At 50.9% G+C, this 71,845-nt stretch overlaps 2 protein-coding genes across 2 annotated transcripts; one reads left to right on the top strand and one right to left on the bottom strand.

Moving 5' to 3' along the window:
• The first annotated feature begins 25,310 nt into the window (after nt 1-25,310).
• Nucleotides 25,311-35,327, top strand: LOC147116082 (LIM and senescent cell antigen-like-containing domain protein 2). The gene is made up of 3 exons (XM_085989496.1): nt 25,311-25,921; nt 28,388-28,454; nt 34,147-35,327. Exons 1-3 carry the CDS (start codon nt 25,766-25,768, stop codon nt 34,293-34,295), a joined length of 372 nt encoding a protein of 123 aa, XP_085845622.1. The 5' UTR covers nt 25,311-25,765; the 3' UTR covers nt 34,296-35,327.
• A 34,230-nt stretch (nt 35,328-69,557) lies between these two features.
• On the bottom strand, nt 69,558-70,983 carry LOC147116081 (uracil nucleotide/cysteinyl leukotriene receptor-like). The gene has a single exon (XM_085989495.1). The coding sequence runs from the start codon at nt 70,857-70,859 to the stop codon at nt 69,861-69,863; it is 999 nt and encodes a 332-aa protein (XP_085845621.1). The 5' UTR covers nt 70,860-70,983; the 3' UTR covers nt 69,558-69,860.
• Between the last annotated feature and the right edge of the window lie 862 nt (nt 70,984-71,845).

The following is a 71,845-nucleotide window of genomic DNA, read 5'->3' as shown; positions in this document are numbered from 1 at the left end:
CTAACAAACAGAGGCTCTCTAGCGCCTTTTATACAGGGGTGGTCACTGCCGGTACTGCAGTCTGAGACCAGTTATTCTCTTAAAGGTACATACACAACAATTCCTCCCCTTTTAGATAAACAGTACATAACATTCATTTAACAACTAAATGATAACTAATTACAATCACAATCACGGTTGCTAGATACATTGGTTAAGTTTAAGCAATTATAAGTTCAGTCTTTGAGGAGGCTTCTTGATTCTGTCTGGATAACGCCTCTTTGGGGTATCAGGTTCTTCTGGCAATGTTGAGTCGAGATCAATGTCGTTGTTTGGTTCATCTGCTTCCAATATTACCGGTTCTGCAGTAGCTGCTATTGGTACGTCGATTTCATTGCCAGGTGTATCAGATCGTGGTGTGGAGTTGACGTTTTCCAGTGACTCTAGAATCTGGTCAGCATGGCGTCTTACAATGCTCTCCCCAACGTCCACGGTATACATGAGAGGTCCTTGTCGTGTACAAATCGTTCCTGGCTGCCATTTCTCAGTGCGGTAGTCCCGGGCCAAAACTGGTTGACCTATCTTAAAACTCCTGGTCGGCCTTTCATTCATATTCTGAAACTGCCTGTTCTCCACATCTCTTCGGACGTTTGGCTTAACCAAATCCAAGCGGCATCGTAGTCTTCGATTGAAGAACATCATGGCTGGGGTTTGGTTGGTAACCGCATGTGTCGCATTCCGGTAGGCAAACAAGAAGTTGTCCACCTTGTGTTGTAGGGGTATATCTTCATTACCCATTGCCTTGATAGCCTTCTTGAATGTTTGGACAAACCTCTCGGCCAATCCATTAGTGGCTGGATGATATGGGGCAGATGTGTAATGCTTAACGCCATTGTTCTTTAAGAACCTCCGGAACTCTTCAGACACAAACTGTGGTCCATTGTCAGAGCAAATCTGTTCAGGCAGCCCATTCCTGGCGAAGATGGTTCGCAAAACTGTTATAGTTTTTTCCGTGGTGGTTGAGGACATTTTTATTACCTCTGGCCACTTTGTGCATCCACCGCAATTAAAAACATCGAGTCCATGAAGGGACCAGCAAAATCAATGTGCACCCGTTGCCATGGAGATGAGGGCCACTCCCATGGATGCAGAGGAGCTTGTGGTGGGGCGTTTTGGACCTTCTGGCATCCTGCACAGCTCTTGGTCATCTCTTCGATTTCTCTATCGATTCCCGGCCACCACACAAATGCTCTGGCTAAGCTCTTCATTTTTACCCCACCCAGATGACCCTCATGAAGCTCATTGAGCACTCTATCCGTCACCTTAGGTGGAATTACTACTCTGGATCCACACATCAAGGTTCCTCTGCACACTGACAGCTGTTCTCTTCTCGGCGAGAATGCTGGCAGCAGTGGTTCGCCATGTGCTGGCCATCCCTTCACCGTTAAATCATAGACCCGTGATAGTGTCGGGTCATTCCGTGTTTCCTTTTCTATGTTTGCATTCGTCACAGGGAGACATTCGACTATGGTCGAGTGGAATAACTCCATTGGATCCACTGCAAGGTCTTCTTTTTCCACCGTCGGCAACGGTAGGCGTGACAATCCATCAGCATTTCCATGCTGTTTAGTTCCTTTGTACTCGATGTCATATTGGTGTGCCCCTAGGAAAAGGGACCATCTCTGCAGCCGTTGTGCCGTCATTATCGGTACGCCCTTCTGAGGGTTGAAAATGGAGACAAGAGGTTGATGATCGGTTAGTAGAGTAAATTTTTGACCGTGCAGGTAGTGATTGAACTTCTTCACCCCCCACACTAGGCTGAGGGCCTCTCTGTCAATCTGGGCGTAGTTACGCTCGGCAGAAGTTAACGAGCGTGACGCAAAAGCTATCGGCCCCTCAAAACCATCAAGGAATTTATGTGACAGTACCGCCCCAATGCCGTAGGGAGACGCATCACACGCCAGCCTGATTGGCAGTGCTGGGTTGTAGTGAGCCAATACTTCCCTTGAAGTGATTAAGTCCTTACTCTTCTGAAAAGCACGCTTACAATCATCGCTCCATTTCCATGCTACCCCCGTTCGTAGCAGGGCATTCAGTGGGTGCAAAATTGTCGACAAATTCGGCAAAAACTTATGATAGTAATTCACCAACTCGAGGAATGACCTCAGTTGCGACACATTTTCAGGCGCTGGGGCCTTAACAACCGCTTCAATTTTGTCAGGGGACTTATGTAACCCCTCTTCATCAATCACGTGGCCACAATACGATATCTGTTTCTTTAAAAATTCGCACTTGGGGCGGTTGGCTCGCAGCCCATGTTCCCGTACTCTAGTGAGCACCTGTTCTAGGTTGTTAAGGTGTTCACTGTCATCTTCACCTGTTACAAGGATGTCGTCCAAGTAACACCGAGTCCCCGGAATCCCTTGCAGGACTTGTTCCATCGCTCTTTGCCATATCGCCGGAGCCGATGCTACTCCGAATACCAATCGATGATACTGGTAAAGACCTTTGTGAGTGTTTATCGTGAGATTCTTCCTAGAGGACTCTTCAACCTCCATCTGCAAATATGCTTGTGCTAGGTCAATTTTTGTAAAACGCTTCCCTCCAGACAGTGAGGCGAAGATGTCTTCTATCCTTGGAAGAGGATATTGTACTGTGTGAAGGACAGGGTTCACCATCACCTTGAAATCCCCACAGATGCGAACCTTCCTTGGCTCTCTGGACTTATTGCTTAACGTTTTCTTCATGACAGGAACAATGGGTGTCGCCCACTCGCTCCAGTCGACCTTAGACAACACGCCTGCCTTCTCCAGATTCTCCAGCTCTGCCTCGACGGCTGGGCGAATTGCATATGGTACCGGTCTTGCTTTGAAAAACTTGGGAACTGCATTCTCTTCTATTTTTATCGAGGCAGTTACGCCTTTAAGCGTGCCCAGTTCTTGTTGAAATACCTCTTTGGCGTTAGCTAAGATTGTTGACAATCGTCCAGGAGTGACGTCTTCATCTTTTTTACCGTCCACCGTCATTGCACGAATGGAATGCCAATCTAAGTTTATCTTCCTGATCCATTCCCGTCCCAATAACGGTGGTCCACCATTTGGCAGTATGTAGAGATACAATTTCCGTATTTTCTTGCCATTGTATTCGACAGGCACCCTTATTTTTCCTCTGGGGTATACTTTTTGCCCCGTATACGCCGTCAAGACGATGGATGTCTCTCTCAAGGGTATGTGTGAAAATAGCCGCTCGTAGTCTCGTCGATTCATGATGGTTAGCACTGATCCTGTATCCAATTCCATTTTAACTTGGGACCCTGCTATCATGAGGGTGACCCAAATGGTTCGGTGATCCTCTTTTGCGATTACATTGTGAAGTTTGAGACAGCTTAGTCTCCTGTTTCCGGATTCACTATCGCTCATCTGGTCTTTGGAACTACTGTCCGTCATCTTTTGTACTTTCTTGTACGGTTCCTTAGTAGCCTTTTTGTTGTCGCTGGTCTTCTTCCCAGACCTGCAAACTCGTGCAATGTGTCCAATCTTCCCGCATTGTCTGCATATTTTGTCTTTGGACCAGCAGTCCTTCTGGTCATGGTTAGTTCTGCCGCAGCGATAACATTTTGCAAATCCCCGTGTCATTTCGTGGGTGCCGTATTCCTGTGGTTTTTGTTGAATTTCTGCAGCTCCCCTGGCTGCTGCTTCATACGATACTGCCACGCTGAAAGCCTTATCTAGCGTCAGCTCTTTTTCTGAGAGTAACTTCTTCTGTGTTCCTTCACTCAGGAGTCCACAGACAAATTTGTCCCGTAGGGTATCTGCCAGTCCTGCTCCGAACTGGCAGTGCTTTGATAGCTTGCGTAGTTCCGTAAGATACTCAGCATTGCTCTCATCTTTGTGCTGAGTTCTCCTGTGGAATTTAAATCTTTCTGCTATCAACAGCGGTGCAGGGTTTAAGTGTTCCTGTAGGACAGCAACAATTTCGTTAAAACTCTTTGCCTTCGGTTTGGCTGGAGTAATCAGGTCCCGCAATAGGCCGTACATTCTAGCGCCCATTAAGTTTAGCAATATCGATGCCTTTTTCCCCTCCGCTATTTCGTTTGCCTCGAAATATACCTCGACTCTTTCCACATACGTGGTCCAGTCCTCTAATGTATTATCAAAAGCAGTGATACAGCCAGTTTTCGGCACCTTGCAAATCTAAAATGGCGCCTCCCGCGCTTTGCCTTCTTCCCCGATTTAACAAAATGGCGCCTCCCGCGCTTTGCCTTCTTCCCCGCTGTTGTTAGCGCTGCTTTCCACGGTTTCTTGCGCATTAAATATTGATTCTTTTTCTTTTATTATTTTCCCGTCGTGGAGCGGACCCTCTGGGACACTTCCCTCCCTCTTCTTAGGTCCGAACGCTGCCCGGCTTCGAAGCACCGGCCGCGCCCTGTGTGCTCCACCCTCTCTCTCTCTCTTTGCTTCCCGACTCGCTGCCCGGCCCCGTTGAAAAGCCACCCGATCGAGCTTCAGCCCGCCGCAGCCCAGGAAGGATCAGAGCACTACCTGCCACCAGCCCGATTAGCTGGGAAACCACAGACCGAGGAACCCAGCCTGGCTCTGAACAGTCTCTCCTGCAAGTTTTCAAACCGATGATTGGCGGTCGACGCCCGATTCCCGAGTTTCTTTGGACTCTTTTTTTTCTTTCTTCTGGCTCCGACCTTCAACAACGTCGTCTGAGGTGCTGCCGAGTTGCAGGTAAGTTCGTTTCTTACTCGTCGCCAGTGTTAAGTCCGTGAATGATTGAGACACGGACCAGCAGGAGTGAAAACAAACAAATCTTTACTGGTGGAAGTCAATAGTGAAACTAACAAACAGAGGCTCTCTAGCGCCTTTTATACAGGGGTGGTCACTGCCGGTACTGCAGTCCGAGACCAGTTATTCTCTTAAAGGTACATAAAGAACACAGTCAGTAACCAGGGCGCTGGGGGAGGAGTTACTGTGTGACAGTGTGAGGGAGCTGGATTAACATCAGTAGAGATACAGTCAGTTACCAGGGCGCTGGGGGAGGGGGTACTGAGTGACAGTGTGAGGGAGCTGGATTAACATCAGTAGAGATACAGTCAGTAACACAGGCCGCTGGGGGAGGGGGTACTGAGTGACAGTGTGAGGGAGCTGGATTAACATCAGTAGAGATACAGTCAGTAACACAGGGTGCTGGGGGAGGGGTTACTGAGTGACAGTGTGAGGGAGCTGGATTAATATCAGTAGAGATACAGTCAGTAACACAGGGTGCTGGGGGAGGGGTTACTGTGTGACAGTGTGAGGGAGCTGGATTAATATCAGTAGAGATACAGTCAGTAACACAGGGTGCTGGGGGGAGGGTTACTGTGTGACAGTGTGAGGGAGCTGGATTAACATCAGTCGAGATACAGTCAGTAACACGGTGCTGGGGGAGGGTTACCGAGTAACAGTGTGAGGGAGCTGGATTAATATCAGTAGAGATACAGTCAGTAACACAGGGTGCTGGGGGAGGGTTACTGAGTGACAGTGTGAGGGAGCTGGATTAACATCAGTCGAGATACAGTCAGTAACACAGGGCGCTGGGGGAGGGGTTACTGAGTGACAGTGTGAGGGAGCTGGATTAACATCAGTAGAGATACAGTCAGTAACACAGGGCGCTGGGGGAGGGGTTACTGAGTGACAGTGTGAGGGAGCTGGATTAACATCAGTCGAGATACAGTCAGTATCACAGGGTGCTGGGGGAGGGGTTACTGAGTGACAGTGTGAGGGAACTGGATTAACATCAGTAGAGATACAGTCAGTAACACAGGGCGCTGGGGGAGGGGTTACTGAGTGACAGTGTGAGGGAGCTGGATTAACATCAGTAGAGATACAGTCAGTAACACAGGGTGCTGGGGGAGGGTTACTGAGTGACAGTGTGAGGGAGCTGGATTAACATCAGTAGAGATACAGTCAGTAACACAGGGCGCTGGGGGAGGGGTTACTGAGTGACAGTGTGAGGGAGCTGGATTAACATCAGTAGAGATACAGTCAGTAACACAGGGCACTGTGGGAGGGGTTACTGAGTGACAGTGTGAGGGAGCTGGATTAACATCAGTAGAGATACAGTCAGTAACACAGGGCACTGTGGGAGGGGTTACTGAGTGACAGTGTGAGGGAGCTGGAGTAACATCAGTAGAGTTTGAGGAAGAGAGTGGAATTTTTTAGTCTTTAGCTGACTGCATTTTTCTGTTTTCTAATTAACGTTCCACACTTAATACTCACAGGTACAGAACTAAAATTTGCGACTCTAAGAGAGAAAAAGAAAGACTGACTTGCAGGACGTCCCAAAGAGCTTTACCGCCTGAAGTTTGGTGGCATTTAATGTAGGAAACATGGCAGACAATTGGCGCACAGCAGCCTCCCACAAACAAGCAATATGATAATGGCCAGATCATCTGTTTTTTTTAGTGCTGTTGTTTGAACGATAAATATTGGCCAGGACACTGGGGAGAACTCCCCTGCTGTTCCTTGAAATAGTGGCATAGGATGCTTTACATCCAATTCAATTCAAATCGCTTTATTGGCATGACAAGTTCCATCTTATGTTGCCAAAGCATCGGAAAACATTCATGTTCGTTCACAAAAATACAGATCTATCCATACAGTGTATAAACAGATATATCCCTGAGTGTATAAATATACTTTCATATAATTTATATATACTCTTATCTTTAGTGGTTGTCCCTCTGTTTATGGCAAGCTGTAACATAGTGTGCCGCTAGTGTTACGCAACTTCTCTCTTCCCCTAGTAGGTATCGGAGTTTTTGGTCGTCATTCAATTTTCTGAATTCCGGGCATATTTTTGTAAATTTTGGGTAGAAATTCTCCCTTATGCCCTGATATTTTCTACAAGCTGTGAGGAAGTGCATCTCTGTCTCCACCATTCCCTGACTGCAGTGAGAGCATATCCTGTCCTCTCTTGGTAGCCGGGTCTGCCTGTGTCTACCTTTTTCGATCGCCAGGCTATGTTCACTAAGTCTGCACATTGTCAAGATTTTTCTCAGTTTGCTGTCCTTTACCATGGTCAGGTAATCAGACATGTTGTATTGTCTGTTTAGGGCCAAGTAGCAATTGAGTTTGCTTTGGGTTTTTGTTGTTTCTGCCCAATATGTCAGATATTTTTCCTTTTGCTTAGCGACGATTGTGTTGGGTCGAATTCTTTGTGTTACCCTGTCACTGTCCTGGGGCTGGTTATTGTTAGTAGTGTTAGTAGTTACTTCACTGAGTCCCAGGACTAGTTGACTGAGGGTATTCTTCTTTATGGTCAGCTCTTGGCATTTCAGGGCGTCGTAGTGATAGCATTGGGGGTTGCTCATCTGTAGGTGATTCCAAAATTTGGTGGCTCTTTTTTGGATAGTGATTATTAATGGATATTGGCCTAGTTCCGCCCTGCATGCATTGTTTACTGTTTTCCTTTGAGTCCGGAGGATACTTTTACAGAATTCTGCATGTAGGATCTCAATTGGGTGTTTGTCCCATTTTGCAAATTCTTGTTGTGTTAGCGGTCCCCATACCTCACTGCCATAGAGTGCAATTGGTTCAATTACTGATTTGAAAATTTTGAGCCAAATGCTAATTGGGATTTCTATTTGGATTGATTTTTTAATGGCATAGAAAGCCCTTCTTGCTTTCTCTTTCAGTTCATTCACAGCCAGTTTGAAGTTTCCCGTAGAACTGATTTTTAAGCCCAAGTATGTGTAGTTAGTGGTTTGTTCAATTTTGGTTGTTCCTAGTGTGAAATTTATTTTGGGTCCCTGATGTCTGGATCTTTGCTGGAACACAAGGACTTTGGTTTTTTGGGGATTTATTGTCAGGGCCCAAGTCTGGCAGTATGACTCCAGCAGATCCAGGTTCTGCTGTAGACCCTCCTTAGTTGGTGACAGCAGAACCAGGTCGTCTGCATAGAGGAGGAATTTAACCTTGGATTCATATAGGGTGAGGCCGGGTGCTGTAGATTGTTCAAGTAGTTTTGCCAATTCATTTATGTAAATATTAAAGAGTGTCGGTGAGATTGGCGAGCCCTGCGTCACCGCCCCTGTGGGAAGTATTTTGTTTGTTTGTCTCCAATTTTAACTGCACATTTGTTGTTTGTATACATTGATTTAATTACATCATATGTTTTTCCCCCTACCCCGCTTTCGATAAGTTTCAGGAATAAACCGTCATGCCAGATGGAGTCGAAAGCCTTCTGGAAATCTATAAAGCATGCGTAGATTTTGCTTTTGTTATGGTGAACGTGTTTGTCAATTAGGGTCTGTAGGGTGAAGATATGATCTGATGTTCTATAGTTTGGCAGGAATCCAATTTGGCTTTTACTCAAGACATTGTGCTCCTCAAGGAAGTTTATAAGTCTTTTGTTTATGATGCTACAGAATACCTTCCCCAGGTTACTGTTTACACAGATGCCTCGATAGTTATTTGGGTCGACTTTGTCCCCATTTTTGTATATGGGCGTTATGAGTCCTTTGTTCCAGATATCAGGGAAGTAACCGACACTCAGAACCAAGTTGAAGAGTTTTAGGATAGCCAGTTTCATTTTGTCGTCTGTGTGTTTAATCATCTCGTTTAGTATGCCGTCTGTCCCGCAAGCTTTTCCTGGTCGCAGGTCCTTCAGTTTTTCAAAAAGTTATTTTTCTGTTATTATGGAGTCCAGCGGGTTTTGGTTATCTTTTATGGCCATTTTGAGCTTTTCCAGTTTTTTGCATATTTGGTGTTGCTCTGGCCTTAGTGTGTTTTTCTGGTATAATTTTTCAAAGTGGTTTTCCCATGTGTCCCCATTTTGAATGGCCAATTCGTCGTGTTGTTTTTTGTGTAGTGTATTCCAGTTGTCCCAGAAACAATTGGAATTAATGGATTCCTCAATGGAGCTGAGTGTATTCTTAATATATTGCTCTTTTTTGGTTCTGAGTGTGTTTCTGTATTGTGTTAGTGTCTGACAATAAGTAAGGTGTAATTCCTCGTTTTCTGGATGTCTGTGTTTTTGGTTTGATATTTTTCTAAGTTTTTTCCTCATGTTATGGCAATCTGGGTCAAACCATTTTTCATAGTTTTTTGTTTTGGGTTTGTTCTTGCGAGCTTTCAAGTTTGTCCTTGTTGCCAAATTATCAAAGATATTGTTTAGGTTATTTACTGCCCGGTTTACGCCTTCTTTATTGTGAGTGTATATGTTATCCAGAAAGGTGTCCAAGAGAGCTTGAGTTGATGCATTGCTAATTGTTTTCTGGTATTTTTCCGTGTCGTTTTTGGCCCATCTGTACGATTTTTTGGTGTTGTACAGTTTACTGGGTTGTGTTTCTATGTTGTTTGTTTCTGTCTTTTTGAGATACATAGTAATTTGACTGTGATCTGACAGTGTTGTTTGTGGTTTGACTGTGAATGCTCTGAAAGAGGATGGGTCCAAATCTGTAATCATATAGTCTACTGTGCTGCAGCCAAGAGGTGAGCAATAGGTCGATCTTCCTAGGAGGTCTCCTATGAACCTACCATTGACAATGTACAGACCCAGGCTTCGACAGAGCTGTAGGAGCTGTTTTCCGTTGGTATTTGTCTGCTTGTCGCAGTTATGCCTGTATGGAAGGGAAGGGATATCGAAGTGGTTATTCCCGAATACGTAATTGTTTCCCTGATTATTGGTGAAGTCTGGTTCTTCGCCAGTTCTTGAATTGAGGTCCCCACAGATCAACACGTTCCCCTGGGCCTGGTATTGGATAATTTCCCCCTCCATGTTGGAGAAGGTGTCCTCTTTAAAGTACGGGGAACCCATTGGGGGGATATAAAGTGCGCAAATGTAAACATCTTGGGTGTTCGAGATAATCTCCCTCTCAATTTTGAGCCACATGTGGTTTTCGCCCTTTTTTATAAATTTGATGTAATTCTTAAGTTCTGTTTTAAACCAGATCAGTATGCCTCCGGAGTCTCTGCCTTGGGTTACTCTTGGTAATTTATTGGAGGGGACCACCAGCTCAGTGTACCCTTGGGGACAGCCAGTGTGTCCTTTTCCTTTATACCAAGTTTCCTGTAAAATGATAATATCTAGATCTTTAGTTTCATCTATGAACTCTGGGGTCCTACTCTTCACGTCGAGCACCGAAGAGCGTAGACCTTGGATATTCCAGGTCGAAATATATGAGGATTTCATGTTAAGTTTGATCTTTTACTATGATAGGTTAAAGAGTGGTACGTGTTTGTCGTGTCTAAGTGTGGGAAAAAAAGATCACTTCAGTTGTCTATAAAAGTTAATACTATTTGGTTACAGTTCTTTCTATTAATTAGTCCTTGATCCATAAGGCGGAAGTAGATGCTGCTGCACATCTGCTTATTGTCTCTTAATGGATTGTCTCTGTCTGAGGTATTGCGTACATCCTGTGCATCTCTCCCTCTGTCTGGCTGGGAGCGGTCCTGTTCCCCAGTGGGACAGGAGTGGTGCAGGTCTGATATTGTTGTTGTGCATGGGGATCCTCTCTGGTCTCGGTTGGTGTGGTGGTGCTCTTTGTAGTGGTCCTGATATGTACCCCGCTGATCTCTGGTGGTCGGGGGGGGGGTCCTCTTGGAGTCTGGGTATGGACCCGGTTAAAAGCGACGTCCTTCAGGGCTGAGGTGCCATCCACCTGAGAGGGCAGATGGGGTCTCGGTTTAAATTCTCATCCGAAAGATGGCACCTCAGACAGTGCAGCACTCCCTCAGTACTGCACTGGAGTGTCGGCCTGGATTGTGTGCTCCAGTCTCTGGAGTGGGACATGAACCCATGACCTTGTGACTCAGAGGTGAGAGCGCTACCCACTGAGACACAGCTGACACTGAAACTCGCTAAACTTTAGATTAAAATATAAAAAGACAGGAAGAGCTGGTTGCATTTCCAGGGAGCGTCACTCACTTTGATCCACTCCACTTGGGAGTAGGTCTGTAGCCTCCTCAATGTGGGACCCCCACCCACCCACCCGACTGTGGGACACCCCTCCCCCTCCCATCCAACTGTGGGGACCCCCCTCCCCCTCCCACCCGACTGTGGTGACCCCCCCCACCCGACTGTGGGGGTCCCCCTCTCCCCCCACCCGACTGTGGACCCCCTCCCTCACCCACCCGACTGTGGGACCCTCTCACCCCGCCGACTGTGGGACCCCCCTCCCCCACCCACCCGACTGTGGGACCCCCCCCACCCGACTGTGGGGACTCCCCTCCCCCTCCCACCCGACTGTGGGGACCCCCCTCCCCCTCCCCCACCCACCCGACTGTGGGACCCCCCTCCCCCACCCACCCGACTGTGGACCCCCCACCCACCCGACTGTGGACCCCCCACCCACCCGACTGTGGGACCCCCCCTCCCCCTCCCACCCGACTGTGGTGACCCCCCCACCCGACTGTGGGGATCCCCCTCTCCCCCCACCCGACTGTGGACCCCCTCCCCCACCCACCCGACTATGGGGCCCCGCTCACCCCGCCGACTGTGGGACCCCCTCCCCCACCCACACAACTGTGGGACTCCCCTCCCCCACCCACACAACTGTGGGACTCCACTCCCCCACCCACCCGACTGTGGGACCCCCCACCCCCCACCCACCCGACTGTGGGACCCCCCATCCCCCACCCACCCGACTGTGGGACCCCCCATCCCCCACCCACCCGACTGTGGGACCCCCCATCCCCCACCCACCCGACTGTGGGACCCCCCTCCCCCACCCACCCGACTATGGGGCCCCGCTCACCCCGCCGACTGTGGGACCCCCTCCCCCACCCACCCGACTGTGGGGACTCCCCTCCCCCTCCCACCCGACTGTGGGGACCCCCCCCACCCGACTGTGGGGACCCCCTACCCACCCGACTGTGGGACCCCCCTCCCCTACCCACCCGACTGTGGGACCCCCTCCCCCACCCACCCGACTCTGGGACCCCCCTCCCCCTCCCACCCGACTGTGGGACCCCCCCTCCCCCACCCAACCGACTGTGGGACCCCCCCCACCCAACTGTGGGGACCCCCCTCCCCCTCCCACCCAACTGTGGGGACCCCCCACCCACCCGACTGTGGGACCCCCCTCCCCTACCCACCCGACTGTGGAACCCCCCTCCCCTACCCACCCGACTGTGGGACCCCCTCCCCCACCCACCCGACTGTGGGACCCCCCTCCCCCACCCACCCGACTGTGGGACCCCCACCCACCCACCTGACTATGGGACCCCCCTCCCCCACCCACCCGACTGTGGGGATTCCCCTCTCCCTCCTGTGGTGTATGTAACCTGTTCCACCTTAAGAGAACTACCTTAAGAGATGTACTACTTTCTCTTGGCTGCTGTATACTGTAATACCGGTGGTGACCACACCGGTATATAAGTGTTGTGTAGGGATTTGCTGGGCAGTTCAGCCCTGACCTCCGAATAGTAAAGACCTGTTAAAAGTTATTCTTGTTGTCTGTGTCCAGTGATTGATCATAAGCATAACTGGGACACACAGACTCAACAGTGGCGACGAGTCCGATCTTACCCTGCGGCAGTTTTACATCCAAGGCAGCTTCGTCCTCAGAATGGGCGTCGAGAAGAGGCATCTGCCCTCATCATCCTGCTGAGCACCATCGCACGGGAGGCATCGAGAACCCGGGTTAAAAAGAAAAATTCTGACCACGAAGCCCTCCATCAGCGACAGGCAGTGATCATCCCTTCTACCACGGTGGTGGGTAAGCCGATCAGCGACATGAACAGAAAGTCGGTCGCGTTGGCTGTGGAGTAGGGGAGGGAAAACGGAGGAATAAGGGCGGAGAACTCGACCACGGCCGGTAAAAAGGGCCGGGCTGCAATCGAGGCCGAGAGGCGCAGCGACTGGGGCAGCTTAAGGCACGAGAGCCGCGGAGAACTCAAACGCAGCCGGTGTAAAGGACCGGGCTGCAAGCGGGGCTGCGAGGCAAAGCAGCGTCGGGGAATTGAGAACCGCTGGGGAGGCGAGAACGGCAGCAGCACGGCAATCGCCATTGCAGCCAGCAGGGGAAGAAGGCAAACGCGGGAATCCGCCATTGTAGTCGGCGGGGGAAGAAGATGAGCGCGGGAAAGACTGCCAAGCGCGGGAAGCCGCCATTTTAGTAGGCGGGGGAAGAAGACAAGCGCGGGAAGCCGCCATTTTGAGAAAAAGAAAAATTTAAAAACTTGCAAGGATGCCTAAACATGGGAACATTAATACCTTTGATAGCGATATCGAAGATTGGACCACGTATGTAGAACGCATGGAAGTTTATTGTAAAGCAAATAAGGTACCAGATGATGAGAAAGCACTAACCTTATTAAGCTCAATGGGTGCGAAAACATATGGGCTATTGAAGCACCTTCTATCACCAAATAAACCGGCGGATCAGACTTTCGCGAATATTGTTACTGTCCTGAAAAATCATTTAAACCCCACGCCGCTGATGATAGCGGAACGATTTAAATTTTACAGAAGAACGCAGCTGAAAGACGAAAGCAACACTGAATTTTTAATTGAACTGCGTAAGCTATCAAAGTACTGTCAGTTTGGAACAGGACTAGCAGATGCGCTGAGAGATAAATTTGTGTGTGGATTGTTAAAAGAAGGAACACAAAAGCGACTGCTTGAGGAGAATGATCTTACGCTTGATAAAGCTGTCACTATTGCAGCATCGCAAGAAGCCGCAGCGAGAGGCACAGCGGAAATGCAGCTACGGTCACCGGAACTCAGCACCAATCAAATGGTCTTGGGTACAGTAAAATGTTATCGTTGTGCAAAGACAACGCATGATCAGAACCAGTGCTGGTTCAAAAATCAGGAATGCAGAAAATGTGGCAGGCTTGGTCACATAGCTAAAGTATGCCGGTCAGGAAAGAAGACCAGCAACAAAAAGTCACCGCAGGAAAAGTACAGAAAGGTACACAAGGTGACAGAGAACAGTTCGAACGAACAGAAGTCAGATTCAGACTCCAGCAGTAATGAACTGGGTAGTCTAAGAGTACACAATGTTGGTAAGGAAGCAGACCTCCAAACAATTTGGGTCACACTTCAGATAGCAGGAGTCCAAGTGAAGATGGAATTGGACACTGGATCGGCATTGACGGTCATGAATAAGCAAGATTACAAAAGGTTATTCCCACATATTCCCCTACGGGATACGGAGATTGTATTGAAAACATACACTGGGCAAAGAGTATACCCCATCGGGAAGATAGAGGTAAAGGTGGTCCACAAGGGCAAAGAAAGCCGAAGAATGGACTTGTATGTGCTACCTGAGGGAGGTCCACCACTACTGGGACGGGAGTGGATTAGGAAAATAAATATGGACTGGCATTCCTTAAAAGCACTAACGGTAGATTCCGGTAAAAAAGATGTCAAACCTAAACGATTGTGCAGAATATTGGACGATGCTGAAGAGGTGTTCCAACAGGGACTGGGAACACTGAGAGGAATTACGGCAAACATCAAGGTTGAAGAACATGCAAACCCGAAATTTTTCAAAGCCAGACCGGTACCTTATGCGATACGACCTGCTGTGGAAGCTGAGCTGGAAGGGCTAGAACGTTCAGGAGTACTGTCTAAGGTAGACTGGAGTGAGTGGGCCACGCCCATTGTTCCCGTCATGAAGCGTTCATCGAGCAACAAGCCGGGGGAACCGGGGAAGGTTCGCATCTGTGGAGATTTCAAGATCACTGTTAATCCGGTGCTTCACACGGTGCAGTATCCGCTTCCGCGGATTGAGGATATCTTCGCTTCATTGTCTGGCGGGAAACACTTCACCAAGATAGACCTGGCGCAGGCGTACTTAAAGATGGAAGTTGAGGAAGAGTCACGCCAGTATCTCACGATCAACACGCATAGAGGCTTGTACCGGTATAATAGACTAGTTTTTGGAGTGGCATCGGCTCCAGCAATTTGGCAGAGGGCCATGGAGCAGGTATTACAGGGAATTCCAGGCACACAATGTTACCTGGACGATATTCTGATTACAGGAGATGATGACGAGGAACACCTTGCAAATTTGGAACTGGTGCTCACCAGATTGAAAGAATATGGACTTCGAGTTAATCGCCAGAAATGTGAGTTCTTTCAGAGGCGGATCTCGTACTGTGGTCATGTCATTGACCAGGAGGGGCTTCATAAGTCTCCTGACAAGATCGAAGCTGTTGTGAAGGCTCCCGCTCCGGATAATGTATCCCAGTTGAGGTCGTTCCTAGGGTTGATTAACTATTACCATAAGTTTCTGCCAAATTTATCCACGGTGCTGCACCCGCTGAACGCTCTTTTGCAGAAGGGAATACCATGGAAGTGGAGCGAGGACTGTAAAAGGGCCTTTCGCAAAAGCAAGGCATTGATCACCTCAGAGGAAGTGTTGGCTCACTTCAACCCAACGCTGCCTATTCGTTTGGCTTGTGATGCTTCTCCATATGGTATTGGGGCAGTACTCTCACACAAGTTGCCAAATGGCCTGGAGAGGCCAGTCGCGTTCGCATCCAGATCATTGACCTCCGCGGAGCGCAACTATGCTCAGATAGATAGTGAGGCTCTCAGCCTTGTGTGGGGAGTAAAGAAGTTTAATCATTACCTGCAGGGCCAAAAGTTTACGCTTCTGACAGACCACCAGCCGTTGGTATCCATTTTTAACCCTAAGAAGGGTGTTTCGGTGATGACAGCACAGAGACTCCAGAGATGGTCCCTTTTCCTAGGGGCACATCAATATCAGATTGAATTCAAAGGTACAAAGCAGCATGGTAATGCTGATGGGCTGTCGCGCCTGCAACTACCTACAGAGGAGGAGGCACCGACGGTTGACCCTGTTGAGTTATTTCACTCGACCATCATCGAATGTTTACCAGTCACCAATGCAAGTATTGAAAGAGAAACCAGGAACGACCCGACACTGTCCCGGGTCTACGAAGTGACAGTGAAGGGATGGCCAGCACATGGTGATCCACTGTTACCGGCATTCTCAGCAAGACGAGAACAGCTGTCCGTCTGTCAAGGAACATTGATGTATGGAACAAGGGTGATTATTCCTCCTAAGTTAAGAGAGAGAGTTCTAAAGGAACTGCATGAAGGTCATCTGGGGGGAGTCAAGATGAAAAGCCTTGCTAGGGCTTATGTGTGGTGGCCGGGTATCGACCAACAGATAGAGGATCTGACGAAAAGCTGCTCAGGGTGCCAAAAAGTGCAAAATGCACCTCCGATTGCACCGCTGCATCCATGGGAATGGCCTTCAACCCCATGGCAACATGTACATATTGACTTTGCTGGTCCATTCATGGACTCCATGTTTTTAATTGCGGTGGACGCACATTCTAAATGGCCAGAAGTGATTAAGATGACTACCACTACCTCGGAAAAGACGATCGCAGTGCTAAGAACGATATTTGCAAGAAATGGATTGCCAGAACAAATATGTTCAGACAACGGACCGCAGTTCGTGTCAGAAGAATTCCAGAAATTCATGAAGAAGAATGGGGTGAAACATTATAACTCTGCCCCATATCATCCAGCTACAAACGGGTTGGCCGAGAGATTTGTACAAACGTTCAAAAAAGCAATAAAGGCCATGAGCGAAGATCAGATTCCACTACAACACAAGGTGAACAAATTCCTACTGGCATATCGAAACGCCACTCATGCAGTGACAAACCAAAGTCCTGCCATGATGTTCTATAACAGGAGGTTGCGGTCCAGGTTGGACTTGTTAAAACCAAATGTGCGGAGGGAAGTTGAAAACAAACAGTTCCAGCATATAAATAACAAGACCACTCGGAGTTTCGAAATAGGACAACCAGTGTTAGCCCGGGACTATAAAAACGAGAAATGGCAATCTGGAACAATTCGGGCCAGACAAGGACCCCTGATGTACACGGTAGATATTGGTGAAAATGTAATACGGCGTCATGCTGACCAACTGGTAGAATCGAGAACAAGGGTCGAACCCATGGTTACGGCAGAGACAACCGTGGAAGAAGTTAGTGAACCTGAAGCATCTACCTCAGAAGTGAATGTACCTGATGATGATGTCCAATCCATAAGAGACCAACTAGATGAGTCACCCCAGCAACGAGAATCAGAGACCCCTGAAAGGCGTTATCCAACTCGAATCAGGAGGCCTCCTCAGAGACTGAATCTTTGAACTGTTTTGCATGAAGTTGTATATATATATATGTTATTATGTTATGTTAAATGGGGATATAACTGTTAAGCTAAAAAGGGAGGATTGTGGTGTATGTAACCTGTTCCACCTTAAGAGAACTACCTTAAGAGATGTACTACTTTCTCTTGGCTGCTGTATACTGTAATACCGGTGGTGACCACACCGGTATATAAGTGTTGTGTAGGGATTTGCTGGGCAGTTCAGCCCTGACCTCCGAATAGTAAAGACCTGTTAAAAGTTATTCTTGTTGTCTGTGTCCAGTGATTGATCATAAGCATAACTGGGACACACAGACTCAACACCTCCCACCCGACTGTGGACCCCCTCCCTCACCCACCCGACTGTGGGACCCCCTCACCCCGCCGACTGTGGGACCCCCCCTCCCCCACCCACCCGACTGTGGGACCCCCCTCCCACCCGACTGTGGGGACTCCCCTCCCCCTCCCACCCGACTGTGGGGACTCCCCTCCCCCTCCCACCCGACTGTGGGGACCACCCTCCCCCTCCCACCCGACTGTGGGGACCCCCCACCCACCCGACTGTGGGGATCTCCCTCTCAATTCAATTCAATTCAAATCGCTTTATTGGCATGATAAGTTACATCTTATGTTGCCAAAGCATCAAAATACATTTATGGTTTAGCACATAAACGCAGTTCTATTCATACAGTGTATAAACAGGTATATCCCTGAGTGTATAAATATACATTCGCATTGTTTATATATATTCTTTTCTTAGTTTACTGGTTGTCTCTCTGTTCATGGCAAGCTGTAACATAGTGTGCCGCCAGTGTTATACAGCTTCTCTCCTCTCCCAGTAGGAATGGGAGTTTTTGGTTGTCATTCAGATTTCTGAAATCAGGGCATATTTGTGAGAATTTTTGGTAGAAATTCTCCCTGATGCCCTGATATTTTCCACAAGCTGTGAGGAAGTGCATCTCTGTCTCCACCACTCCCTGACTGCTGTGAGAGCATATCCTGTCTTCTCTTGGCAGCCTGGTCTGCCTGTGTCTGCCTTTTTCGATCGCTAGGCTATGTTCGCTAAGTCTGTACCTTGTCAAGGTTCTTCTCAGTTTGTTATCCTTTACCATGGTCAGGTAATCAGCTATGTTGTATTGTCTGTTTAGGGCCAAGTAGCAATTGAGTTTGCTTTGGGTTTTTGTTGTTTCTGCCCAATATGTCAGATATTTTTCCTTTTGCTTAGCGACGATTGTGTTGGGTCGAATTCTTTGTGTTACCCTGTCACTGTCCTGGGGCTGGTTATTGTTAGTATTGTTAGTAGTTACTTCACTGAGTCCCAGGACTAGTTGACTGAGGGTATTCTTCTTTCCCTCCCACCCAACTGTGGGGACTCCCCTCCCCCTCCCACCCGACTGTGGGGATCCCCCTCCCCCTCCCACCCGACTGTGGGGACTCCCCTCCCCCTCTCACCCGACTGTGGGGACTCCCCTCCCCCTCCCACCCGACTGTGGGGATCCCCCTCCCCCTCCCACCCGACTGTGGGGACTCCCCTCCCCCTCTCACCCGACTGTGGGGACTCCCCTCCCCCTCCCACCCGACTGTGGGGACCACCCTCCCCCTCCCACCCGACTGTGGGGACCCCCCACCCACCCGACTGTGGGACCCCCCTCTCCCCCCACCCGACTGTGGGGATCCCCCTCCCCCTCCCACCCGACTGTGGGGACTCCCCTCCCCCTCTCACCCGACTGTGGGGACCACCCTCCCCCTCCCACCCGACTGTGGGGACCCCCCACCCACCCGACTGTGGGACACCCCCCCACCCGACTGTGGGGATCCCCCTCCCCCTCCCACCCGACTGTGGGGACTCCCCTCCCCCTCTCACCCGACTGTGGGGACTCCCCTCCCCCTCCCACCCGACTGTGGGGACTCCCCTCCCCCTCCCACCCGACTGTGGGGACCACCCTCCCCCTCCCACCCGACTGTGGGGACCCCCCACCCACCCGACTGTGGGACACCCCCCCACCCGACTGTGGGGACTCCCCTCCCCCTCTCACCCGACTGTGGGGACTCCCCTCCCCCTCCCACCCGACTGTGGGGATCCCCCTCCCCCTCTCACCCGACTGTGGGGATCCCCCTCCCCCTCCCACCCGACTGTGGGGACTCCCCTCCCCCTCTCACCCGACTGTGGGGACCACCCTCCCCCTCCCACCCGACTGGGGATCCCCCTCCCCCTCCCACCCGACTGTGGGGACCACCCTCCCCCACCCACCCGACTGTGGGGACTCCCCTCCCCCTCCCACCCGACTGTGGGGACCACCCTCCCTCTCCCACCCGACTGTGGGGACCACCCTCCCCCTCCCACCCGACTGGGGATCCCCCTCCCCCTCTCACCCGACTGTGGGGACTCCCCTCCCCCTCTCACCCGACTGTGGGGACCACCCTCCCCCTCCCACCCGACTGTGGGGACCACCCTCCCTCTCCCACCCGACTGTGGGGATCTCCCTCTCCCTCCCACCCGACTGTGGGGACCACCCTCCCTCTCCCACCCGACTGTGGGGACCACCCTCCCTCTCCCACCCGACTGTGGGGACCACCCTCCCCCTCCCACCCGACTGGGGATCCCCCTCCCCCTCTCACCCGACTGTGGGGATCTCCCTCTCCCTCCCACCCGACTGTGGGGACCACCCTCCCCCTCTCACCCGACTGTGGGGACCACCCTCCCCCTCCCACCCGACTGTGGGGACCCCCCACCCACCCGACTGTGGGACACCCCCCCACCCGACTGTGGGGATCCCCCTCCCCCTCCCACCCGACTGTGGGGACTCCCCTCCCCCTCTCACCCGACTGTGGGGACTCCCCTCCCCCTCCCACCCGACTGTGGGGACCACCCTCTCCCCTCCCACCCGACTGTGGGGACCACCCTCCCCCTCCCACCCGACTGTGGGGACCACCCTCCCCCTCCCACCCGACTGTGGGGGACCACCCTCCCCCTCCCCACCCGACTGTGGGGATCCCCCTCCCCCTCTCACCCGACTGTGGGGACTCCCCTCCCCCTCTCACCCCGACTGTGGGGACTCCCCTCCCCCTCTCACCCGACTGTGGGGATCCCCCTCCCCCTCCCACCCGACTGTGGGGATCCCCCTCCCCCTCTCACCCGACTGTGGGGACTCCCCTTCCCCTCCCACCCGACTGTGGGGACCACCCTCCCCCTCCCACCCGACTGTGGGGACCCCCCACCCACCCGACTGTGGGACACCCCCCCACCCGACTGTGGGGACTCCCCTCCCCCTCCCACCCGACTGTGGGGACCACCCTCCCCCTCCCACCCGACTGTGGGGACCCCCCACCCACCCGACTGTGGGACACCCCCCCACCCGACTGTGGGGACTCCCCTCCCCCTCTCACCCGACTGTGGGGACTCCCCTCCCCCCTCTCACCCGACTGTGGGGATCCCCCTCCCCCTCTCACCCGACTGTGGGGACTCCCCTCCCCCTCCCACCCGACTGTGGGGACTCCCCTCCCCCTCTCACCCGACTGTGGGGACCACCCTCTCCCTCCCACCCGACTGTGGGGACCACCCTCCCCCTCCCACCCGACTGTGGGGATCCCCCTCCCCCTCTCACCCGACTGTGGGGACTCCCCTCCCCCTCCCACCCGACTGTGGGGACTCCCCTCCCCCTCTCACCCGACTGTGGGGACCACCCTCCCCCTCCCACCCGACTGGGGATCCCCCTCCCCCACCCACCCGACTGTGGGGATCTCCCTCTCCCTCCCACCCGACTGTGGGGACCACCCTCCCCCTCCCACCCGACTGTGGGGACCACCCTCCCCCTCCCACCCGACTGGGGATCCCCCTCCCCCTCCCACCCGACTGTGGGGACCACCCTCCCCCTCCCACCCGACTGGGGACTCCCCTCCTCCTCTCACCCGACTGTGGGGACCACCCTCCCCCACCCACCCGACTGTGGGGATCTCCCTCTCCCTCCCACCCGACTGTGGGGACCACCCTCCCCCTCCCACCCGACTGTGGGGACCCCCCACCCACCCGACTGTGGGACACCCCCCCCACCCGACTGTGGGGATCCCCCTCCCCCTCCCACCCGACTGTGGGGACTCCCCTCTCCCTCCCACCCGACTGTGGGGATCTCCTCTCCCTCCCACCCGACTGTGGGGACCACCCTCCCCCTCCACCCGACTGTGGGGATCCCCCTCCCCCTCCCACCCGACTGTGGGGACTCCCCTCCCCCTCTCACCCGACTGTGGGGACTCCCCTCCCCCTCTCACCCGACTGTGGGGACCACCCTCCCCCTCCCACCCGACTGTGGGGACCCCCCACCCACCCGACTGTGGGACCCCCCTCTCCCCCCACCCGACTGTGGGGACCCCCCTCCCACCCGACTGTGGGACCCCCCTCTCCCCCCACCCGACTGTGGGGACCCCCCTCCCACCCGACTGTGGGGACCCCCCCACCCACCCGACTGTGGGACCCCCCTCCCCCTCCCACCCGACTGTGGGGACCCCCCACCCACCCGACTGTGGGACCCCCCTCCCCCTCCCGCCCGACTGTGGGGACCCCCCTCCCACTCCCACCTGACTGTGGGGACCCCCACCCACCCGACTGTGGGACCCTCCCCCACCCACCCGTCTGTGGGGAACTCCCCCCCCACCCCCCCCCCCCCCCACCCTCCAACAAAGGTTCCCTCTGGCCTGTCTCTCCGTCATCCACTGATAGCAAGGTGTGAGATTCAACGGATGGGTCGCTGACATGGGTCAAATGTTCTATTTTTAAGCACCCATGGTGTGTTCAGCCCCTTATCCTGTTTAGCACGGCTTGGCTCTGAATAGGCTGCTTGGCAGCTCCACTCAGGGATCCGTTTCAGCCCGGACAGAACACTCATTGTGTGCGGAGTCCAGCCTGGGTCAGCAGTCCAGCTCAGGACTGTTCTGTCCATTTTAAAGTTAGCGGCCAACTCTCGGAGCAGATTTCTCCTTCCTGTGTCTCGATGTTTTTCTGAGCCTGTTTGTCGCTACAACAGGATCCTTTACGTCAGTTTCTGTCATTCCCCAGGTCTGGCCGGAGGGGATCTGGGACAAGGTGTTGGACTCCAGCCAGAGCTCCAAGTGCCTGTAAAATGTGATTAACCCTCCCAGTCCCTTAGCAGAATAGAGAGCAGCGTCTTACCATCACAAACCTCATCAACAACCTCTGGCTCACATGTTCCCCATTCCCCCTTCACATCTGCACATACAGCTGGGCCATGTCAGTAATTACAGCTGTATTTACTCTGGATGGAAGGCTGGGTGGGGGGGGGGGGATCAGTAGCCCCAGAAAATGTCGAGGCCTTCTACTGCCTGCTGGATTTTCACCCAACTACATCGAATTGGGTGGGGTGGGGTGGGGTGGGGGTTTCATAGTTCAGGGCCAGCTCCCTATCCTCACTGCCACTGTTAACAGATGATGTGACTCTGAATCAATTGGTGGTTAAGCTAAAGTGCAACTGACTACTAACCCTGACCGGACACTCAGAAAGCAAAGTTCTGTCCTGCGGCCTATACCACAAACCAGACTGGGCAGGCCAGGTCAAGCCGGTTTGGCTGCGGCTGATTGCGAGGCTGAGTTTCCTGGACAGCCAGTGTTTGGAAGTATTTGCGTGACTGAGCACCGGGCGTATCACGTTTGTAAATTCCCCAGCTCCGCCCGATACTATCGGGTCTCTCGGGAGGATGGAATTCTTAGCTAAGCGCCATTGATTCCTGATGTTTGCTTCCGGATGAAGGAAGCTCATTAACCATCAGGCAGCACGTACACACAGGCAAGAACTTTGCAACTCCAGGCATAAGGCAAGGACCTTCCAGTTGCTTCAAGTGTTTCTCAGTTTGGGCAGCACCACGATGCTGAGACATAAGTCATGGATACAGACAACATACGATGGGGCCTGGAACCCCAGAGGCACAGCTATACACACCAGCAGTCCATAGCATGAAACACAGCGAAACCACACCTGTAGGCTTCAGCCGTGTGTCACTGGGTGTGTCACTGGGTGTGTCACTAGGCGTGTCACTGGGCGTGTCACGGTGTGACACTGGGTGTGACACTGGGTGTGTCACTGGGTGTGAGGGGTGTGACACGGTGTGACACTGGGTGTGTCACTGGGTGTGTCACTGGGTGTGAGGGGTGTGACACTGGGTATGACACTGGGTGTTTCACTGGGTGTGAGGGGTGTGACACGGTGTGACACTGGGTGTGACACTGGGTGTGTCACTGGGTGTGAGCGGTGTGACACTGGGTGTGACACTGGGTGTGACACTGGGTGTGTCACTGGGTGTGAGGGGTGTGACACTGGGTGTGACACAGTGTGTCACTGGGTGTGTCACTGGGTGTGTCACAGTGTGTCACTGGGTGTGTCACTGGGTGTGACATGGTGTGACACTGGGTGTGACACTGGGTGTGACACTGGGTGTGACACGGTGTGTCACTGGGTGTGTCTGACTCTGATGAGAGTGTGTGCTGTGATTTCAGTGGACTCTCTGCAGAATCGCGTCTCCCTGATTTCCTCCAGCTTTGAGCAAACGTTCCGACATTCCATTACTCCCAGCATCCTGTTTACAGTTTTAAAAAAAATATTCAGAAAAAAATGTGCTGTCGTCAATACTGCTGAGAGTCCCTCCCATCAGGCGCATGGAAACTGACCCTCCGCACTGGGACCGAGGGGACTGACCCTCCGCACTGGGACTGACCTCCCGACCCGCCGCGCTGGGACTGAGGGGACCATCTCTCCGCGCTAAGACCACAGCCCTGCCGCTGTCACAGTCCGCACTCAAACATGTTTTTAAAGATGTGATAACTGTACACAAGTGTTGCTCAGTCTCAGCCTCAAATTGCAGACTATTGTCAATCAGCTTCACCTGACCCACATCTTAGTTTACCACTTGCATTTATAGAGCGCCTTTAATGTACGAAAATGTCCCAAGACGTTTCACACGGGTGCAATCACGCAACATTTCACACCGAGCCACATAACGAGATATCAGGGCAGATGCCCAAAAGCTTAGTCAGAGAGATAGGCTTTAAGGAGCGTCTTAAAGGAGGAGAAAGGTGGTGAGGTTTAGGGTGTGAACTCCAGAGCTTAGGGCCTTGGCAGCTGAAGGCACGGCCGCCAATGGTGGAGCAAAGGGAGTTGGGGATGTGCAAGAGGCCAGAATTGGAGGAAAGGAGGGTTGGAGGCTGGAGGACTAACAGAGATAGGGAGGGGCGAGGCCATGGAGGGATTTGAAAACAAAGATGAGAATTTTAAAACTGAGGCGTTGCTGAACCGGGAGCCAATGTAGGTCAGCGAGCACAGGGGTGATGGGTGAACAGGACTTGATGCATGTTAGGACATGGGCAGCAGAGTTTTGGATGAGATCCTTATGGCAGTTGCCCCAGAGAGCCGTGGAGGCTGGGTCATTAAATACATGGAGATAGACAGATTTTTGCAAGATAAGGGAGTGAAGGGTTATGGGGAGCGGGCGGGGAAGTGGCTTTGAGCCCAAGATCAGCCATGATGTTATTGAATGGCGGAGCAGGCTCGAGGGGCCAAGTGGCCTATTCCTGCTCCTATTTCTTATGTTCTAAGGTGGGAGGCCGGCCAGGAGAGTGTTGGAATAGTCGAGTCTAGAGGTAACGAAAGGCACGGATGAGCGTTCCAGCAGCAAATGAGCTGAGGCAGGGGTGGAGTCGGGCAATGTTACAGAGGTGGAAGTAGGTGGTCTTGGTGATGGCGAGGATATGGGGTCGGAAGCTCATCTCAGGGTCAAATAGGACGCTGACGCTGTGAACGGACTGGTTCAGCCTGAGACAGTGACCAGGGAGAGGGATGGAATCGGTGGCAGGGGAACAGATTTGTGTCGGTCTTACTCCTATCAAACTTGGTGCTGTCCAGCACTGGGGGGAAGGGAAGAGGCTTGGCCCTTCATCTCAGTTTGACATAAGTCTCAAATACAGTCAGGCAAAGGGTCAAAAGTAGGGGTAAAGGGTAATGAGAGGGCAGATTGGCAGATGAAAGGAATGGGTTGGGTTGGTTGGCAGGTGGAGAACAGAAGTACGGTGATGGGGAAGGGAATGGGTCGGGGTAGGGGGGAATGCAGAGTGCGGGGCTTTTGGAAGTGCGCGTGCTCAAAGGCCTTGCTTAAAAAGCCAAAACAAACAGCAGCACAGAGATTTCTTTATCAGGAGTCCTGTGGCAGGCTCCTCAGCTTCGAGATTAAGAGCAGGGTTTGGCAGTGTTGCCGTGGGCTGTACGTTTATGAGGCCCAATGCCTGGCAGCTGGGCGCCCCTCACAAAGCAGCTTTCATAAGCACATGGCAAGTCTGTCCGAGAGTGCTGAACGGTGGCGGGGGAAAGAGCTGCTGATTAGTTAAACTGTTAACCTAATTGCTGAGCCATGCTCACCATCACCGGACCACTTCTGAGAGTCTGGCTCGGTGCAAGTGAAAGGTGCAAGTGAAAGTCTGCTGCTGATTGACGTCGTGGCACCACGCCAGACTGCCGCGTTCCACGATTCCGTGCCAGGGATAGGTTTCTGGGTTGTCCCAGATGCATCGCACTGCTCTCCCGGAGCTGATCTCTGCCACGGACTAACTGGTCACCTCTCTCCTCTCTCCCACCCCCACCCCCATTCTCATTGTAGTAACATGGCGGACGCGCTGGCGAATGCGACCTGTGAGCACTGCCGCTCGCACTTCGACCCTTCCGAGCGGATTGTGAATAGTAACGGAGAGCTGTACCACGAGAAGTGCTTCGTCTGTGCCCAGTGCTTCCGGCAGTTTCCAGGAGGAGTTTTTTACGAGGTAAGAGTAGCCCATCCTTTGCCTTAGCCTGCGCTCTCAGTGAACCAACGAACTTGCATTTCTACTGCACCACGCACGAGCTCAGGACGTCCCAAAGCGCTTTACAGCCAATGAAGTACTTTTGAAGTGTGGTCACTGTTGTAATGTAGGAAACGCGGCAGCCAATTCACGCACAGCAAGCTCCCACAAACAGCAATGTGGTAATGACCAGTTATGTTGATTGAGGGATGAAATATTGGCCAGGACACTGGGGATAACTCCGCTGCTCTTCTTCGAAATAGTGCCATGGGATCTTTTACGTCCACCTGAGAGAGCAGATGGGACGTCAGTTTAACGTCTCATCCGAAAGACGGCACCTCTGACAGTGCAGCATTCCCTCAGCACTGCACTGGGAGTGTCAGCCTAGATTTGAACCCAGAACCTTCTGACTCAGAGGCGAGGGGGCTACCCACTGAGCCACAGACTCTGCTGATGTGTACCAGCTCCCTCAGGATGCTCCTCGCTATGGGAAACGGCCACTGTTGTGCTTAAAAATCTATTGTCCTGTTTAGTCACTGTTGTAATGTTGGACTTGAGTTCAGGACTCTGCCTGGTGTTAGGGGCACTGGGCATTGGTGGCTTAGTCACACCATCTAAAGATAGACCGGCCTACCCACCCAGGGTCGGGCAGTGATTAGACAGGCACTGTGCAATGGGTGAAAGGCGGGGGGGTCGCCTGGCCGAACCTCTCCTGCAATGACCAGCTGCATGAGTGCGCCCGTTAAATGCTGTGCGTCCCTGAACCTTCGTCATGCCCGTCATTCTTACCCATCTGTCCTTCAGAAGACAAGGGCACGCCTGGCAGCTGCCATTTAATGTCAGGAGCGGCAGATCATGTTCCATTCCGGATGTAGTTTAAGAAACAGCGATCTGCAGGCCCAACATCCTTCACTCACACTCCTTCAGAACCTCAGACCCACCACCCTCAGACCCTCCTGCCTCAGACCCTCCTCCCTCAGACCCTCCACCCTCAGACTGTCCACCCTCAGACCCCTCCACCCTCAGACCCTCCAACCTCAGACCCTCCACCCACTGACCCTCCACCCACTGACCCTCCAACCACTGACCCTCCACCCACAGACCCTCCACCCTCAGACTCTCCACCCTCAGACCCCTCCACCCTCAGACCCTCCAACGTCAGATCCCTCCACCCTCAGACCCTCCACCCTCAGATCCTCCACCCTCAGACCGCTCACCCTCAGACCTTGCACCCTCAGACCCTCCTCCCTCAGACCTTCCACCCTCAGACCCTCCACCCTCAGACCCTCCTCCCTCAGACCGTCCACCCTCAGATCCTCCACCCTCAGACCTTGCACCCTCAAACCCTCCACCCTCAGACATTGCACCCTCAGACCCTCCTCCCTCAGACCTTCCTCCCTCAGACCCTCCACCCTCAGATCCTCCACCCTCAGACCTTGCACCCTCAGACCCTCCACCCTCAGACCCTACTTCCTCAGACCCGCCTCACTCAGATCCTCCACCCTCAGACCCTCCACCCTCAGACCCTCCACCCTCAGACCCTCCATCCTCAGACCCTCCACCCTCAGACCCTCCACCCTCAGACCCTCCACCCTCAGACCCTCCACCCTCAGACCCTCCACCCTCAGACCCTCCACCCTCAGACCCCTCCAATCTCAGACCCCTCCACCCTCTGACCCCTCCAACCTCCAACCCCTCCACCCACTGACCCTCCACCCACTGACCCTCCACCCTCAGACCCTCCACCCTCAGACCCCTCCAATCTCAGACCCCTCCATCCTCAGACCTTCCACCCTCAGACCCCTCCACCCTCAGACTCTACTCCCTCAGACCCTCCACCCTCAGACCCTCCACCCTCAGACCCTCCATCCTCAGACCCTCCACCCTCAGACCCTCCACCCTCAGACCCCTCCAATCTCAGACCCCTCCACCCTCTGACCCCTCCAACCCCTCCACCCACTGACCCTCCACCCTCAGATCCTCCACCCTCAGACCCCTCCAATCTCAGACCCCTCCATCCTCAGACCTTCCACCCTCAGACCCCTCCACCCTCAGACTCTACTCCCTCAGACCCTCCACCCACAGACCCTCCACCCACAGACTCTCCACCCTCAGACTCTCCACCCTCAGACTCTCCACCCTCAGACTCTCCACCCTCAGACCCTCCACCCACTGACCCTCCACCCTCAGACCCTCCAACCACTAACCCTCCACCCACTGACCCTACTCCCACAGACCCTACCCTCATAGATACGAGTCCCACAGGCACTGTGGGTGGCCCAGTCACACACACACACACATCTCTTTGCAAATATACTAACTCAGTATCTCGCTGATGTTCATGCGTTCAGTGTTTCAGAGACCAATTGCAGGCTGTGAGTTTTGCCTTTCAGTCTCATTTAACCAATGATACAGTGTAGCTGCTGATGTTCATCTCCTTTGTCTCAGTTTGAAGGCAGGAAATACTGTGAACATGACTTCCAGATGCTCTTCGCACCTTGCTGTGGACAATGCGGTAAGAATGAAGTATTGGGGCATTCCAAGTGTTTGAGTCATCTAGGTCATTGTGTGTGTGTACGTACGTGTCCTTGTCAGTCTGTGTGCGTGTGTTTTTGCGCATGTTTGTGTGTGTGCATGTGAGGTTGTATGACTGTGCATGTATGTGTATGTTTGTGAGTATGTGCGTGTGTATTTAGATGCATGTGGGTGCATGGGCATGTGTGTGCATGCGTGTCTGCATGTGTTGGGTGTGTCCGTGTCTGCTTGTATGCATGTGCACATGTGTGTGTATGTGCATGTGTGTATGTATATCTGTATGTATGTGCGTGTGTGTGTGTGTTAGTTTATTCAGCACTGCTCATGTCATTCATTATCTCCGCCCCTTACCTAGCTGATTATTTGATATTGTTAATCCTATTCTTTTTCTAGTTTCTCACTCTTACATACCCTGGGTAAGTGGATTAACGGACCCTGTGGTTTGGTGCTGAGCCATTCAGCAAAGGAAGATCCCAGGACTGGTCCCTGGGCTATGCTCGGTTGGCCAGTGTCAGGGTGGGGTGCAACAATTCTCCTCTGCTTCTCCAGCAAGAGAGGAGTAAAACTGGTTTTGTTTTGTCCAAAGATGTGCGGGTTAGGATGATTGGCCATGATAAAAATTGGCCCTTAGTGTTAGGGGGGATTAAATACGTGGGGTTACGGGGTTACTGGGGTAGGGCTTGGGTGGGATGGCTGTCGGTGTAGGGACCGGGTGCTAGGGTTTGGATGATCAGCCATGATCTCGTTGAATGGCGGAGCAGGCTCGAAGGGCCGAATGGCCTACTCCTGCTCCTATCTTCTATGTTTCTATGTTTTTGATTATTGCTCAGTGACCCCTGATCCTGCTGAAAGGACATCCCAAAATAGGACCTCGTTCAGTCCCAGCCTTTACACATATATACAGTGAAACCTGTACTAACAGACACACCCAAAAAACTTATGGACGGTCCCAAATAACTTGCACTGTAATAGATACAAGAGACTCGCAAATTACAAACTATGGGCGGTCTTCAATGTAAAAAGCCCTTTTAAACACAGGACACAGCCTGACGACACACTTTAAAATGTTTAAAGTACTTACTGTCTGAGTCTGAAGATCGTGACGAGTGATGGATTGTTACTGGATTCTTTTTTGACCCTCCTGGTCCCCGAGGGTCTGAATCCCCCATGGCCCCTGTCCCTGCCTGTGTTGGGGGTCTGAATCCCCCACGGCCCCGTCACTGCCTGTATTGGGTCTGAATCCCCCATGGCCCCTGTCCCTGCCTGTGTTGGGGGTCTGAAACCTCCACGGCCCCTGTCCCTACCTGTGTCGAGGGTCTGAATCCCCCACGGCCCCTGTCACTGCCTGTATTGGGTCTGAATCCCCCACAGCCCCTGTCACTGCCTGTACTGGGGGTCTGAATCCCCCACGGCCCCTGTCCCTGCCTGTGTCGAGGGTCTGAATCCCCCACAGCCCCTGTCCCTGCCTGTGTCAGGGGTCTGAATCCCCCACAGCCCCTGTCCCTGCCTGTGTCGAGGGTCTGAATCCCCCACGGCCCCTGTCACTGCCTGTATTGGGTCTGAATCCCCCACAGCCCCTGTCACTGCCTGTACTGGGGGTCTGAATGCCCCACGGCCCCTGTCCCTGCCTGTGTCGAGGGTCTGAATCCCCCACAGCCCCTGTCCCTGCCTGTGTCAGGGGTCTGAATCCCCCACAGCCCCTGTTCCTGCCTGTGTCGGGGGTTTGAATCCCCTGCAGCCCCTGTCCCTGTCTGTGTCGAGGGTCTGAATCCCCCACAGCCCATGTCCCTGCCTGTATTGGGTTTGAATCCCCCCCCCCACAGCCCCTGTCCCTGCCTGTGTCGAAGGTCTGAATCCCCCACGGCCCCTGTCCCTGCCTGTATTGCGTTTGAATCCCCCACAGCCCCTGTCACTGCCTGTGTCGGTGGTCTGAATCCCCCACGGCCCCTGTCCCTGCCTGTGTCGGGGGTTTGAATCCCGCACAGCCCCTGTCCCTGCCTGTGTCGAGGGTCTGAATCCCCCATGGCCCCTGTCCCTGCCTGTATTGCGTTTGAATCCCCCACAGCCCCTGTCACTGCCTGTGTTGGGGGTCTGAATCTCCCACAGCCCCTGTCCCTGCCTGTATTGGGTTTGAATCCCCCACGGCCCCTGTCCCTGCCTGTGTCGAGGGTCTGAAACCCCCCACAGCCCTGGACCCTGCCTGTATCGGGGGTTTGAATCCCCCACAGCCTCTGTCCCTGCCTGTGTCGAGGGTCTGAGTCCCCCCCACACTGCCTCTGTCCCTGCCTGTGTCGAGGGTCTGAGTCCCCCCCCACGGCCCCTGTCCCTGCCTGTATCGGGGGTTTGAATCCCCCACGGCCCCTGTCCCTGCCTGTGTCGAGGGTCTGAATTCCCCCCACAGCCCCTGTCCCTGCCTGTATTGTGTTTGAATCCCCCACGGCCCCTGTCCCTGCCTGTGTCGAGGGTCTGAATCCCCCACAGCCCCTGCCCCTGCCTGTATTGTGTTTGAATCCCCCACGGCCCCTGTCCCTGCCTGTGTCGAGGGTCTGAATCCCCCACAGCCCCTGTCCCTGCCTGTGTCGAGGGTCTGAATCCCCCACGGCCCCTGCCCCTGCCTGTGTCGAGGGTTTGAATCCCTCACGGCCCCTGTCCCTGCCTGTGTCGAGGGTCTGAATCCCCCACAGCCCCTGTCCCTGCCTGTGTCGAGGGTCTGAGTCCCCCCCCCCCCACAGCCCCTGTCCCTGCCTGTGTCGAGGGTCTGAATCCCCCACGGCCCCTGTCCCTGCCTGTGTCGAGGGTCTGAATCCCCCACAGCCCCTGTCCCTGCCTGTGTCGAGGGTCTGAATCTCCCACGGCCCCTGTCCCTGCCTGTGTCGAGGGTCTGAATCTCCCACAGCCCCTGTCCCTGCCTGTGTCGAGGGTCTGAATCCCCCACGGCCCCTGTCCCTGCCTGTGTCGAGGGTCTGAATCCCCCACAGTCCCTGTCCTTGCCTGTGTCGGGGGTTTGAATCCCTCACAGCCCCTGTCCCTGTCCCTGCCTGTATTGGGTTTGAATCCCCCACAGCCCCTGTCCTTGCCTGTGTCGGGGGTTTGAATCCCCCACAGCCCCTGTCCCTGTCCCTGCCTGTATTAGGTCTGAATCGCCCATTGCTCCTGTCCCTGCCTGTGTCGGGGGTTTGAATCCCCCACAGTCCCTGTCCTTGCCTGTATCGGGGGTTTGAATCCCCCACAGCCTCTGTCCCTGCCTGTGTCGAGGGTCTGAGTCCCCCCCACACTGCCTCTGTCCCTGCCTGTGTCGAGGGTCTGAGTCCCCCCCCACGGCCCCTGTCCCTGCCTGTATCGGGGGTTTGAATCCCCCACGGCCCCTGTCCCTGCCTGTGTCGAGGGTCTGAATCCCCCACAGCCCCTGCCCCTGCCTGTATTGTGTTTGAATCCCCCACGGCCCCTGTCCCTGCCTGTGTCGAGGGTCTGAATCCCCCACAGCCCCTGTCCCTGCCTGTGTCGAGGGTCTGAATCCCCCACGGCCCCTGTCCCTGCCTGTGTCGAGGGTCTGAATCCCCCACGGCCCCTGCCCCTGCCTGTGTCGAGGGTTTGAATCCCTCACGGCCCCTGTCCCTGCCTGTGTCGAGGGTCTGAATCCCCCACAGCCCCTGTCCCTGCCTGTGTCGAGGGTCTGAGTCCCCCCCCCCCCCACAGCCCCTGTCCCTGCCTGTGTCGAGGGTCTGAATCCCCCACGGCCCCTGTCCCTGCCTGTGTCGAGGGTCTGAATCCCCCACAGCCCCTGTCCCTGCCTGTGTCGAGGGTCTGAATCCCCCACGGCCCCTGTCCCTGCCTGTGTCGAGGGTCTGAATCCCCCACAGTCCCTGTCCTTGCCTGTGTCGGGGGTTTGAATCCCTCACAGCCCCTGTCCCTGTCCCTGCCTGTATTGGGTTTGAATCCCCCACAGCCCCTGTCCTTGCCTGTGTCGGGGGTTTGAATCCCCCACAGCCCCTGTCCCTGCCTGTATCGGGGGTTTGAATCCCCCACAGTCCCTGTCCCTGTCCCTGCCTGTATTAGGTCTGAATCGCCCATTGCTCCTGTCCCTGCCTGTGTCGGGGGTTTGAATCCCCCACAGTCCCTGTCCCTGTCCCTGTCCCTGCCTGTATTAGGTCTGAATCGCCCATTGCTCCTGTCCCTGCCTGTGTCGGGGGTTTGAATCCCCCACAGTCCCTGTCCTTGCCTGTATCGGGGGTTTGAATCCCCCACAGCCCCTGTCCTTGCCTGTGTCGGGGGTTTGAATCCCCCACAGCCCCTGTCCCTGTCCCTGCCTGTATTGGGTTTGAATCCCCCACAGCCCCTGTCCCTGTCCTTGCCTGTATTGGGTCTGAATCCCCCACAGCCCCTGTCCTTGCCTGTGTCGGGGGTTTGAATCCCTCACGGCCCCTGTCCCTGCCTGTGTCGAGGGTCTGAATCCCCCACAGTCCCTGTCCTTGCCTGTATTGGGTCTGAATCCCCCACAGCCCCTGTCCTTGCCTGTGTCGGGGGTTTGAATCCCCCACAGCCCCTGTCCCTGCCTGTATCGGGGGTTTGAATCCCCCACAGTCCCTGTCCCTGTCCCTGCCTGTATTAGGTCTGAATCGCCCATTGCTCCTGTCCCTGCCTGTGTCGGGGGTTTGAATCCCCCACAGCCCCTGTCCCTGCCTGTATCGGGGGTTTAAATCCCCCACAGCCCCTGTCCTTGCCTGTATCGGGGGTTTGAATCCCCCACAGCCCCTGTCCCTGTCCCTGCCTGTATTGGGGTTGAATCCCCCACAGCCCCTGTCCCTGCCTGTGTCGAGGGTTTGAATCCCCCACAGCCCCTGTCCCTGTCCCTGCCTGTATCGGGGGTTTGAATCCCCCACAGCCCCTGTCCTTGCCTGTGTCGGGGGTTTGAATCCCCCACAGTCCCTGTCCCTGTCCCTGCCTGTATTAGGTCTGAATCCCCCACAGCCCCTGTCCCTGTCCCTGCCTGTGTCGGGGTTTTGAATCCCCCACAGCTCCTGTCCCTGCCTGTGTCGGGGGTTTGAATCCCCCACAGCCCCTGTCCCTGTCCCTGCCTGTATTGGGGTTGAATCCTCACTGCAGCCACTGCCAGTACTTACAATGACCATTTTGAAAATAAGGACACCTTCTGTCAGTCCCTGAGATGTCCGTAATTTACAGGTTTCACTAACTTGATTATGTCTATTGGACTATCCTGCAATCCCAATCTCTGATGGGAAGAAAATAACTACTTAAGCATCCAAACATCCCACCCAGCATCAGCAGACCAATGGATCATGGGGAACAGAAACAGCTCATGGTTCTAACATCTGTACTTTGTAGGTTAGACCACTGCACAATCCTACTTTCATTCACAGATGAATGGGTTTTGCAAAATGCAAGTCTAATATTCCCAAGTTCACTGAAAATGCAAATGATTTTACTGCAAAATTGGAAAGTATTTTTCCACCTTTCTTACAGATGAACTTTCTCCAAGTTCCTTTTGGGATGGATGTTTCCAGTTAGTTAGGAAACACTCAGGTTTGTTAGGCACCTCTGCATTCTCTGCTCCACACCTGTTCAGCACTGCCTGTTAGAGAAGGACTGACACTGAGCAGAAATATTGCTTGTTTAGTGTTTCATTTCCATTTTGTTTTCTTCTGCCCATCCAGGGGAATTCATAATTGGCCGTGTCATCAAAGCAATGAATAATAATTGGCACCCGGACTGTTTCTGCTGTGAAATTTGCTCCGTGGCTCTGGCTGACCTGGGCTTTGTGAAAAATGCGGGCAGGTATGTTCAGACAAAGAAATCAGCTTGATTAAACATGAGCGCAAAAAGAGGCCTCAACCTAACGTCATATGAAAGGGCCCTCAGATCCTCAGCGCATGGGGAGCAAGATCCACAAGGCAAGAACCATTTTAACACGATGTCTTCACTTTGCCTCAGGTGGTGTCTTAGAGATATAAACCTGCCAAACACAGCAAACATACGTTCCATCTCATTGAAAACATGGTGGTTTGCTTTACAATGACAGATGATCTAATAGAGATATCTACTAGAGAATGCATTTGTGTCTTTTGCAAAAGAGCTGATGATGTGTAAATGCTAATGAAATAGTTCAATCCTTACAGTTTGTCCATGTTCTACAGTAACCTGACTTCCTTAAGGTGTTTTTATTTAGTGTTCTGTGATTGAGATCATGGGAGAGCAATATCTATGAGACAGCTCCCTGCACTTGCATTGCCAAAACTGTCCGTCTTATCAATTCTTCCACCGGGATAAGAGGCTGTAGTACCCTCTAATAGTGTAGATCCAGTACACAAACGTCACTTTTCCTGCAATCTGGACTCTAGAAAGAAAGGACTTGCATTTCTAAAGCATCTCTCACATCCTCAGGATGTCTCAAAGTGCTTTACAGCCAATGTCATACTTTTGAAGTGTAGTCACTGTTGTTATGCAGGCATACACGATAACCAATCTGCGCACAGCAAGATCCCATTAACAGCAATGAGATAAATGACCAATTGATCTGTTTTGGTGGTGTTGGGTGAAGGATAAAAGTTGGCCAGGAAACTGGGAGAACTCCCCTGCTTCTCTTCAAATACGTTCAACTGATCAGGCAGACAGGGCCTCGGTTTAATATCATCTTAAAGATGGCATCTCTGACAATGCAGCACTCCCTCAGTACTGCACTGGAATGTCAACCTAGAACATATGCTCAAGTCTCTGGAGTGGAGCTTCGCACACAAGAGGTGAAAGTGTTGCTGCTGAGCCACGCTGAGGCATGTACAAGTGCAAGTTCTGTACTCTGCTACTTTATTCCATAAAGATTTGTTTTATTTGCACACAATTCCCTGGTTGTCACTTTCTTTGGAACACAAGAGTTGGGTTTTCTATCTAATGATGTTGCTTTAGTTGCACTGTTTATTATTCCTCTCACCATTTCAAAGCTCTGTTTATATTTATACCAAACCCTCATCTATCACACAATAGCAAAATACTGCGGATGCTGGAAATCTGAAACAACAACAGAAAATGCTGGAAACTCTAAGCAGGTCAGGCAGCATCGTGGAGAGAGAAACAGTGTTAATGTTTCAGGTCGACCTTTCGTCAGAACAGATCCAATTCTGACGAAGGGTCATCGACCTGAAACGTTAACTCTGTTTCTCTCTCCACCATGCTGCCTCATATATTGTGGGGGACTACGGTTTCCCGCGTAAAGAAATAGGCAACACAGCGAGCTACAAGAAATAGGTCTTTACTCCAACTCTCACAATACAGTACTGAATTCATGAAGCCCGCGAACCTGTGATGACTCACGGATTGGTCACCTGCTGGAACCTGATTGGTTTTCCTTCTATCAGCAGCAGGCAAGTCTGAACGTGCCTTATTCCTCTCAGCTTGCAACTGTCTTGCGGGGGGAGGGGAATACAGCAGTTAAAAGGGGATTATACAGGTTTATCTACATACACACAGTGTTTCCCCAATACGCCCCCCCAGAATCCCCGTTAACTGTAAAAGTCAGTCTCTGCGGAGGTTTGACCAAGCGGCCGTAGTGGCTGTAGTAGCCATCTGGTGTGTGAGGAGGGCTGTCTGGGAGGTCGGCCGGTTGACTCGTCGGCTGGTCTGCCGGTGGGCTGGCTGGACGGGCTGCCGGCGAAGGTGGGGCGGCGGCCGGGAAGTAAGGTTCTGGCGTGTCTTGGTCCTCTTGTGGGGCCGCCGCCAATGCGGGAGGTCTGCCCCGCCGTGGGGGAAGAGCCGGCCGAAACGGGAAGCTGAGGTCCAGGTGCGCCGGTTTGAGGCGGTCTACTGAAATAAGGTCCGGCTTCCCGCCGACATCGATAAGAAAAACTTTGTCCCCTGTCTCCAATACTGGGAAGGGGCCGGTGTATGGTGCCTGCAGCGGGCCTCTGTGTGCGTCCCGGCGCACGAAGACGAACTCCGCATGTCGTAAGTCTCGAGGCACGTAGGACGGCTGCGGGCCGTGTTGTGAAGTGGGCACTGGACGGAATTGCTGGGCCGCGTCCTGGTGCAGGGAAAGCTGTCTGGCGGCCGACCACGGCTCCGTTGTCAGGGGAAGGAAGTCGCCTGGTACTCTGAGCGGTTGGCCGTAGACCATCTCGGCCACAGAGGCGCGGAGGTCCTCTTTGGGCGCGGTACGCAATCACAGGAGAACCCAGGGTAGTTTGTCGATCCAGCTGGTATCGACCAGGCTGGCGCGGAGAGAGGCTTTCAAAGAACGATGAAAGCGCTCGCAGAGCCCGTTGGCCTGCGGGTGGTAGGCTGTTGTCCTGTGCAACTTGGTGCCGAGGCCGGTGATGATGGCATTCCACAAGTGGGAGGTGAACTGGGGGGCCTCTGTCCGAGGATATGTCGGTCGGCGCGCCGAACCGGGCCACCCATGTTGAGACGAATGCTCGCGCGACGTCGGTCGTGGTGGTGGAGGCGAGGGGAACCACCTCGGGCCATCTGGTGGTGCGGTCGACGATCGTGAGCAGGTGTGTAAAACCGTGCGACGGCGGCAAGGGGCCTACCAGATCGACGTGGACGTGGTCGAAACGCCTCTCGGGCACCGGGAAACACTCCAATGGCGCCTTGGTGTGCTGCTGGACCTTAGCGCGCTGACACGGCACGCATGTGTTAGTCCAGTCTCTCACATCCTTGTGGAGTCCAGGCCAGACAAACTTGGCGGACATAAGTTTCTGAGACGCACGCATCCCTGGATGTGAGAGGCCGTGGATGATGTCGAAAACTCGCTTGCGCCAGGCGGATGGAACGACTGGCCTAGGCGAAGGGACTGAGACGTCGCACAGGAGGGTTGTGCCGGCTGCGTAGAAGTGGATGTCGGCCAGGGTGAGACTAGTAGTTGACGTCCTGAGGGCCTGGATCTCTGCGTCGGCAGCCTGGTCTCTCGCCATGCTGGCGTAGTCGACGCCCAGGTGCACTGCGTGGAGCGAGGGTCTTGAGAGGCAGTCGGCCACCAAATTATCCTTGCCGGCGACGTGGCGGATGTCCGTGGTGAACTCTGAGATGAAGTTGAGTTGGCGCTGTTGGCGCGCGGATCAGGGTTCGGTTACTTTGGCCATGGCGAAAGTGAGCGGCTTGTGGTCCACGAATGCGGTGAACGGCCGGCCTTCCAGAAGGAAACGGAAGTGCCGGATTGCCAGGAACAGGGCCAGGAGCTCTCTGTCGAACGTGCTGTAAGCCTGCTCGTTCTTGCGCAGCTGTCGGCTGAAAAATGCCAATGGCTGCCACGCGCCTTCGACCCACTGTTGCTGGACGGCGCCGACGGCGTAATCCGAGGCATCCGTGGTGAGGGCGGTCTTGGCGCCCGGGATGGGGTGGGCCAGTAGTGTGGCATTGGCCAAGGCGCTTTTGGTCTGGTGGAAGGCTGTCGCCATCTCGCTGGACCAGGTGAGTTGCTCTTTGCCCATTTTGCCCTTGGTGGCTTCGTAGAGGGGGCGCATGAGTGCGGCGGCCTTGGGCACGAACCGATGATAGAAATTGACCATCCCCAAAAATTCCTGCAGCGCCTTAACCGAGGTGGGCTGGGGAAAGTCCGCCACCGCCTGCACCTTGGAAGGTAGGGGAATGGCTCCCCTTGGCGAGATTCTGTGGCCGAGAAAGTCAATTTGGGCTGCTCCGAACTGGCATTTGGCCGGGTTGATGATTAGCCCGTGTTGGCTGAGGCGCTGGAAAAGGGAGCGCAAATGCGCGATGTGCTTGGCCTTGCTGGTACTGGCCACGAGGATATCATCCAGATAGACGAACAGGAAGCTCAGGTCCCGTAGGACGGAGTCCATGAGCCGTTGGAAGGCCTGTGTGGCGTTCTTAAGCCCGAAGGGCATGCGCAGGAACTCGAACAGTCCGAAGGGGGTGATGACCGCCGTCTTCTGGACGTCTGCGTGGTGGACGGGGACCTGATGGTAGCCGCGAATCAGGTCGACCTTGGAAAAGACGGACTTTCCTGCTAGGTGTGCCGAGAAGTCTTGGATGTGCGGAATGGGGTATCTATCAGGCGTGGTGGCATCGTTGAGCCGTCTGTAGTCACCGCAGGGGCGCCAGCCACCGCCCGGCTTGGGCACAATATGGAGGGGGGACGACCAAGGGTTGTTCGAGCGGCGGATGATGCCCAGTTTTTCCATCGTGGCGAATTCTTCCTTGGCCACCACCATCTTGGCTGGGTCCAGGCGTCTGGCTCGAGCAAACACTGGTGGTCCCGTAGTGGCGATGTGGTGCTCGACCCCATGCTTGGCTGCCGCGGCTGAGAAGGTCGGTTGTGTGAGCCTCGGGAAATCTGTGAGTAGGCGGGCGTAGTCGTCATGCGCCGGGGCGGAGCAGGACCCAACGAGGGCCGGGCTGTTGCTCTGCTGGCAGGCCAGTGAAGCGAAAGTTGCTGCGTCGATCAGGCGCCTGTCGCGGACGTCGACCAGGAGTCCGTGGGCGCAAAGAAAATCGGCGCCCAGCAAAGGATGTGCCACCGAGGCCGTCACGAAATCCCACGTAAATCGCTGGCCGTTGAAACAAACCTCGGCCCGTCGCTTTCCGAAAGTAGCGACGGCTGCGCCATTTGCCGCCACGAGGGGTGGGCCGCTGCAGCCTGCCTGGATGTCGAACTGGGAGGCAGGAATTATGCTGCATTGGGCTCCGGTGTCGCAAAGGAATCTGCGCCCTGAAAGAGAGTCGGTTATGTACAGCAGTTTACCTGTGGTGCCAATGGCCATCGTGGCGGCGGGGGTGCGGTCAAGCGGGCCTAGGCGGCGGCGCGGGGCTGGAGCGTTGGGCCGGGCGGCCATCTTGGTTTGATCGAAAGAGCAGGGTGCTCTGCAGCGTTGGGCCTTGTGGCCGAAACGCGCGTGGTAGTGGCATAGTTCTGCGGCCTGGCGTGGCGGCGCGCGCTCGGTGATGTCGGGGAGCCTCGCGGCTGCACAGCCGAGTTGGGCAACGGCAAAAACTTTGTCCGCGGCGGCTGCCAGTTGTACGCAGTCCGTGATCGGGGACCCCGCGAGGGCAGTCTGTACCTGCTGAGGAAGCAGGCTGAGGAAAAGGGCCCGAAACAAAAAGCACTGCGGTTCGGAGCCCAGGAGCGCAAGCATCCGGCTCATCAACTGGGTCGGGGTAGAATCGCCGAGGCCTGGTAGTGAGAGAAGCCTGCGGGCCCTCTCCTCCTTGGACAGGCCGTATGCCTGCAGCAAGCGGCCCTTAATGGTTGATTACTTGCCGGTCTGTGGTGGGTTCCCCAGCAGGTCGAGAACTTCGGCGGCGGTAGAGCTTGCTAGTGCTGAGACTACGTGGAGGTACCTTTCTTCATCGTCTTGAACCCTGCGAAGGGTGAATTGGGCCTCCGAGTGCGCGAACCAAGCTGGTGCTTGGTGTTCCCAGAAGGTGGGGAGCTTCAAGGACGCGGCGCCGGCCGACATCAAGCTGCTGCTGGTTGCCATCGGGTCGTTGCTGGCCTCTGTAGGGCTGTGTGAGTCGGGGGCTTCGGCCGCCGACATTCGGGGTCACCAATGTGGGGGACTATGGTCTCCCGCGTAAAGAAATAGGCAACACAGCGAGCTACAAGAAATAGGTCTTTACTCCAACTCTCACAATACAGTACTGAATTCGTGAAGCCCGCGAACCTGCGATGACTCACGGATTGGTCACCTGCTGGAACCTGATTGGTTTTCCTTCTATCAGCAGCAGGCAAGTCTGAACGTGCCTTATTCCTCTCAGCTTGCAACTGCCTTGCGGGGGGAGGGGAATACAGCAGTTAAAAGGGGATTATACAGGTTTATCTACATGCACACAGTGTTTCCCCAATGTGGCAACGCCACAATATCATATATATAGGAAATGTTGGTGTTCAGAGGGACCTGGGTGTCCTTGTACACAAATCACAGAAAGTTAACGTGCAGGTACAGCCATCAATTAGGAAAGCAAATGGTATGTTAGCCTTTATTACAAAAGGATTGGAGTACATAAGAATAAAGAAGTCTTACTGCAGTTATATAGGGCTTTGGTGAGACCACACCTGGAGTACTGTGTACAGTATTATCTCCTTACCTAAGGAAGGATATACTTGCTCCGTTCCCTAGCTACTAACTCCATCCCTCTCCTTAACATCTGTCTGAGGCTGAACCACACTGTTTGCAACCTTGGTGTCACATTTGACCCTGAAATGAGCTTCTGACCACATATCTGCATCATAATTAAGACCGCCTATTTCCACTTCTGTAACATCAATCGTCTCCGCCCTTGCCTCAGCTCATCCGCTGCTGAAACCCTCATCCATGCCTTTGTTACCTCTAGACTTGACTATTCCAATGCACTCCTGGCTGGCCTCCCACATTTCACCCTACATAAACTCGAGGTAATCCAAAACTCGGCTGCCTGTGTCATAACTCGCACCAAGTCCCGTTCGCCCATCACCCCTGTGCTTGCTGACCTACATTGTCTCCCAGTTAAGCAATACCTCAATTTCAAAATTCTCATCCTTGTTTTCAAATCCCTCCATAGCCTCATCCCTCCCTATCTCTGCAATCTCCTCCAGCCCCACGACCCCCCGAGATATCTGCGCTCCTCTAGTTCTGCCCTCTTGAACATCCCTGATTATAATCGCTCAACCATTGGCGGCCGTGCCTTCTGTTGCCTGGGCCCTAAGCTCTGGAATTCCCTGCCTAAACCTCTCCGCCTCGCTGCCTCTCTTTCCTCCTTTAAGACGCTCCTTAAAACCAACCTCTTTGAACAAGCTTTTGGTCCTTATGTTGCTCGGTGTTAAATTTTTTGTCTTATAATACTTCTGTGAGGTGCATTGGGACATTTTACTATGTTAAAGGCGCTATATAAATACAAGTTGTTGTTGTTGTTACCTTAGAGGCGGTGCAACGAAGGTTCACTAGATTGATTCTTGGGATGAGAGGGTTGTCCTATGAGGAGAGATTGAGTAGACTAGGCCTATATTTCCTGGAGCTTAGAAGATTGAGAGGTGATCTCATTGAAACATCTAAATTCTTAAGGGGGTTGACAGGGTAGATACAATGAGGATGTTTCCCCTGGCTGGGGAGTCTAGAACCAGAGGTCACAGTCTCAGAATAAGGGGTCGGCCATTTAGGACTGAGATGAGGAGAAATTTCTTCACTCAGTCGGTGGTGAATCTTTGGAATTCTCTATCCCAGAGGGCTGTGGATGCTGTCATTGGGTATATTCAAGACTGAGATCATTAAATTTTTGGATACTAAGGGAATCAAGGGATATGGGGATAGTGCAGGAAGGTGGAGTTGAGGTAGAAGATCAGCCATGATCATATTGAAAAGGCAGAGCAGGCTTGAAGGGCTGAGTGGCCTAATCCAGCTCCTGTTTCTTATGTTCTTATTTTGTTAAAGCCCCCATATATCCAGCTGATGGATTAGATTGCAACCAAACCCCCATGCATCCAGCTCATATTTTGAGTATTGTGGCCTGAGTCTGGTCACTGAGACATGAATATCATCTTTCAGCACAGGTGGAAGACTCTGTTTAGGGTGAAAATGGAAGCGAGATCCATTACTGTTATTTTCCAATCTGTTTTTTTCCCATTAATTTTACACACAAAAAAAGATATGGGGGGAAAATTCATTTGTTTGCGCCTTCGTTAGCGCCTTAAGAGGGCGCTAATGGGGCGCAAAGCAACTAGCGCCCGGGTGTGGCGATGTTTGCACCGCTCGCGAAATTAACTAGACATTTTGCGGCGGCGCTGCTAAACACTACCGCCACGATCTCCTGCGCCGGCAGATTGTGACATCAGTCGAGTGCGCAACGCCCCGTTAGCGCCCCGGACCGGATATTGAGTGGCGCCCCCTGCCTTACCGCCTGCCGCTAGCAACAACAGGTTGAGGGGAGCGTTATGCTGTCAGAAAGGTGTTAGATCCGTGATTCTGAGAGTATGATGTTTTTCAATAACCACACGGATGCTGTAACTTAACAATCAACAGGTCTTTACTGGAGGAGGGTAGTCTCAAGACTGGGGGTACAGAGGCATGCGCAAGGCTTATATACAGGTGTGGTCACTGCCGGTACTACAGTATACAGGAGCTGTAAAAGTAGTTCTGTCTTAAAGGTACATACACTACAATTCCTCCCCTTTTAGATTAGTAGTACCCCTAATATTCAAATAACAATTAACACTTTAACATGTACATTAAACAACAATAGTCCGTTTATAGATTCAGTCTTTGGGGCGGCTTCCTGATCCTTTCGGGATAGCGCCTTTCCTGAGGTTCTTGTTCTTGGTGCGGAGGCGATTCTGGCCCCTTTTCATCGGGTAGTTCATCGGTTTCCACTGCTACTGGTTCTGAGGTAGATGCTAACGGTATGTCGGGCTCATCCCCAGGTACTCGAGACATGGGGTTGACTCGTTCCTGTGACGCTAAGATCTGATCGACATGGCGTCTCACAATGTTCTCCCCGACATCCACTGTGTACATTAATGGCCCCTGCCTTGTGCATATCGTTCCAGGTTGCCATTTCTCTGTTCGGTAGTCACGGGCCAAGACTGGTTGTCCTACATTGAAGCTCCTTGTCGGCTTCTCATTGATGTGCTGGAATTGTTTATCCTCAACATTTCTTCGCACATTTGGTCTGAGCAAGTCCAGACGAGACCTCAACCTTCGGTTAAAGAACATCATGGCTGGGGTCTGGTTGGTAACTGCATGTGTCGCGTTTCGGTAGGCTAATGAGAAATTGTCCACCTTATGCTGTAGTGGAATTTGATCATCGCACATGGCCTTTATCGCCTTCTTAAAGGTTTGTACGAACCTCTCAGCCAATCCATTTGTGGCTGGATGATACGGGGCGGATGTGTAATGCCTTACCCCATTCCTTCTCATAAATTTTCGAAACTCTTCGGACACAAACTGTGGTCTATTATCAGAGCAAATCTGCTCTGGCAAGCCGTTTCTGGCAAATATGGTCCGTAGGACTGCAATCGTTTTTTCTGTAGTGGCTGAGGACATTTTTATCACCTCAGGCCACTTCGAATGAGCATCCGCTGCTATTAAGAACATTGAGTCCATGAATGGACCAGCGAAATCAATATGCACCCGTTGCCATGGAGAGGAGGGCCACTCCCATGGGTGTAGAGGGGCATGTGGTGGTGCATTTTGGACCTTCTGGCATCCTGAGCAGCTCTTGGTTAGGTCTTCGATTTGTTGATCGATTCCCGGCCACCACACATAAGCCCTAACAAGGCTTTTCATTTTCACTCCCCCCAGATGACCTTCATGTAGCTCATTTAGCACTCTCTCCCTTAACTTGGGTGGAATCGCCACTCTGGATCCACACATCACTGTCCCCTGGCATACTGACAGCTGTTCTCTTCTGGATGAGAATGCTGGCAACAGTGAGTTGCCATGTGTTGGCCATCCCCTCACCGGCAAATCGTATACCCGAGACAGCGTCGGATCATTGCGGGTCTCCTTCTCTATATCCGCGTTCGTTACTGGCAATCGTTCAATTATTGACGAATAAAATATCTCGATAGGGTCCACTGCTGGTGCTTCCTCCACAGTAGGCAGTGGTAGGCGCGATAGCCCATCAGCGTTTCTGTTAAGTATGTGTATTGTATTGAACAATTAACACAAAGACTTAAACGTATAACTCAAACAGGTCTTTACTGGTTGGAGGTAGGGACTATACTGAATACAAGATTACTGCACAGTGCTTATATACCGGTGTGTTCACCCCCGGTATTACGTCTACAGCAGCCTGAGAAAGTAGTACATCTCTTATGGTGGAACAGGCTTAAGCTCTCTTAAGGTGGAACAGGTTACATACACAACACTCCTCCCTTCTTAGCTTTATAGTCATCCCCCCATTTAACATAACGTAATAACATATATACATATATAACTTCATGTTTAACGTAACATATCACAGATTCAGTCTCTGCGGAAAACAGTTCACAGATTCAATCTCTGTGGTGTAGTCGGTTCACGTTACTCATTCAATAGTCCTTTCATGGATTTAACAGCTTGAACTTCCGAACTGATTTGGCTCCGTTCGGAGGGACCACGTGTGTGATCTGGTAGAGGTGATAATGGTTCAGATGGGTCATCTTCTGTTTTTACTTTTCCTTTTCTGCTTCTTGGAGACTCTCTGGGCTCCATTGTCAGCTGCCACAGCTGCCAGCTGCATGCGCAGTTCCTCCTTCTCTTCCTCCTGTTTCCGTCGTAGAGCCAGCTTCTCCCGATGTTCCGTAGACTTTTGGTGCTCCTCCATGATTTCTGCACTTTGGGAGTTGAAGTTACAAGCTGGGCAGGACAGGACATCGTAATATTCGGTGTCGTCCACCAGGTCATGGTAATATTCGGTGTCGTCCTGAGCTAGACCAGTGAGAGGGTCGTCTATTTCCTCCATACCCAGCTGGACGTTAGCCAGCTCTTGTTCCAAATCCAGACATCTTTCCTGAAGAGACTTCTTCATGTGTACCTCTGCATCCAGCTTTTTCTGGGCTTTCAGCAAGTCGTTTACTAGTGACCTCATTTGTGATTTTAATACTTCAACTTCCTTTGGAGATTGATTGATCGGACTATGCAATCCCTCTACCGGAGCAGCTGTTTCAGCGGTCTGTTGTTCTACATTGACGTGAGTCAGCGTACTTTTGGCATCCAATGGCTGCTCTGTTGCAGTCGTTTCAGTCTGTGTCGTCACATCAGCCATCTCAATGACTTTTGAGAGCTCCGAACCCTTTTCCTTTGAAGATCGCAGCTCGTGTTCAAGTTTTTCCCATTTCAGAGTCTTGTCCCTCAGCATATGAAGGAGTTGGCTGACCGTTAACTCTTCTGACACCAGATTATGGCACGCACCTTCAGAACCTGAATCAGCTTTGATTCGTTCGGCCTCCTCGCGCAGATGGTTGGTGTGCTCCTACTCCATTTTCTCCATCAGTTGCTTCTGTTGCCTTTCCAGATTCTCCCACTCTGTAACAAAGAACTTTTTTATTTCATTCATCTCTTGCTCAAAACGGCGAATCATTTGTTCTAATTGCTGTTGTAGTTTGAAATGGAGTTGAGTTCGAGCCCAGTGTCCCTCAAGAATGTGCATATCAGTAGACTTGACAGACTCAGAATTCTCTGTTAAACTATGTTGTTGTTGCTCAGTGGAATTCTGTGCTGAAACTTTGTCTTTTGCACATGGGTTGGTCTTACCATCATCAGTTCTAGAGTCTGGGCTGATTATCTGCACCGAGTTCTCACTCTTTATGGCTTTTAGCGAATGCCAGTCCATATTTATGTTTCTAAACCACTCCCGGCCTAGTAGTGGTGGACCTCCCTCCGGGAGCACATATAAGTCCATTATTTGACTTCCTTCGCCCTTGTTGGCCACTGCAACCTTTATTGTCCCGATGGGGTACACTCTCTGCCCCGTGTAGGTTGTCAATATAATCTCCGTATCCTGTAGGGGAATATGTTGGAATAACCTTCTGTAATCTTTCTTATTCATGACCGACAATGCCGATCCAGTGTCCAATTCCATTTTTACTTGGACTCCTTCTATCTGAAGAGTAACCCAAATTGTCTGGAGGTCTGCACCCTTACCAACGTTGAGTACCCTTAAGCTTGCCAGTTCAATACTGCTTGCGTCTGAATCGGACTCCTGTTCGGCCACCTTGTGTACCTTTGCGTATTTCCCTTGCGGTGACTTCTTGTTGCTGGTCTTCTTCGCTGACCTGCATACTCTAGCTATATGTCCAAGCCTACCACAAGTTCTACATTCTTGGTTTTTAAACCAACACCGGTTCTGATCATGCGTTGTCTTTCCACAACGATAACATTTGCCAGAACTCACACCCAATTTGTGTGCACTGAGCTCCGGTGACCGTAGCTGCATTACTGCCGTGCCTCTCGCTGCGGCTTCGTGTGCTGCTGCCATAGTGACCGCCTTCTCAAGCGTCAGCTCATTCTCCTCGAGCAGTCGCTTTTGTGTATCTTGTTTAAATAAACCACACACAAATTTGTCTCGTAGTGCATCTGTCAGTCCCGTTCCAAACTGACAATATTTCGCTAATTTACGCAATTCCAGCAAATATTCAGCATTGCTTTCATGCTGTAGCTGCCTTCTGTCATAAAATTTAAATCGTTCCGCTAGCATCAGCGGCGTGGGGTTTAGATGATCTTTCAGGACAGTAACAATCTCATCGAACGTCTTATCCGCCGGTTCATCTGGTGATAACAGGTGTTTCAATTGCCCGTATGTCTTCGCACCCATTAAATTTAATAATGTTAGAGCTTTATCTTGGTCACGAATTTTATTGGCCTTACAATAATTTTTTACTCTTTCAACATATATGGCCCAATCTTCGAGGTCACTATCAAAGGTGCTAATATACCCGTGTTTAGGCATTGTAGATTTGCAATTTCTCAGATTTTATTTTCTTTACTTGTTATCAAAGATGGCGGCTTCCCGCTCTTGCCGTCGTCCTCCGCCCACAAAATGGCGGTTTTCCCGCGCTTGGTGGTCTTCACCCGTCCCCCGACGCCGTCTCCCTTCAGCCCCCGAGTGCGGCCCTTATCTTCGCCGCGATCGCCTGAGTGCGGCCCTTATCAGCGGATGCGATCGATGGCCCGGCTGCGCCTCGCACTTGAAAGCGGCCCGGCCCTTATCAGTGCTTGCGATCGATGGCCCGGCTGCGCCTCGCACTCCAAAGCCCTTATCTCCCGATCGCGATCGATGGCCCGTGCTGTGCACCGCGGCTCTCGCGCCTTCAATTTCTGCAGCCGCTGCCCTTTCAGCCCGAGTGCGGCCCTTATCGGTGGTTGCGATCGATGGCCCGGCTGCGCCCCTCACTTCAAAGCGGCCCGGCCCTTATCTGCCGATCGCTATCGCCCTGTACCTCTGTCTTCCCCCAGCCCTGTCTTCTACTCCGGTTCACAAGCTGATGGAGGCTTCAGGGTCCTAATGCCTGTCGCTTCCAGTGGGGTGGTGTGGTTTGAAACCTCTCTTCAACCGCCGTGGAATAACTGCCGCAGGGTAAGAACCTGACTCGTCGCCAGTGTTAAGTATGTGTATTGTATTGAACAATTAACACAAAGACTTAAACGTATAACTCAAACAGGTCTTTACTGGTTGGAGGTAGGGACTATACTGAATACAAGATTACTGCACAGTGCTTATATACCGGTGTGTTCACCCCCGGTATTACGTCTACAGCAGCCTGAGAAAGTAGTACATCTCTTATGGTGGAACAGGCTTAAGCTCTCTTAAGGTGGAACAGGTTACATACACAACAGTTTCCATGCTGTTTCATGCCTTTATATTCTATTTCATATTGATTCGCCCCTAGAAACAGGGACCATCTTTGTAACCGTTGTGCAGTCATCACTGGAACGCCCTTCTTAGGATTAAAGATGGAGACAAGTGGTTGGTGGTCAGTCAGCAAGGTGAACTTCTGCCCATGCAGATAGTGGTTGAATTTTTTTACTCCCCATACTAGGCTGAGGGCCTCCCTGTCAATCTGGGCGTAGTTGCGCTCGGCTGAGGTTAGTGACCGAGCCGCAAAGGCTACTGGCCTCTCCAACCCGTCTGGGAATTTGTGTGACAGCACCGCTCCAATACCATAGAGTGATGCATCACATGCCAATCGAATTGGTAGTGCTGGGTTGAAATGGGCCAACACCTCTTTTGATGTGATCAATTCTTTACACTTCTGGAAAGCTCGTCTACGTTCGTCATTCCACTTCCATGGTACCCCTGTTTGCAGTAGGGTGTTCAGTGGGTGTAATACCGTCGACAAATTTGGTAAGAACTTGTGGTAGTAGTTTACCAGCCCGAGGAACGACCTCAGTTGTGACACATTTTCCGGTGCTGGAGCCTTGACTACTGCCTCAATCTTTTCAGGGGACTTATGTAACCCCTCTTCATTGATGACGTGGCCACAATATGAGATCTGTTTCTGGAAAAACTCGCACTTGTGGCGATTAGCTCGTAGCCCATACTCCTTTAATCTGGTGAGCACCTTCTCCAAGTTGGTGAGGTGATCACTGTCATTTTCGCCCGTGACCAGGATGTCGTCCAAATAACAGTGGGTCCCTGGAATCCCTTGCAGGACTTGATCCATTGCCCTTTGCCAAATAGCCGGAGCCGATGCTACCCCGAACACCAGCCGGTTGTATTGATAGAGACCTTTATGAGTGTTAATCGTAAGGTATTGTTTCGAAGCTTCTTCTACCTCCATTTGCAAGTACGCCTGGGCTAGATCAATTTTGGTGAAGCGTTTACCTCCAGATAGCGAGGCGAAAATATCCTCAATTCGTGGAAGCGGATATTGTACCGTGTGAAGGACTGGGTTCACTGTCACCTTAAAATCCCCACAGATGCGGACCTTCTTTGGTTCCCCAGGCGTATTACTCAACGACCTCTTCATTACAGGAACGATGGGTGTAGCCCACTCGCTCCAGTCTACTTTGGACAGTACTCCTGAACGTTCCAACCCTTCCAGCTCTGCTTCGACAGCTGGTCTGATCGCATAAGGCACTGGTCTGGCCGTAAGAAACTTTGGGCTTGCATTTTCCTCTATTTTAATCGTTGCTGTTATGCCTTTTAGTGTTCCGAGTCCCTCCTGGAACACTTCTTTTGCGTCAGTTAGCATTTTTGACAGTCATCCAGGTGTGACGTCGTCATCCTTTTTGGCCTCAACCTTCAGTGCCTGTATGGAATGCCAATCTAATTGTATCTTCCGGATCCATTCACGTCCTAGCAGTGGTGGTCCTCCATCTGCCAATACATATATATCCATTGATGTAAGAAAAAGGAGACTTACCATCAAGTAACTTTAAAGTAAGCTTTAAGTAACTTATAAACACACTATATACACAAGAGAGGTCTTTACCATGCCTCTGGTAGAAGCCTCTTACAATACTGAACAGACCAGTATTTATACCAGTCCAACAGGAAGTGACATATGACAGGAAGTGAGGTATGTACACAGTTCATAGTTCATAGTTCACAGGAAGTGATGACATAACTTCCCGGAAGTTATCATTTTTATCACATTCTTCCCTCCTGCAGGATTAGGAGGCTGTGGTCTACCTTTTGGTCCGCAGTCGCCGAACAAGGAAGAGTCGCACCCGTTTGGATTCCCGTCGTAGAGGGTCGCTGGTCCGCTTACATGCGGTTGGCCATTGGTCAGAGTCTGTGTGGCCTGGATTGCCCTGTGAAGGGTCGGGGAGATCATGGCTTCGAGTACGAGCCCCAATAGGTTCAAAGTCGGACTGCCTCTGTTCAGAGGGAGGTGCAGAGCTGGTCTGTGGCGGATCAGTACTTTCATGCGCGGTACTGGGAGGGTCGCAACCTTGAGCACGGGGTTCTACCTGCACCAAGCTAGTTGGTGTCCGATCAGGATCCTGGAGAGGGGTACCCGATAGGTCCCAAGAGTTTCCTGGTGAAATGCCATCACCCGATGTCCCACTAGGTCCTGGTGGGCAGGGAGCCAGATCCCGTAATGATACGGTAGATTCTCGGCCGTTGGAATATCGTATGTTTGCATAGGTGGGGTTGGCATCGGTTAGTTCGACCTCGTCTACAAGAGGGTCATTTTTAGATGTCCGAACGTATCTTCGGAGTAATACAGGTCCAGGAGTAGTTAGCCATGACGGGAGTGATGTCCCATGAGATGAGCGACGCTGGGATCCAAAGAACCGCTCATGAGGTGTAGTATTTGTGGCTGTAGAAAGCAGGGACCGTATAGAGTGCAATGCATCCGGAAGCACTGTTTCCCATTGCTGGTCTGGTAGGCCCCGAGATCTTAAAGCGAGACGTACGGAATTCCAGATGATACCGTTATACCTCTCTACCTGCCCATTTCCGATGGGATGGTATGGTGTTGTTTTGCTTGTAGCAATTCCCCGTTCTGAGAGGTAGTCCTTGAGTTCCCTTGACATAAAGGATGGACCCCGATCTGAGTGAATATAAGCCGGCATGCCACAGAGAGAAAATACCCGCTCAAGGCAGCAGATTACTGTGGACGCCAGCATATTGGAGCAGCGGAAGGCAAACGGAAAACGTGAATATTCGTCGATCATGGTGAGCAAATATGTGTTCCGAGTTGAAGAGGGCACTGGGCCCTTAAAATCGATGCTAAGTCGTTGCATCGGTTGGGTTGCATGTATGAGTATACCATCTGAGGGGCGGAAGAACTGAGGTTTTAATTCCGCACAAAGCCGGCATTCTGAGCATATTTTCTTTACATCTCCAGTGGAAAAAGGGAGATTCCGTGATCGTACGAAATGTAGCATGCGCGTAACGCCAGGATGACACAAACCATTGTAGACATCCATGAGAGTGGAGGATGACATAGTGGAGCAGAATGCCCGTGTGAGGGTGTCCGGGGCCACATTCTCCTTGCCAGGCCGATAGAGAATGGTATAACCAAAAGAGGCCAGTTCCATCCTCCAAAGTTGCATTTTATTATTCTTAATTTTGGTTCGTTTTCGATTATCGAGCATGAAGGCGACTGATTGTTGGTCCGTGATCAACGTAAAGTGCTGGCGAGCTAGAAAATGGTTCCACTTCCGTACTGCCTCTATGATGGCTGTGGCTTCTTTCTCAACCGGAGGATAATGTAGCTCGGCACCTTGTAAGGTCCTGGACATAAATGCTACAGGACGACCTTCCTGATTCAGAGTAGCCGAGATCGCCACCTCCGAGGCATCACATTCAACCACGAAAGGGAGATTCTCATCAATGGAGTGAAGAGCCGCTTTCTCCAACTGTTTTTTGAGAAGGTTAAAGGCTGCAACAGCCGCTGTTCCCAGTGGAAATGATCTAGCATGCAGCAAGGGTTGGATTTTGTCCGAAAAATGAGGAATCCATTTAGCGTAGTATGCAAACAGACCGAGAGCCCGACGTAAAGAAGCCGGATTCTTAGGTGACGGGAGCTCTTGGAGCGGGCGAAGTCTTTCTGGGTCTGGCTTAATGATACCATTGCCTACGCAGTAGCCAAGGATGTTGATGGTCGGTTGCGACTCAACAGATTTGGATTCATTCAGGGTCAAATTACGGCGATGGAGGGCATCCCGAAATTTTTGGAGGTTGGAGTCGTGTTCCTGTTGATCGTGACCTGCAATGGTAATGTTATCAAGATAGGGAAAAGTGTCCCTTAGGTTTTCCTGCTTAACCAGGCCATCCATTGCCCGTTGAAAGACAGCCACTCCATTAGTAACCCCGAATGGGAGGCGATGAAATTGGTACAGCCGTCCATTAGCCTCAAAGGCTGTGTACTGCTTATCTGAGACCTTCAAGGGTAACTGATGATAGGCACTTTTTAAATCGTAAGTTGAGAACACTTTGTATTCGGCCAGTTTATTAACCATATCATCAATGCGTGGCAATGGGTAGGCGTCCAAGTCGGTATATTGATTGATGGTTTGCGAATAATCGATGCATAGTCGCTGTTTGTGAGGTTTTAGAGGGTTCTTGACAATGACGACTTGAGCCCGCCAGGGCGACGAACATGGTTCAATGATATCCTCTGCTAGAAGTCGAGAGATTTCAGCCGCAATAAAAGATTGGTCTTCCTGATTAAAGCACCGCGATTTCGTTATTATCGGTTGGCATTGAGGCGGAATACTGGCAAATAATGAGGGTTCATCAAGTGAAGCTGCTGATAATGCACAAAATGGTAATTTAGACGGTATATTAGAAATAGTAAGTCCGGGTTTGGATCCACCAAACTCAATGGTGAGTTTCTTATGCTGTTTTTGGAAGTCCAGCCCTAAGAGGAGATCACTACATAAGTCCTTGAGCACCGAAAGTCGGGTGGAGGGATACATACGACCATGAAGTGTCATATCAACAACACAAAAGCCGGAGATTCTGGTATTAAGTGATGACTGGGCCATCGCAATTGCCTGGTCCGATGGGAAGACATGTAGTTTCAATTTCGCAACAATCTGTTCCTTAATGAAACTATCAGTACTTCCTGAGTCAATTAAGGCATCTAAGGTATGCCTTTTAATTGAAATTTTTGTGGCTGCATGAGACAGGTTCTGTGGGCAAGCAGCTGTAATTGGTGTCGTTGCACAGAGAGTGGCTAAAACTCTCGGTGTGCTTCTTCGGGAGAGAGCTCGAGAGGAAGCTTGATAGGTCCTAGCTGGAGCATCTTGATAGGCCCTAATTGGGGCAGTTCGGTAGGCCTTAGCTGGATTGGCCCTCGTAGAGGCCCTTGATAGGCAAACTTTAGCAAAGTGTCCTTTTTTCCCGCAATAACTGCAGATTGCATTGCGAGCAGGGCAGGTTTTCCTAGGGTGAAAAGCATCTCCACAAAAGAAGCATTCCTTCCTAGATTGCCAAGAGGCTGCTAAAGTGGGGTTGTCCTCCTCTTCTTCATCAGAATTATCAGAATTAGATTCCCCCATGATAGGGTTCACCTGAGACCGCTTGAATTGTCTGGTTGCAGCTACAGCAGCAGATCGAGATCTGGGCAGCTGATAGAGGTCTGCATTTCTCTTTGCCAAATCCAGTGAACAAGCTAGGTCAAAAGCTTTTTGTAGCTCAAGTGTTTTACTTTCTAGTAGACGCTGGCGTATAAATGGAGAGGCAATCCCGCAGATGAAAGCATCACGAATCATTTCTTGGCGGTACAGCTCAGCTGAGGCTGCCTGAAAGTTACAATCTACGCTGAGCCTGCGAAGTTCTTGCAGGAATTCGTCAATTGATTCCCCTGGCCCTTGTCGGGCTGTGGCCAGTAGATGTCTAGCATAGACCTCATTTGGGGTCTTCGCATACAGTTTCTTAAGTGCCCGAATCACCTCTTCGTAATTATCCCAGTCATCAACATATTCGAACACTTTTGGGGTCACATAATTGACAAGTATCTTCAATTTAGCAGGAGCATCCGCTTTACATTCATCCAGAAAATTCTCAAAAGTACGATACCAATGCTTCCATACCCTGCCAGTTGCTGGTGTATTCGGGTCCAAGTCCAGACGAATAGGTCTAAGGATTTTCTCCATGATGGGTGGTTCCCTGGATCCTTAACTTCCGAGTTTGTCTGAAGGTCTAGTATTTGTCAGTGTAAATATTAAGTTACTTAAATTGATGTAAGAAAAAGGAGACTTACCATCAAGTAACTTTAAAGTAAGCTTTAAGTAACTTATAAACACACTATATACACAAGAGAGGTCTTTACCATGCCTCTGGTAGAAGCCTCTTACAATACTGAACAGACCAGTATTTATACCAGTCCAACAGGAAGTGACATATGACAGGAAGTGAGGTATGTACACAGTTCATAGTTCATAGTTCACAGGAAGTGATGACATAACTTCCCGGAAGTTATCATTTTTATCACATCCATTTTAGGTATTTCCTGGCCTTTATATATCACTTTCACCCTTATTTTTCCTTTGGGGTAGACTTTTTGCGTCGTGTACGTCTTCAAGACAATCTCTGTAGCTTTCAAGGGTATATGTGAAAATAGCCGCTTATAGTCCCTTTGGTTTATGACTGTTAGGGCTGATCCTGTGTCCAATTCCATTTTCACTTGGACTCCGTCTATCTTGAGTGTAACCCAGATAGTCTGGTGATCCTCCATTTTGGTTACCTTATGTAGTTTCAGACAACCCAGCTCCTTGCTTCCGGAGTCTGTGTCACTTTTCTGTTCGTCTGAACTACTGTCCATCACCTGGTGTACCTTTTTGTACTTCTCCTGTGGAGATTTCTTACTGTTGGCTTTCTTCCCAGACCTGCAGACTCTTGCTATGTGTCCTGCTTTTCCACACTGTCTGCACACTTGGTCCTTGAACCAACAATCCTTCTGGTCATGTGTTGTTCTGCCGCAGCGATAGCACTTCCCTGTTCCATAGGACATTTCATTGGTGCCATATTCTTGCGGTCTCCGTTGTATCTCTGCAGCGCCCCTTGCGGCAGCTTCGTGTGATACTGCCATACTGAAAGCCTTGTCCAGCGTACGATCCTTTTCTGATAGACGCCATTTCTGGGTTCCTTCACTTTGCAGCCCACACACAAACTTGTCCCTTAACGTATCTGCTAGTCCCGCTCCAAACTGGCAGTGTTTCGATAGCTTGCGCAGTTCCGTTAGGTACTCAGCATTGCTTTCGTCTTTGTGTTGGTTCCTTTTATGGAACTTAAATCGTTCTGCTATCAGCAGCGGTGTGGGGTTTAAGTGGTCCTGTAGGATTTCTACTATGCTTTCGAAATTCTTGTTCACCAGCTTCTCTGGGGTTATTAGGTTTCGCAGTAACCCATAAGTTTTTGCACCCATAGAATTTAACAAAACCAGTGCTTTCCTAGCATCTGGCACTTCATTCGCCCTGCAGTACACCTCAATACATTCCACATATGTCGCCCAATCTTCGACTTCATTGTTGAACGTAGAGATACTGCCACTCTTCGGCATCCCTGAGTGTGATTTAACTGTCAAAAATGGCGTCTCCCGTGCTTCCCCTTCTTCTCCGCTGGCACAAAATGGCGTCTCCCGCGCTTTCCTTCCTTCCCGCGCTCGCCCTTCTTCTCCACTGCGGCTTCTAAAAATGGCGTCTCCCGCGCTCTTCCTTCTTCTCTGCGGCTCAATGGCGTCTCCCGTGCTCTCCCTTCTTCTCCCCGCGGACACTGTTCAGCCCTTGAGCCCTGGCCGTGCGCTGCGCATTTTTTTTTTCGTTTCCGCCGCTCGGTCCTGAACCCGGCTGTTGCTTTACCCTCTCTCCGTTTTTTTTTTTTTTTTTCCTCTCGACGCCGCTCGGTTTTCAACCCCGGCTGCGCCCTGTGCGCTTCACCTTCTGTCTTACCCCGTCGACGCTGCTCGGCTTTGTCTCCGCCGTCGGTCGGCTCCAGCCGCCGCTGTCCGGGAAGGGCCTGCGCTGTACCTGTCGTCAGTCTCTTGCTGATCGTCGTGGCTGGGGAACCAAGCCCGGCTCTCCACAGCCTCCCCTGCGATGTTCACTCTCTGCCGGACGACTGGGCGGTTGCTCATGGTCGACGCCCGTGTTTCTGGCCTCGACTTTCTTCCACCGCCCTCCCGGAGCGAATCCTCGAAGGGAAATGCAGAGTTGCAGGTAGATTCGAATCGACACTCGTCGCCACTGTTAGATCCGTGATTCTGAGAGTATGATGTTTTTCAATAACCACACGGATGCTGTAACTTAACAATCAACAGGTATTTACTGGAGGAGGGTAGTCTCAAGACTGGGGGTACAGAGGCATGCGCAAGGCTTATATACAGGTGTGGTCACTGCCGGTACTACAGTATACAGGAGCTGTAAAAGTAGTTCTGTCTTAAAGGTACATACACTACAAAAGGGACTAGGGGAGCGCTATTTAAAGGTGACTGCGTCCTGCCTTTTTTTGTCGGTGACATTTTTGCACCACGCATTCTGAGAGAGAGAGAGAGAGAGAGAGACTTCTGGAGAGATTCAACGCTGTGTGAAGGAGTTTTGAGTACTGAGCAGCACTTTGCAGGTTTATTTTGATTTGCCCTTCCTTGCTTCGCCAGCACTCTGAGGTAGCGCCTCGCTCCTCGGCCTTTGCACCGTAAGACAGGTGTGAAGCGCCTGATTTAGCGCTCCAATCACCCCCAGGGGCGATAAAAGCCAAGTTTGCTGTCGGAGGCGATAATTAGCGCCAGGCGCTAAACATTGCGCACGGCCGATAATGGCGCCCCAAACGGGGCGATACTGAATTTTTCCCCCATGACACCTAAAAAAGATGGGCACTTCATACTTTGTGAAAATGTCATTTAATGTTCACAAATGTGTAAAAATTACAGACAAATACACCAATCAATAGCAATATTGTACACAAGTCATAATAATATACAGGATAACCATTATGTGGTAGACAGCCCAGAGAAAGGAAGCACAGCCCGGACAGAGCTGTGTATATAGGGGAGAGGATTCAGGGACTCTCGTGGTACAGACAGAGCTGATATATCAAACTGCAAGTAAGTCCTGGTAACAATGCTGCATTCTTATAGTCTCTCTCCCGGCAATTTACATAGTAACAGTGAGGCTGGTGTGTGTTATACAGAGAGTAACAGTGAGGTTAGAATATATTAAACCGAGAGTAACAGTATTGTTACAATCTGCTACATAGAGATTAATAGTGAGGTACATAGAAAATAACATTTGGCTTGAAATGTGTTACATAGAGAGAAGCAGTGTGATTGGTGTGTGTGACATAGAGTAATAGTGAGATTAGAGTGTAATATACACAGTAACAGCTAAATTGGTGAGTTACTCTCTGTGATACAATGAGGTGCTTGTGTAACATGGGGGGGATTCAAGGACTTATGTTACAGAACTAGAGATGGATTCATACCGGGAGTGTAGGATGGGATAGATTAATACCGGGAGTGCAGGATGGGATGGATTAATACCGGGAGTGTAGGATGGGATAGATTAATACCGGGAGTGCAGGATGGGATGGATTAATACCGGGAGTGTAGGATGGGATGGATTAATACCAGGAGTGTAGGATGGAATGGATTAATACTGGGAGTGTAGGATGGATGGATTATACTGGGAGTGTGGGATGGGATGGATTATACTGGGAGTGTGGGGTGGGATGGATTATACTGGGAGTGTAGGATGGGATGGATTATACTGGGAGTGTGGGGTGGGATGGATTATACTGGGAGTGTGGGATGGGATGGATTATACTGGGAGTGTGCGATGGGATGGATTATACTGGCAGTGTGGGATGGGATGGATTATACTGGGAGTGTAGGATGGGATGGATTATACTGGGAGTGTGCGATGGGATGGATTATACTGGGAGTGTAGGATGGGATGGATTATACTGGGAGTGTAGGATTGTGCCATACGCGCGTTGTATCGAGTCTGCACAGTCACTGCATGTTGTATGAAGGTGAGACAACAATGACTCGGAATAAACAATGTCTATATTAAGTATAGAGTATACAGTCACTGTGTATGTGTGACTATACAGTAATGACAATTACAGATGTTAAATCACCACAGTACAGCATATAGATATTACATTGCAGATATATCAGAGTAATTTTGCTGTTTAGATTAATAAATTAGCAGAAAATTAAAATCCATAAAGTCAACAGCTGCAGTACTGGGTAATTGAGTTAACAGGTAGAGTGCAGTGCTAAGAACATAAATAAGGAGAGATGTTTGACTTCAGGAAGAATCTGAATCCATAGTGCTGTTTGGCTCCTGCAGAGGTGTGTGTAAATACTGGGGCCTCCCCCAACTCCCCGTTGCACAGATGCACCTCATGATGTAGTACTGAGCCACACTGATCCTGGCCTGTGCTGAGTTAGGGGTGTTATCTGAGGCAATGGTGGGGGTCCCATGATTAGTCTGAGTGTCCCCAGACTACAGGGGGAAATCTTCCAAGGTTCTCGCTTTGGATTGCTATCCAGTGAGACCTGTTGGAAAGTACTGGTAATTGGACATGAAGCCAGAATAGCTTATCGACACTGAGTGTCTTGGCTGGTACAGTAAGAATGGCGACTTGGGCAAAGTATTGGAGGGATCTCCGGGAGCTAGAGCCCACTATCGGTCATCACCACCCAGGCAAAGGAAAAAACCTGGGAGAAAGGACCAAAAACCCTGTTGATATTAATGGCACCAAATCATTGACACCCGAATAACGCTTTCATATCAAGGCTGACAGCCATTTATTACAGTGATATATATTGCGGTATGAGCACTAATATATATACATGGAAAATATACGTATGAATGACTATATTAATAAGTGAGGCCAAAATATATACATATATCTATATACACGCACACAGAAATAGCTGTATCAGTACTGACTGGGGTCTGATATAACAGGAATGGCTGTATCAGTACTGACTGGGGTCTGATATAACAGGAATGGCTGTATCAGTACTGACTGGGGTCTGATATAACAGGAATGGCTGTATCAGTGCTGTCTGGGGTCTGATATAACAGGAATGGCTGTATCAGTACTGACTGGGGTCTGATATAACAGGAATGGCTGTATCAGTGCTGTCTGGGGTCTGATATAACAGGAATGGCTGTATCAGTACTGACTGGGGTCTGATATAACAGGAATGGCTGTATCAGTACTGACTGGGGTCTGATATAACAGGAATGGCTGTATCAGTACTGACTGGGGTCTGATATAACAGGAATGGCTGTATCAGTACTGACTGGGGTCTGATATAACAGGAATGGCTGTATCAGTACTGACTGGGGTCTGATATAACAGGAATGGCTGTATCAGTGCTGTCTGGGGTCTGATATAACAGGAATGGCTGTATCAGTACTAACTGGGGTCTGATATAACAGGAATGGCTGTATCAGTACTGACTGGAGTTTGATATAACAGGAATGGCTGTATCAGTACTGACTGGGGTCTGATATAACAGGAATGGCTGTATCGGTACTGACTGGGGTCTGATATAACAGGAATGGCTGTATCAGTACTGACTGGAGTCTGATATAACAGGAATGGCTGTATCAGTACTGATTGGGGTCTGATATAACAGGAATGGCTGTATCAGTACTGACTGGGGTCTGATATAACGGGAATGGCTGTATCAGTACTGACTGGGGTCTGATATAACAGGAATGGCTGTATCAGTACTGACTGGGGTCTGATATAACAGGAATGGCTGTATCGGTACTGACTGGGGTCTGATATAACAGGAATGGCTGTATCAGTACTGACTGGGGTCTGATATAACAGGAATGGCTGTATCGGTACTGACTGGGGTCTGATATAACAGGAATGGCTGTATCAGTACTGACTGGGGTCTGATATAACAGGAATGGCTGTATCGGTACTGACTGGGGTCTGATATAACAGGAATGGCTGTATCAGTACTGACTGGGGTCTGATATAACAGGAATGGCTGTATCAGTACTGACTGGGGTCTGATATAACAGGAATGGCTGTATCGGTACTGACTGGGGTCTGATATAACAGGAATGGCTGTATCAGTACTGACTGGAGTCTGATATAACAGGAATGGCTGTATCAGTAGTCACTGGAGTCTGATATAACAGGAATGGCTGTATCAGTACTGATTGGGGTCTGATATAACAGGAATGGCTGTATCGGTACTGACTGGGGTCTGATATAACAGGAATGGCTGTATCGGTACTGACTGGGGTCTGATATAACAGGAATGGCTGTATCGGTACTGACTGGGGTCTGATATAACAGGAATGGCTGTATCAGTACTGACTGGGGTCTGATATAACAGGAATGGCTGTATCAGTACTGACTGGGGTCTGATATAACAGGAATGGCTGTATCGGTACTGACTGGGGTCTGATATAACAGGAATGGCTGTATCAGTACTGACTGGGGTCTGATATAACAGGAATGGCTGTATCGGTACTGACTGGGGTCTGATATAACAGGAATGGCTGTATCAGTACTGACTGGAGTCTGATATAACAGGAATGGCTGTATCAGGAAAGAGGTTCTGCTGAGGGAGTATGAGCAGCTAGGGGCCAAATTAAAAAGCAAAACCAGAAGGGTAATAATCTCTGGATTACTACCTGAGCCACGAGCAAATTTGGCTAGGGTAAATAAAATCAGAGAGTTAAATGCGTGGCTCAAAGACTGGTGTGGGAGAAATGGGTTTTGCTTCTTGGGACACTGGCACCAGTACTGGGACAGGAGAGAGCTGTTCCGTTGGGACTGACTTCACTTGGCCAGTGCTGGGACTAGAATCCTGGCAAACCGAATAACTAGGGCTGTAGAGAGGGCTTTAAACTAATTAGTGGGGGGGACGTTTCAAGAGAGCGAAAAATAAAATTGTCAGCGGGGAAGGCAATAGAGCAAAGTAGCAGTGGGGAAATTTAAAACCAGAGCGTGTCAGGAAGGGACAGAATATATAAAGATAAAGGTAAAGTAGTAAAGGGGGTAAAAGCAGGAATAAATTGTCACAAAACATATTTAAAAGTTCTTTATCTGAATGCATGCAGCATTCGTAACAAAATAGACGAGTTGACGGTACAAATAACTACACATGGGTATGATCTGGTGGCCATTACAGAAACATGGTTGCGAGGTGACCATGACTGCGAACTAAACATCCAGAGGTATTTGACTATTAGGAAGGACAGACAGGAAGGAAAGGGAGGTGGGGTGGCTGTGTTAATAAAGGATGGAATCACTGCAATAGTGAGAAATGATATTGGGTCAAAGGATCAGGATAGTGAAACAGTTTGGGTGGAGATAAGGAATAATAAGGGGAAAAAGTCACTAGCGGGCGTAGTCTATAGGCCTCCTAACAGTTGCAACTCTATTGGTCGGAGTATAAATCAGGAAATAGTTGGGGCTTGTAATGAGGGAACAGTTATAATCATGGGAGATTTTAACTTTCATATTGACTGGACAAATCAAATTGGGCAGGGCAGCCTTGAGGAAGAGTTCATAGAGTGCATTAGGAACAGGTTCCTTGAGCAGTATGTTACTGAACCAACTAGGGGGCAGGCAATCTTAGATCTGGTCCTGTGTAATGAGACAGGATTAATAAAAAATGTCCTAGTAAAGGATCCCCTTGGAATGAGTGACCATAACATGGTTGAGTTCCAAATTCAGTTGGAGGATGAGAGAGTTGGATCTCAAACCAGCGTATTAAGTTTAAATAAAGGAGACTATGAAGGTATGAGAGCAGAGTTGACTAAAGTGGACTGGGAAAATAGATTAAGGTGTAAGACGGTACATGAGCAGTGGTGTACATTCAAGGAGATATTTCACAACTTTCAAGAAAAATATATTCCACTGAGGAAAAAGGGGCGTAAAAGAAAAGACAGCCATCCGTGGCTAAGTAAAGTAATAAAGGACAGTATCCGACTGAAAACAAGGGCATATAAAGTAGCCAAATCTAGTGGGAGGATAGAAGATTGGGAAGCATTTAAAAGCCAGCAAAGAATAACTAAAAGATTAATTAAGAAAGGGAAGATAGATTATGAAAGTAAACTAGCAAAAAATATAAAAACAGATAGCAAGAGTTTCTACAGTTATATAAAAAGAAAAAGGGTGGCTAAAGTGAATGTTGGTCCCTTAGAGGGCGAGACCGGGAAATTAGTAGTGGGGAACATGGAGATGGCAAATACGCTGAACAAATATTTTGTATCAGTCTTTACAGTAGAGGACACTAAAAATATCCCAACACTGGACAAACAGGGGGCTGTAGGGGGGGAGGAGCTAAACACGATTAAAATCACTAAGGAGATGGTACTCGGTAAGATAATGGGACTTAAGGCGAATAAATCCCCTGGACCTGATGGCTTACATCCTAGGGTCTTGAGAGAAGTAGCGGTAGGGATTGCGGATGCATTGGTGGTAATTTTCCAAAACTCCTTGGATTCAGGAAAGGTCCCAGCAGATTGGAAAACTGCTAATGTAACGCCCTTATTTAAAAAGGGAGGTAGACAAAAGGCTGGAAACTATAGACCAGTTAGCCTAACATCTGTGGTTGGTAAAATGTTGGAGTCCATTATTAAGGAAGCAGTAACAGGACATTTGGATAAGCATAATTTAATCGGACAGAGTCAGCATGGTTTTATGAAGGGGAAGTCATGTTTGACAAATTTGCTTGAATTCTTTGAGGACGTAACAAACAGGGTGGATAAAGGGGAACCAGTGGATGTGGTGTATTTGGACTTCCAAAAGGCATTTGACAAGGTGCCACACAAAAGATTACTGCACAAGATAAAAAAATCACAGGATTGGGGGTAATATACTGGCATGGGTGGAAGATTGGCTATCTAACAGAAAACAGAGAGTGGGGATAAATGGTTCATTCTCGGGTTGGCAATCAGTAACTAGTGGTGTTCCGCAGGGGTCAGTGCTGGGACCCCAACTCTTTACAATCTATATTAACGATTTGGAGGAGGGGACTAAGTGCAACGTATCCAAGTTTGCCGACGATACAAAGATGGGAGGGAAAGCAGTGAGTGAGGAGGACATAAAAAACCTGCAAAAGGATATAGACAGGCTAAGTGAGCGGGTAGAAATTTGGCAGATGGAATATAATGTTGGAAAGTGTGAGGTTATGCACTTTGGCAGAAAAAAATCAAAGAGCAAGTTATTATCTAAATGGAAAGAAACTGCAAAGTGCTACAGTACAAAGGGATCTGGGGGTCCTGGTGCATGAAACATAGAAGGTTAGTATGCAGGTACAGCAGGTGATCAGGAAGGCCAATGGAATCTTGGCTTTTATTGCAAGGGGGATGGAGTATAAAAGCAGGGAAGTCTTGCTTCAGTTATACAGGGTACTGGTGAGGCCACACCTGGAATACTGCGTGCAGTTTTGGTTTCCATATTTAAGAAAAGATATACTTGCTCTCGAGGCAGTTCAGAGAAATCACAGAAATCACAGAAACCCCACAGTGCAGATAGAGGCCATTTCGGCCCATCGAGCCTGCACCGACACATATCCCACCCGATCCCCGTAACCCCTACACCAACACATATCCCACCCTATCCCCGTAACCCCACGTATTTAATCCCCCTAACACTAAGGGTCAATTTATCATAGCCAATCAACCTAACCCGCACATCTTTGGACTGTGGGAGGAAACCGGAGCACCCGGAGGAAACCCACGCAAACACGGGGAGAATGTGCAAACTCCACACAGACAGTCGCCCGAGGCCGGATTCGAACCCGGGTCCCTGGCGCTGTGAGGCAACAGTGCTAACCACTATGCCACTATGCCACTCGGTTGATTCCGGAGATGAGGGGGTTGACTTATGAGGAAAGGTTGAGTAGGTTGGGCCTCTACTCATTGGAATTCAGAAGAATGAGAGGCGATCTTATTGAAACATATAAGATTGTGAGGGGGCTTGATCGGGTGGATGCGGGGAGGATGTTTCCACTGATGGGTGCGACTAGAACTAGGGGGCATAATCTTAGAATAAGGGGCTGCCGTTTCAAAACTGAGATGAAGAAAAACTCCTTCACTCAGAGGGTGGTGAATCTCTGGAATTTGCTACCTCAGAGAGCTGTGGAAGCTGCGACATTAAATAAATTTAAAACGGAGATAGACAGTTTCCTAGCTGATAAGGGAAATAGGGGTTACGGGGAGCGGGCAGGGAAGTGGACGTGAGTCTAGGTTCGGATCAGCCATGATCGTATTGAATGGCGGAGCAGACCCGAGGGGCCGTATGGCCTACTCCTGCTCCTACTTCTTATGTTCTTATGTGACTGGAGTCTGATATAACAGGAATGGCTGTATCAGTACTGACTGGAGTCTGATATAACAGGAATGTCTGTATCAGTACTGACTGGAGTCTGATATAACAGGAATGTCTGTATCGGTACTGACTGGGGTCTGATATAACAGGAATGGCTGTATCAGTACTGACTGGGGTCTGATATAACAGGAATGGCTGTATCAGTACTGACTGGAGTCTGATATAACAGGAATGTCTGTATCGGTACTGACTGGGGTCTGATATAACAGGAATGGCTGTATTAGTACTGACCGGGTTCTGATATAACAGGAATGGCTATATCGGTACTGACTGGAGTCTGATATAACAGGAATGGCTGTATCAGTACTGACTGGGGTCTGATATAACGGAATGGCTGTATCAGTACTGACTGGGGTCTGATATAACAGGAATGGCTGTATCGGTACTGACTGGGGTCTGATATAACAGGGAATGGCTGTATCAGTACTGACTGGAGTCTGATATAACAGGAATGGCTGTATCAGTACTGACCGGGTTCTGATATAACAGGAATGGCTATATCGGTACTGACTGGAGTCTGATATAACAGGAATGGCTGTATCAGTACTGACTGGAGTCTGATATAACAGGAATGTCTGTATCGGTACTGACTGGGGTCTGATATAACAGGAATGGCTGTATTAGTACTGACCGGGTTCTGATATAACAGGAATGGCTATATCGGTACTGACTGGAGTCTGATATAACAGGAATGGCTGTATCAGTACTGACTGGGGTCTGATATAACGGAATGGCTGTATCAGTACTGACTGGGGTCTGATATAACAGGAATGGCTGTATCGGTACTGACTGGGGTCTGATATAACAGGGAATGGCTGTATCAGTACTGACTGGAGTCTGATATAACAGGAATGGCTGTATCAGTACTGACCGGGTTCTGATATAACAGGAATGGCTATATCGGTACTGACTGGAGTCTGATATAACAGGAATGGCTGTATCAGTACTGACTGGGGTCTGATATAACGGAATGGCTGTATCAGTACTGACTGGGGTCTGATATAACAGGAATGGCTGTATCGGTACTGACTGGGGTCTGATATAACAGGGAATGGCTGTATCAGTACTGACTGGAGTCTGATATAACAGGAATGGCTATATCAGTACTGACTGGAGTCTGATATAACAGGAATGGCTGTATCAGTACTGACCGGGTTCTGATATAACAGGAATGGCTATATCGGTACTGACTGGAGTCTGATATAACAGGAATGGCTGTATCAGTACTGACTGGAGTCTGATATAACAGGAATGGCTGTATCAGTACTGACTGGGTTCTGATATAACAGGAATGGCTGTATTGGTACGGACTGGTTGGCCACAGTTGGAGTATTGTATGCAGTTCTGGGCATCCCATTATAGAAAAGAGATTAGAGTCACAGAGTGTGGGCAATGAAAATTCACTGGAATATTACCAGGAGTGGGGGTTAGAGCCCTGTTCCTGGGACTAGGGACAGGGTCACTGGCAAGGCTTGGAAGCTAAGCTAGAGCCAGGCCTGGTTAGTACCTGGAGGGGTGACCATCAGGGAAGACCAGGTGCAGAAGGTCACGGAAGGAGCCCCGAGGAGGGGCGGTTGGTGAGAAGGTCACGGAAGGAGGAGCGGCTGGTGAGCAGGCCCGGGCGTTGGGCTGAAGATTGTCGGACAGGAGGAATGGTGGAAATGGAATGGCGGCGCGCACCGATGCAGCGGCTTTGCTTCTCCCAGTCATGGGAGCTTGCAAGATCACATTTCGTTGTTCATGTACTTGTGCAATGACAATAAAGTTGAATTATTATTATTATTATAAACAGAGGCTTGAGAACTTGTTTTTCTTCTCACTAGAACAGCGAAGGTTAATAGAGGATCTAATAGGGGTTTTCAAAATGAATGAAGGTTTTGTGATCGTGGAAGATTGTTGCCAGTAGTTGGTGAATTGGTAACAAGGGGGTCACAGACTGAGGATTATCACTGAAAGAATGAAGGAAGAAGTTAGAAGCAATGTTTGCACATGGAGGATTTTAAGCACATGAAATGTTTCGCCACAAGGGACTATTGCGACAGAGACTATAGTATCATTTAAGAGGGTGAAGTATTTGAAAAGGCAGAATATAAAAGGGTATGGGGGAAAGAGCAGGGAAATGGCACAGGCGGGATGGGCTGAATGGCCTCCTTGAGTGCTGTAATTGCTGTGACTGTACAGACGGTAGTACAGCTCCCCCAGGGGTTTGTGTAGAATAGAGTTCATTGTACAAGTTTTTTGCAGAATGTTGCTGGCAACTAAAACCATGTAGAAAGGTCTTGAGATCCTGCTCCGGAAAGTCACAGACCAGCTTGCGTGCGGGCAATGAACTTTAAGGGAGGGATCTTGGGTGGTAACAAGCAGTTGCAAAGCCATGTGAAGCATTCGCTTTATAAAAGCTCTTTCACCTAGCTGTAGCTGAGCAGGGGAGAAGAATCCTTGTGGATTTTTCCAAATGACTCAATGTGGCTTTACCGTACGTGGCGATATCTCTCGTAGACCATAGCTCCATCAGCAGCCTGCAACATCAGACAAGGAACATGGCACTGTAGGTTATCTATACAATATAGGGGAAGCTAGATAAACACATGAGGGGGAGAAAGCAATAGAAGGATATGTTGATAGGGTGAGATGAAGTAAGGAGGGAGGAGGCTGGTGTGGACCATAAATGCTGGCATTGACCAGTTGAGCTGAATGGCCTGTTTCTGTGCTGTAAATTCTATGTAATATTTAGCCAAACAATACAGAGTGTATATGCTTAACAAAAGAATTGTGCATTTCATGGTAGGACCAGCTCTGTGGCTGTGCACAGCTCTCATTATCCCCAGGAGACTAGTAGGACACACTGATATTCCCGGTAGTTAGTACAGATATCCAATTCAGCTGAGACAGCAAACACTGTGAGAATTACCCCAAGCAGAGTCTGAAGGATCAAGTGGAAGACTGTGCCAGATCAGCACTGACCGATAGACGGGTCATACACTCAGGAGGAGCTCCCCCTGGCTGGTGAATTCCGACCCCCAGCACTGGTGGCCTCGGGACCTCCCCGATAGCTGGAGACAGATACCTAGCACCATGTGATTTTTCATCCTTTCTGACAATTCCATGGAAGTCCAGTTTTTGTTTAGTTGCTACGGTTTTGATGAGTGGTCATAAACTATTGGGGTTCAAATGTACCTGTATAATAAAAAAAAACGCTTCACGGGCACAAGTGTAACTGTATTTACAAATTAACATGCTTGATGTTCACTTAAAGAGCCGTGCCACTATAAGAACTTTGCGTGCGTCAGAAACTCCCGATGACACTGCCTCTTTAAGGCATGAGACCAATGCAAAAAAAAAGGAAAGTGAAATTGTCCGCTGGGCGCAGCTTTTTGTCCGATCTTGCTGTGCCCTGGAATTGGCCATTTTCCATTTGGTAAAGGGATTCATCGTGAAGCTTGTAGCAGCCACAGCCATGTTGTGTAGAACGATTGGGTAACCCCCCTGACCTCCCTGTTGACCTCCTCCCCCCAGAATGAACTGTCCCCCTCCCACCACCCCACTGCAGACGTCCCAGGAAATGTTTTCTTTGACCATTCCAGATATTGGAGAGCATCATTGTTTTTCAATCTGTTCATGTAAGTTGTCATTAGCCACTACCTGACATCCAGAAAGAGTCACATACACCCAGACATAAAAAGACACAGGTACAGACACACTGTTGTACAAAAGGCCACACAAACAGACATACACACACGTTTTAACCTGTCTTGTAGGTACCCCACAATAGGACATCTCAATGGTAAAACTATTCCCTTACTCCCAGTCTCTGAAAAATTACAACCAAATATCGTCACAACTTCACTAATATAATATATATACTGGTGTGCACCAACTGAGATCTCACTGGTGTGCACTGACTGTGATCTCACTGGTGTGCACTGACTGTGATCTCACGGGTGTGCACTGACTGATCTCACGGGTGTGCACTGACTGATCTCACGGGTGTGCACTGACTGATCTCACGGGTGTGCACTGACTGAGCTCTCACTGGTGTGCACTGACTGTGATCTCACGGGTGTGCACTGACTGAGCTCTCACTGGTGTGCACTGACTGAGCTCTCACTGGTGTGCACTGACTGAGATCTCACTGGTGTGCACTGACTGAGATCTCAGTAGTGTACACTGACTGTGATCTCACTGGTGTGTACTGACTGTGATCTCACTGGTGTACACTGACTGAGCTCTCCCTGGTGTGCACTGACTGTGATCTCCCTGGTGTGCACTGACTGAGATCTCACTGGTGTGCACTGACTGAGCTCTCACTGATGTGCACTGACTGTGATCTCACTGGTGTACACTGGTGTGCACTGACTGTGATCTCACTGGTGTGCACTGACTGTGATCTCACTGGTGTGCACTGACTGAGATCTCACTGGTGTGCACTGACTGAGATCTCACTGGTGTGCACTGACTGAGCTCTCACTGGTGTGCACTGACTGTGATCTCACTGGTGTACACTGGTGTGCACTGACTGTGATCTCACTGGTGTGCACTGACTGTGATCTCACTGGTGTGCACTGACTGAGATCTCACTGGTGTGCACTGACTGTGATCTCACTGGTGTGCACTGACTGAGCTCTCACTGGTGTGCACTGACTGTGATCTCACTGGTGTACACTGGTGTGCACCGACTGTGATCTCACTGGTGTGCACTGACTGAGCTCTCACTGGTGCGCACTGACTGTGATCTCACTGGTGTACACTGGTGTGCACCGACTGTGATCTCACTGGTGTGCACTGACTGTGATCTCACTGGTGTGCACTGACTGTGATCTCACTGGTGTGCACTGACTGAGCTCTCACTGGTGTGCACCGACTGTGATCTCACTGGTGTGCACCGACTGTGATCTCACTGGTGTACACTGACTGAGATCTCACTGGTGTACACTGACTGAGCTCTCACTGGTGTGCACTGACTGTGATCTCACTGGTGTACACTGACTGAGAGCTCAGTAGTGTACACTGACTGTGATCTCACTGGTGTGCACTGACTGTGATCTCACTGGTGTGCACTGACTGAGCTCTCACTGGTGTGCACTGACTGTGATCTCACTGGTGTACACTGACTGTGACTTCACTGGTGTACACTGACTGTGACCTCACTGGTGTACACTGACTGTGATCTCACTGGTGTACACTGACTGAGCTCTCACTGGTGTGCACCGACTGTGACTTCACTGGTGTACACTGACTGTGACCTCACTGGTGTGCACTGACTGTGATCTCACTGGTGTACACTGACTGTGACTTCACTGGTGTACACTGACTGTGACCTCACTGGTGTACACTGACTGTGATCTCACTGGTGTACACTGACTGTGATCTCACTGGTGTACACTGACTGAGCTCTCACTGGTGTGCACCGACTGTGATCTCACTGGTGTACACTGACTGTGACCTCACTGGTGTACACTGACTGTGACCTCACTGGTGTACACTGACTGTGATCTCACTGGTGTACACTGACTGAGCTCTCACTGGTGTACACTGACTGTGATCTCACTGGTGTACACTGACTGTGATCTCACTGGTGTACACTGACTGTGATCTCACTGGTGTACACTGACTGTGATCTCACTGGTGTGCACTGACTGTGACCTCACTGGTGTACACTGACTGTGATCTCACTGGTGTACACTGACTGAGCTCTCACTGGTGTACACTGACTGTGATCTCACTGGTGTACACTGACTGTGATCTCACTGGTGTACACTGACTGAGCTCTCACTGGTGTACACTGACTGTGATCTCACTGGTGTACACTGACTGTGATCTCACTGGTGTACACTGACTGTGACCTCACTGGTGTACACTGACTGTGATCTCACTGGTGTACAGTGACTGTGATCTCACTGGTGTGCACTGACTGTGACCTCACTGGTGTACACTGACTGTGATCTCACTGGTGTACAGTGACTGTGATCTCACTGGTGTGCACTGACTGTGATCTCACTGGTGTACACTGACTGTGATCTCACTGGTGTGCACTGACTGAGGTCTCACTGTTGTACACTGTCTGATGATGATTTAGATTCGTAAGCAATTCTCAACCCTGGCAACTTAGCAAACAGAGAAAAACATGAACACACACGCACACTGAGCCTGACGCCTATGGAAGAGCCGTTGATTGTTGGCGGTGCTACAGCTCAGATTTGCCGCTGAGGGAGCTCTCGTTGGTTTTGGCCTCGTGGCTGACCGACTGCGTCTGTTTCCTGTGGCCGCAGACAAAGTGACAGAATCGCTCTCTGAACTTTTCTCCCACGAAAAAGTAAACAACGGGATCGAGGCAGCTGTTGAGACTGGTCAGACAGGACGTGATGCGGTTACTGAGAGCGATGAGCTTCCTGTCCCGGCAGCTCGAGTGGGCCGTGCTGGTAGACAGGATGTAAAGGTATCGGTTGATATGATAGGGTACGAAGCAGATGAGGAAGATGGTGAGCACCAAGATGATCATCTTGATGGCCTTGTCCTTCAAGTGCCTCTCAATGCGGTTTCCCCTCCGCAGGCTGCGGATGATCAGTAAGTAGCAGGTCACTGTGATCACGAATGGAACCACGAACCCGACTGTGAGGGGCACCAGGGCAAAGCTGGAGGTCTTTTCGCGGTACAGCTGGAGGCACATGGTGGTGGAGTTGTCCATTTGGAGCGTTTGCGGTGCCCCGAGCATCGGCGCCACCCCCACAACAAGGACCACCCACAGGACGATGCAGACGACGTTTGCGTACAGCGGCTTCCGAATGCGCATGGACTTAACCGGGTACACGATGGCCAGGAAGCGGTCGGCGCTGATGCAGGTCAGGAAGAAGATGCTGGCATACATGTTCAGGTAGAAGAGGAAGCCGGTGATGCGGCACGGCACCTCTCCGAACGGCCAGTGGTTCTGGCTCAGGTGGTACACCATTCGCATTGGCAGGATCAGCACATAGGAGAGGTCCGCTACTGCCAGGTGCATCAGGTAGATGTTAGTGGTTGTGTTGGCGTTCTTGTCACAGGAGAAAACCCACACGGCAAGGATGTTGCCGACAAATGCCAGCACGAATACGACCCCATAGAAGGAGGAGAAGAAAAGATTCTCTTCGCTGCTCTCCTGGGTACAGTGCTGACTGCTGGCATTGCTGAAGACAATGGGATAAGCCATAGTAAGGTTTCCCTGTTCTGAAAGCGTGCAGACTGTAGGGAACTTCAATGGACATCTGGAAAACAAACACGGCTCTGTTACAAAACCACTGTTCCTTGTGTATTGCCTGCTCTTGCAATGCTGCCATTTGTTATCACAAAGCCTGATTACAAACTCATTATAGAAACATAGAAACATAGAAGATAGGAGCAGGAGTCGGCCATTCGGCCCCTCGAGCCTGCTCCGCCATTCAATGAGATCATAGCTGATCATCCAAATTCAGTACCCGGTCCCTGCCTTCTCCCCATATCCCTTAATCCCTTTAGCCATAAGAAATATATCTAACTCCTTCTTGAATATATTTAATGAATTGGCCTCAACTGCCTTCTGTGGTAGAGAATTCCACAGGTTCACCACTCTCTGGGTGAAGAAATTCCTCCTCATTTCTGTCCTAAATGGCTTATCCCTTATCCTTAAACTGTGACCCCTGGTTCTGGACTCCCCCGTCATCGGGAACATCCTTCCTGCATCTAGTCTGTCTAGTCCTGTTAGAATTTTATAAGTTTCAATGAGACCCCCTCTCATTCTTCTAAACTCCAGCGAATATAAGCCCAGTCGACCCAATCTCTCCTCATACGTCATTCCTGCCATCCCAGGTATCAGTCTGGTGAATCTTCGCTGCACTCCCTCCATGACAACATTCTTCCTCAGATAAGGCGACCAAAACTGCACACAATACTCAAGGTGTGGTCTCACCAAGGCCTTGTACAACTGCAGCAAGACATCCTTGCTCCTGTACTCGAATCCTCTCGCTATGAAGGCCAACATACCATTTGCCTTCTTAACCGCCTGTTGCACCTGCATGCTTACCTTCAGCGACTGGTGCACAAGGATACCCAGGTCTCGTTGCACTTCCCCTTCTCCTAATCTATTGCCATTCAGATAATAATCTGCCTTCCTGTTTTTGCCACCAAAGTGGATAACCTCGCATTTATCCACATTATACT

Source organism: Somniosus microcephalus, chromosome 6, assembly GCF_052327205.1.
Source record: "Somniosus microcephalus isolate GS21.2 chromosome 6, FLI_Smic_1.0, whole genome shotgun sequence".
NCBI lineage: Eukaryota > Metazoa > Chordata > Chondrichthyes > Squaliformes > Somniosidae > Somniosus > Somniosus microcephalus.
This window is presented reverse-complemented; position numbering and strand designations above follow the sequence as displayed.

Excerpts from the sequence above, each read along its gene's own strand:
- LOC147116082 (XM_085989496.1), top strand. The coding sequence starts at position 25,766 with ATGGCGGACGCGCTGGCGAATGCGACCTGTGAGCACTGCCGCTCGCAC. Across the intron at positions 25,922-28,387 it reads CAGGAGGAGTTTTTTACGAG|TTTGAAGGCAGGAAATACTG; the intron begins GTAAGAGTAGCC and ends CCTTTGTCTCAG. Across the intron at positions 28,455-34,146 it reads ACCTTGCTGTGGACAATGCG|GGGAATTCATAATTGGCCGT; the intron begins GTAAGAATGAAG and ends CTGCCCATCCAG.
- LOC147116081 (XM_085989495.1), bottom strand. The coding sequence starts at position 70,859 with ATGGCTTATCCCATTGTCTTCAGCAATGCCAGCAGTCAGCACTGTACC.